Below are 72,089 nucleotides of genomic sequence, written 5' to 3'. Positions count from 1 at the left end.
CAAATGAACAATGCTTACAGACAGAAGCAGATTCAGAAACATAAGGAATTGGAAAATAAGATTAAATTAAAAGAAAAAACTTTGATTTTAAATCCTACAGATGAGAAGTTTAAAGAATCTATAAAATTGCTTAAATCACAATTTAATATGTTGATGGCTGATCAAACTGCAACTAATTTATTGTATATGAAACAAAATACATTTTGTAATGCTAACAAACCAGGGAGATGGTTGGCATATCAATTGAGAAAGAAACAGAGACAGAGAATTATAGATAAAATAAATTATAATGGTAAATTGGTATATCAGAAGGAGTTGATTAAGAAATCTTTTTTAGATTATTACCAAAAATTATATAAGAGTACTAAAGTACAGGTTTCAGATATACATAATTATTTAAATGAAGCCAACTTCCCTAAATTAACAGAAAATCAGAAACAAGAAATTAATGGTTTGATTACTAATGAGGAAATTGAGATGGTGATCAAAGAATTAAAATTAGGTAAAGCACCGGGTACGGATGGCTTGACATCTATTTATTATAAAACTTTGATACAAGAGATGGTTCAACCTTTAAGAGAACTTTTTAATAATATATTACAGGGCTCAGAGATTCCCCCGTCATGGGGTAGAGCCTTTATATCTTTAATTCCAAAAGAAGATCAAGACCTTACTTTACCAAAGAATAATATCTCTTTTAAATGTAGATTATAAGATTTTTGCGAAAATTTTAGCCAATAGGCTCATGAGGGTTTTGCATCATGTTATACACACAGACCAAACAGGTTTTATAACTGGAAGGTATATGAAGAATAATGTCAGACAAATCGTTAATTTATTAGAATATTTAGATAAAAATAATCAAGTTTCCGCAGGATTGATATTTTTAGATGCTGAAAAAGCTTTTGATCAATTGAATTGGCAATTTATGTTAAGATTAATTGAGAAAATGAATTTTGGAGGAAAAATTTTACAAGCTCTTGGTGTTATTTATCAAAAACAAACGGCACAACTTATAGTTAATGGGGGTTTGTCAGAGGTTTTTACAATAGAAAAAGGGACTAGACAGGGATGTCCATTGTCACCATTGCTGTTTGTTTTAACTTTGGAAATATTGCTGATTAAAATTCGAGAATCACAGCAAATAAAAGGAATAGAAGTCAATAAAAAAGAATATAAATTAAGAGCCTTTGCAGATGACTTGGTGGTTACCTTATCACAACCTATTCATTCTGTAGTAGAGTTACTACAATTGATACATCAATATGGACGGGTTTCGGGTTTTAAAATTAACAATAATAAGACTAAAATATTACCCAAAAATATGACCAATCTTGATAAGCAGACTTTGGTTAATTTGACAGATTTTGAGGTTGTTGATAAGGTAAAATATTTGGGGGTTATTTTATCTGTCTCTAATGCAAAACTGTATAAAAATAATTATGAAAAGCTGTGGGTCAAGATACAAAGAGATTTGAAAAATTGGGAGAAGTTGCAATTATCTCTTCTGGGAAGAATTGCGGCGATTAAAATGAATGTTCTGCCAAAGTTTCTTTTTTTATTTCAAATGATACCTATTTTAAAGAACGAGGTTAATTTAAATGAATGGCAGAAAGGTATCAACAAATTTATCTGGGCAGGGAAAAAACCAAGAGTAAAACTTAAAATTATACAAGATACTCGTGAGAGAGGTGGACTCAAGGTACCGAACTTGAAATTGTATTATGATGCTGTGGTTTTAACATTAATTAGTGATTGGGTTAACTTAACAAATGTAGAAATACTCCTCTTGGAGGGTTGGGATTTACTTTTTGGATGGCATGCCTATTTAATTTTTAATAAAAAGGTTGACAGGGTTTTTAAATCTCATATTATAAGGATTTCTTTACTTCAGGTCTGGAGGAAATATTATAGAACTGATTCTAAAATTCCATTATGGGCCATACCATGGCATGCGATAGAGGGGATAAGGAGAGGAGTTAAGATGGATAGTGTTTCTTATGCACAATTACTTAGATGGGATGGTAAAAATTGGCAATTAAAATCTTTGGAAGATTTAGCACAAGAAAATATTATATATTCATGGTTTCAGTACAGACAAATTGTGGATAGATGGAAGGTAGATTGTAATGTGGGTTTGCTTAGAGAAGATGAGAATTTTTTTAAACAAGTAAAAGATCAAAGACGAACTCACATTAAGAGAATTTATGGGGTGTTAGTAGAATTGGATTCAGAAGCAGAATTAGTTAAAGAATGTATGATTAAATGGGCACAAAATTTTGGTGAACCAGTTTTATTAGATACTTGGGAAACTATTTGGGTGAGAAATGTTAAATTTACACAAGCCCAGAATTTAAGGGAGAATTTTTATAAAATGTTTTACAGATGGCACCTTGATCCACAAAAAATGTCTCGTATGTATCCTGACTTACAGCCTAAATGTTGGAGATGTGGATGTTTGGATGCTACTTATTATCATATCTGGTGGTCGTGTAAAAATATAAAAGCCTTTTGGATTAAGATATGGTGGAATATTCAAAGAATTTTTAAAAGGAGGGTAAAATTTACCCCACAATTGTTTTTGTTAGGTATAGTTATTGATTGTGATACCAAGGAGATTACATTGATGTTAAATTTAATTACAGCCGCAAGGTTGTTAGTAGGGCAATGTTGGAAGAAGGAATCTTTGCCTACTTTGCAAGAGTGGTTTCTTAAAGTTTCTTATTTGGCGGAAATGGCAAAGATTTCGGCTTTCTTGAAGGATCAATCGCAAGAGAAGTATGTTGCAGTATGGAAAAAATGGATAGATTTTATACAACATAAGTTGGATATAAAAAAATATTACTTAGTTTTTTAATAATTTATATTTAAAATGGAATATTTTGGGTTTTTTTTTTTTTTTGTTCTTCTTTTTTCCTTTTCTTTTTTTATTCTTTTCCTTTCTAAACATTTATTTTTTGTATTCATGTTTTTCTTTATATATATACTATTGTTAATTATTTTATAATTTTTCTAATTAATGTATTTAGATTTCTAACTAATGTTAGATTCATTTATGGTTTATATCTTTTTTTAAGATTTTTTGATGAAATTTTAATTAAGCCTATATTCAGCTCTGGGAAGGTCGGGGGAGGGAATGGGAGGGTTGGGGAGGTTGGGGGGAAGATTGTTTTGTTTTTGTAAAATTTCAAAAATTTAATAAAAATTATCTTTGGAAAAAAAAACCTACAATACAAGGGAAACTAATTGAATAGAAGAATAAGTACAATTGGTGGGAGTCAGGAAAAGATAACATAAAGGAAGTAAGATAAACATATAGGCAAAAATAGCTGGGTCTGAGAAAGGAAGAAGAGAAGCCATAATATATATATATATATAGCTGTAAAAGGAAATGGCTAGCCAGGAAAGACAAGTTGAATTGGAGAATAGGAAAATGAGCTGAATAAGATAAGAAGAAAGGTACACTAAATTGAAAAGCAGGAAAAGAACCTATTGTTTTAAAATGGGGACATAAATATCTACAGAATTTAAAATAACCATTTAAATGTCTAATTTTTCTTATTATTATTGTATATGTGAGTATGATTTAATATGTTATCAGGAAATGTGTATAAGCAGACGGAAAGAGTGTAACCTCATAGTACCTCAGCCAATGGGGAAAGAGGAGGGATGTAGTGGCCGGTGATAGGGATGAATAAAAGAAGGAAATATTTTGGGTTAAAACTTTGAAGAAAACCAAGTGTTCTATCCCAGCCTATGGCCGTCCTTGTTAAAGGCACAAGGACCAAACCACTGTTGAGAAAATAGGCTGGAGACTCAAAACAAAACTAATGTCTTTTAATATGGGTTACAAACCTGCCAAATAGTCCAGTAACAAAAGCAGCAAAACACAATCCAAATGGAGGAAATTGTCCACACAAAACACAATGCAAACAGAAAAGTAGTCACCAGCAATACTAACAGAACATGATCCCATGAAGTACTTTGCAATGGTTGCCTTCAGCAACCAGCACCGCCCACACCTTCCCTTTTTATACAGCAGTCCCAAGGCGTTGCCTCTCAGTGCCTTCTCCTCCTCCCCTGGAGTTGTCATATTGACTGCTGTTGATCTGCTCTCGCTAATTGCCGGCATCTACGAGCATCAATCATCATGTCCATCTGGTGTGAATCCTCCAAGTCTGACTCATTCTCCCCACACAGCTGAGCTTCATCAGGAACACGACTGGAGGGCCCAGGCTCTTCATCAAACCATGAGTCTTGTAATTCATCAGAGTCTCCCTCTGACCTTGATGGCTCTTCAAATGTCTCCTCCACCTCCTCTTCAGATTCCCCAGACTCAGCTGTTGGAAACACAGGCTGGCACGGAATCACGACACCAAGCTTTGAAAGCTTCTCTTCCGCTTCTTGCAATAAACAAAACAAAAGGCCTTCACTGTGTCTTGGCTGGTTATTGGTCAGGCGAGCTTGCCTCTGGTCACAAAGGAAAGTAGCCAGGAGCACATAACAGCCTTGGGGGCTCCCTCTGGGATTTGCATCCATTCCATCATTGGCAGCCCGGGGATATTTGAAGAGGGGAGTGCGCATCTGGGTAAGTTTTTTTCCCAGACTTAACAGTCGGATCATCTCTGCTGGAACAAAGAGGAATTGGAGATCCCGAGACGGAAAGCCAGGACCCAGTGACAACCTAAGGGAAAGGCCGGCTGATTCAGGGAAGGACTGCAACTCTGCCTGACAGGTAAGATACCAGAGGGGTATCTATATATGAAAGGGATATTAATGGGCAAAAAGAGTGCAAAAAGGACGGATGCCTCCCCGGCCAGTGTGCCGGCCAATAAGGAAACAGAAAAATATCCACATTACAGAATGGATCCCTTTAGGGAGAATGTTGAAGAGCTGGAAATCAATGCCTCAAACAAGGCATTTAGACAGAGGAAGGATAATACATTATAGTGTATATATCTGGCCTAAGTATAAATTCAGAGGCTTTACATGGCCTCCCTTAGGTACTGATGATTTGGCTATAATACAAGACTTAAATATTTATATAAATGAGACTAAGGCAGGAACAGAGGAGTCACATTATGCAGCTGCTTAGGTGGGACCACAAGGTAATCTGATGCAGATGTCCAAATGGGAACCCTTGGATAATCTTCCTCCATATCTTGGCCCAGAGGAAGAGAATGACATTGTGTCCAAAGTTAGGCCATCTGCACCAGAAGACCTGCCAAAGGAAACCAAGAAATTAGTCAAAAATAATCAGGAATTAGAGGAGGAGATGAAAAAGAACATAGCAGAAGGCTTTTCCCCTGTGGTCACAAGACAGCAGAAAATGGGACAAGTCTTTATAGCACCTTTTAGACAGGTGCCTATAGGAGAAGGCAATCTGGGTTATGTGGAGGACCCTCTAACAGCCTTTGAAAGAAGACAGTTTAAGAAGGAACTTCCTAAATTAGTAGAAAACCCAACAAAAGTAGGAAAACAGACTGAAATGTTTTTAGGACCTATGGAATATTCATCGAGAGAAATGCAATCTATATTTAATATGTTATTTACACCAGAAGAGAATGGGATAATTAGGAGAGCAGCTAAGAAACAATGTAAGAAAAATTTTCCACAAAAGAATGAAGAGAATGAAATCCCTGATGAAGATCCAAAGTGGGAAGGTAACATGAGTGCAGAGAGGAAAGCTATGGCAGACTATAGGAGATATTTAACAGAAGGTATTAAAAATGCAGTGCCTCAGAGTCTTAACATTCAGAAGGCACTGTCATTAGTACAAGGAAAAGAAGAAACACCAACTGAATGGTTAGAAAGATTAAAAAGTCAACTTCAGAAGTATGGACATTTGGATCCTGGTAATCCAGGACATCAAATGATTTTGAAATATCAATTTGTAGGGAAAGCATGGAAAGATATTAGGGTAAAATTGCAAAAATTAAACATATGGGAAACTAAAACAATAGAAGATTTATTAAAAGAGGCTCAGAAAGTTTATGCAAAGAGAGAAGAGGAAAGAGATCAACATAAGATAAAAATGATGGCTCAATTGGTGCAAGCAGGCCAGCAAAAAGGAGGGGGGGAGTAATCAGGAAACCAATAAGGGGTCTTGGGAGAGGTCTAGGCCAAGGGTGAGGTCAGCCATTTGGCACCAGGGGATACAAACCCCTAAGAGAAAATTCCTCTGGACCCAGATTAGGAAAAAATCAATGTGTCTTCTGTAAGGAGGGAGGGCACTGGAAAAATGAATGTCTTAAAAGAAAGGAACAGGAGGAGTTAACTCAACTGATGAACTTTGAAGATTAGGGCAGTCAGGGAACAAAACTGTTTTTGCATCCAGCTTTCCAGGAACCTCTGATAACTTTGAAAGTTGGACCAGAGAATGAAGACATTGTGTTTTTGGTTGATTCTGGAGCCACCAGATCCACATTGGACTTCATACCAAAAGGGTTGAAAATTAGACAAGGAAAAATTAGGGCACAAGGCATAGGTGGGCATATAGTAGAAGCTAGAATTTTTGAACCCACTATAGTTCAGTCCCAAGAAAAAGAGCCTGGGGTATGGCGTGATTTTGTATTGGTTGAAGGGAGCTGCAATTTGGCTGGAAGGGATTTAATTGGTAAATTGGGGATTGTTATTATGGGAAATAAAAGGGAAATAATGGTAAACATTATGGCCTTAAGTGAGGAGGCTCAAAGAAAAGTGAACCCCTCAGTTTGGGCAAAGGAGGGGAATAGGGGAAGGGTTCATATTAAACCCTTAAAAGTAACTCTTAAACAACCAGGAGAAGCTGTACATCAGAAACAATATAACATAACTATGGAGGGAAGAAAGGGGTTGAAACCAATGGTGGAAGGACTATTAAAGGATGGGTTATTAGAATCCTGCATGTCTCCTTGTAACACCCCTATCCTGACAGTAAAGAAACCTGATGGAAATTTTAGGCTAGTGCAGGATTTGAGAAAAGTCAATAACATAGTGGTGCCTAGATTTCCTGTGGTTCCCAATCCTTATACCATTTTGGGTAGAATACCTTCCCAGGATAAATGGTATACTGTATTGGATTTCAAGGATGCCTTTTGGTCTTGTCCTTTGGACCCAGGAAGCCGAGACATCTTTGCCTTTGAATGGGAAGATCCAGACACAGGGAGAAAACAACAATTGAGGTGGACAGTGTTACCCCAATTTGAATCGCCCAATTTATTTGGACAAGTTTTGGAACAAATTCTGGAGGAATATCAGAAACCTCCACAAGTGACACTTATTCAATATGTAGATGATTTGCTATTGATAGGAGAAAAGAAGAATAAAGTAGAGGAAGCTACAGTAGAGTTACTAAACTTTTTGGCAGAAAAAGGTTTGAGAGTGTCTAGAAATAAAGCCCAATTGGTAGGAAAGGAGGTAAAATATTTAGGACATATTATAGTTGAAGGTAAAAGGAAAATAGATAGCAAAAGAATTGAGGCTATAATAAAGTTGCAATTACCAACAACAAAAAGAGCCTTAAGGGGATTTTGGGGGATGACAGGCTATTGTAGGTTATGGATATCAGAATATTCTAGCAAGACAAAAAAAGTTACATGAAAAACTTTTGCAAAATCAACCTGAGAGATTAGAATGGACTCCAGCAGAAAGAAAAGATTTTGAGAATTTGAAAGGGGCTTTAGTGCAAGTCCCGGTATTGTCTCTACTCTCACTGAAGAAACCATTTCATCTGTAGGTGGGGGATACATGAGAGACATGCCATTGGAATATTGACTCAGAAATGGGTGGGACAACAAAAGCCAATAACCTACTTGTCTAAGTATTTAGATTATGTCATCCAAGGATGGCCAAGGTGTATTCCAGCATGTGCAGCTGTGGCTTTGTTAGTAGAAGAAGCCAGGAAATTGACTTTTGGGGGGGGGGCATTGATAGTGACAACTAACATCAGGTTAGGGCGTTACTATCAAACAGAGCTTCAAAATGGATGACAGACTCAAGGTTGTTGAAATTTGAGACAATTCTTATGGATCAACCTGATCTAATATTAACTACTGGGGGAGGGATCAACCCATCTGATTTTTTTATAGGAGCAAAACGGGCTAAGCAAGAAGTAGAACATGACTGTGCAACAATAGTGGACCTGCAGACTAAAGCTAGGGAAGATGTAGAGGAGGAACCCATAAAGGAAGGGAAAGATATATATAGATGGGTCATCAAGGGTGATTAAAGCAAAAAGGTATAGTAGATATGCTGTTATTGAAGGAATAAAAGTAAAAGAAGGTGGGAGTTTGCCTTTAAATTGGTCAGCACAAGTGTGTGAGTTATGGGAATTAAGGAGGACATTGAAACTCTATAAAGGACAGACTGTAAACATATATACAGACTCTAAATATTGCTTTGGCCTGGTACATACCTTTGGGAGAATATGGAAAGAAAGGGGATTGATAACTAGCAGGGGAAAGGTGCTTATCCAGGAAAAACTAGTAGATGTGTAGGAACAACCTTGTGGGCTATGTCTGTGCCACATGGAGGACAATTAGAGCACCAGTTATATGGGATGGCAACTGGAAGGGACCTTTTCCTAAGGGACAGCCAGCAGGAAAAGATCAATACTGGATATGTGGGTCTAGGGCAGCGGTTCTCAACCTGTAGGTCGTGACCCCTTTGGGGATTGACCGACCGTTTCACAGGGGTCGCCTAAGACCATCGGAAAACACATATTTCCGATGGTTTTAGGAACCGAGGCATTGCCAAAGCTGCCGCCACTGCCTCAGAAATCTGCAGTGGATGAGCAAAGGAAAGGAACTGAATGAGGAGAGGGGGCATGCCCGCCTGCATGTTTGTATGTGCATTTGTGTAGAGTTGCTATTTTCAACTCCCAATATTACAAAAAAAAAAAGATTGAAGTGAATAAAATGTGGTAGAAGACAAGCACTGTGTGTGTGTGTGTGTGCGCGCGCGCACGTGCACGCAGTGTTAATCATATTCTTTCCTTCATCATGCCTCATCAGTGCTTCTCCTAGACTGGGAGAGCTCAGGGGAAGCGCCAGGATCAGTGACCCTTTTCGCCTGATCGGTGCTTCTCTGAGGCTGGGAGAACTTGGCCCTTTTCCACCTGATCGGCGCTTCTCCGAGGCCCGGAGAGTTCAGGGAAAGCATCAGGATGTTATGTGCTCCTGGCTACTTTCCTTCGTGACCAGAGGCAAGCTCGCCTGACCAATAACCAGCCAAGACACAGTGAAGGCCTTTTGTTTCGTTTATTGCAATAAGCGGGGAGAGAAGCTCTCAAAGCTTGGTTCTCTCCAAAGTTTTAACCCAAAATATCTCCTTCTTTTATTCATCCCTATCACCGGCCGCTACAGCCCTCCTCTTTCCCCATTGGCTGAGGTAGTATGAGGTTACACTCTTTCTGTCCGCCTATACACATTTCCTGATAACACACTAAATCATATTCACTTATACAATAAGAATAAGAAAAATTATTTTCTTATGGTTATTTTAAACTCAGATATATTTATGTCCCCATTTTAAACAATAAGTTCTTTTCCTGTTCTCCATTCAACCTTCCTTTCTGGCGAGCCATTTCCTTTAAAAAAAACTATTTATCTATTTTATGACTTTCCTCTTCCTTTCTCAGACCCCAACTATTTTTGCCTACATGGTTATCTTACTTCCTTAATGTTATCTCTTTCTGACTCTCACCATCTGTATTTTTCTTATTCAATTAGTTTCCATTTATTGTAGTTTTAACTGTCTTGAAGATTTATCATATCGATGTATATTTATCAATCCCCCCTGTATTTCTGTATACTCTGATGAATCTTCATTTTGGCTATATTAGATAACATAAATTGAATCTGTACATCTTCTCCAGAGATGTTTCTCGCTACTGACCCCAATGTTTTAGTGCAAAATGAATACAGCAGGGTAAACATTGGAGACAGACACAACATATAATACCTATCACAACTATAAACACTAGTCCTATAAATATTTGTTTTAACCATCCAAAACTGGGAAGCCAATTTGTTAACCAACTCCAATAACCCCACATATTTTCATACTTTTGTTAAGGAGCTTTGGCCACATTCCTGATTCCTTTTGCAATATCCATTCTGCTTCATGATTGTCATCTATCTTTAAATCCCACAAACAAATTTTTACCTTTATTTCCCAGGCTGTTCTGGTGTGTTGTCTTCAGTAATATTAGAAGTAGAATCCACCTCTCATGATTATTACACAGTATTTCACATCCACAAATTGATCCACAATTACAACAATAACAATAACAATAATGTACAATTCTACATTTTCAGTTTCTAATGGTATGACTTCTGACTTAGTTATTCATTTTATTTGTAACAAACAAATAAATTACTTCTCTGATGAGTCACCACCAACATCTTTGTTCTTCATCTGGGGTCACCTGAAATTCTAATAAAGATATTCAAAATAGGTAGGGGTTCTGGTCCACTACCCATTCAAGTCCTTTTAAACGTGGCTTTCAGTCCTTGTCCTGGAATAACCGTCCAACCTCTTTCAGGTCCAGTCACCACCTTTGCTCATGTGTAGTGAGTCCAACCCTTCTCAGCCCTCCGGACAGCAGATATAACATAAGGAACTTCCTTTCTTTGGTTGTAGAAGTTCCTCCTTCCATTTACGAATTAGCACTCACTGTCCCGGCTGGTTCTTATGGACTGAAAATTCCAAAAGGAGTTGTTTGCGCCACCAAGCTTTCCTGTCAAAGAGAAGACAGAGACCCCAGTACTTGTTCTACATTTAGCTATTTGTCTCCCTCCTTTGGGAGCCTTAACCCTTTATTAACCCTTTTACATATCAAACAACCCTCTGTAGCCCTTTGGGCTATCCCATAAATTCCAAGGGTAGCATAGAATTTCAAATACATTTCTACCTATGCTTTAATTCCCCAATGTTTCCCCTCGTATAGTTTTTGGATCACCATTCTTGCAGTACCTTGTAATAACCACAGAATCCCCTTAAGACCATTTTTGTTGTTTGGTAGTTATAAATCTATATCCTTAATCCTTTTACTATCTATTTTCCTTTCCCCTTCTATAATATATTCTAGATATTTTACCTCCTTTCATACCAACTGGGCTTTATTTGCTAGACACCCTCAATCCTTTCTTCTGCCAAAAAGTTGCTTTCCCATTTCTTTATAATTCCCAGAATAAGATCTTACAAAACTGGGAAGCTACATAAAAATGTATTTGCTTCCACAGCTTAAAAGTGGAGGAAAGAAAAGAAAGAAAAAATAATTTGTCCTGTATCAGATAGACTACACTTGTCCATGGAAGCTCTATCAAAAATTGTCACATTTTTCTTTCTTCTCCCCCTTTCACCCTGATTAGATACCATGTTACAAAAATATAACTGAATAAACTTATTGTAAATAACACATTCAGGATTTTAAAAGGTAAAGCACATAGGCTCACCAATTAGCATTGGGCCAACATTTCTGGAATGCCTTTTGTCTCAGGTAAATAACATTCAAATCACTCTTGCGGCAGCACATCAAAGAACACCAGGATAGCTAAGAAGACAAAAGATTGTCTCCCCCTTCCCCCACTCACTAAACCAAACAGAGTAAAAATTTATACAAAACTTTTGCTTGAAACAGCCCTCAGGAGGAAAATTGCCATAACATTTACAAAAGTGGCTTGCCAATACCTCCCTCCTAGGGCTAAAATAAACCAGCCCCAAAACACTCAGCCAACCCTCATGGCCAAGGCAGGATTTGAACTCAAATCCAGCCTTGCAGCCTGTGGCTATAACCCTGAAACCAAATTGGATTTCTATAAAGATTTCCCTCCCCCTCCTTGGCTCCAAGGAAAAGGAAAACAAATTGGACACACACAGTATGCAGCAATTAATCATCTTTTCTGCAGTAGCAAGGAGTCCCAAAGACACATATTTATCAGATGTTAAATAAAACATCATAACATCATCAAGAATACCCTCAAATGCATTATTAAGGATAAATCCAAACTAAAATGCAAAGGAAAATCACTGAAGCATGCCACACATACAAAAACAGAATATCAGAGTTGGATGGGACATTAGAGGTCCTCTAGTCCAACCCCTTACTGAAACAGGAAACTCTATCCATTTCAGACCCTATCAGTTTCTAACCTCCTCCCAAAAACCTCCAATAATAAAGCATCCACAATTTCTGGAGAAAATTATCCCATTGATTAATTATCCTTACAGTCAGGAAATTTTACCCAATTTCTGTTCTTTAAAAATACACATACACACAAACAAACATGCAGACAGAAACTGCCTCCCCCCCCTTTTTTTTTTTCTTCTTCTTTCTTCTTTTTCTTTGCATCTCTTACTTTTCCAAGGCAGAAATTCTTGGGTTAAAAAAGTAACAAACTAAACATGTTTAAAAGGATTGCTCAAAAATTTCACCCCCCTTCAATAGCCCTTCCACCATAGGTTTTAAACCCATTCTTCCTTCCAATGTAATGTTATACTGTATCTGGTGAATTACTTCACCAGGGTTCTTTAAAGTCACCTTTAAAGGATCCATGTGTACCCCTCTTCTATTGCCCTCTTGGGCCCATATAAGAGGGTCCATTTTTCCTTGAGCTTCCTCACTCAAGGTCATAATATTTACAATTATTTCTCTTTCATTCCCTATAATAACACTCCCCCCCCAATTTACCAATTAAGTACCTCCTGGCCAAATTACAGCTCCATTTAACCAATACAAAGTTCAGGTCCTTTTACTACTGTCTGGACCATAGCAGATTTAAATATTGTTGCTTCTATTACATGTCCATAATTCCCTGATCCTTAATCTTCCCTTTCCCAATTTGCATTCCTGGAGGTAAAAGTTCAGGGTAAATCTGGTGGTCCAGAATCCACCAAGTACACCCTTTCCTCCTCCAGGGATCCAACCTTTAAGGTTTATCAGGGGCTCCTAAAAAGTTGAACCAGAAAACAGATTAGTCCCCTGACACCCCTAATTCTCAAAATTCACCAAATTTGCTAGTTCTTCCCCCTCCTTCCTCTTAAGGTACCGTACTCATTTCCCAGTGTCCTTCCTCCTTACAAAAGACACATTTATTTATTTATTTAAGGACTGGGGAAAATTTTTCTCCTAGAGATTTATATCCCCTGGTGCCAACTGGCTGTCCTCACCCCCAGCCTGCCTTTCCTAATTACTCTTCCACATCTTCTTTACTGGCCTGTTTGCAATAATTGAGCCATGATTTTTATCTTATCTTATGTTTATCTCTCTCCTCTTCTCTCTTCGCATATACTTTCTGAGCCTCTTTTACCGCTAATAAACCTTATATTGTTTTAGTTTTCCATCTGTCTAATTTCTGCATTTGTACCCTAATACCTTCCCATGCTTTCCATTTCTAACTTGTTTTCCTACTTCAATAGGATCTTCTATTAGTTTGGGCAATTCTTTCCTAGATTGCCTGATTTCAAAAGCTGTTAGGGGGGACAATTCCCCCCCCCCTCTTGGAGAGAGGTTTTCTCCTCTCTTGTTACCTTCCAAACTATAGGAACCTCAAGAAATACATAGCTTTCTACTTAACTCTTTCACACAAAATAGCAGATCAGAGTTTTTGCCTTTCATCCTGGCCAGGCATAAAATTTCACACAGCTCCTTTCTTTCTCTCTCTCTCCCTCTCCCTTTCTTCCATCTGATTATTTCCATTCTTTTAACACTTTCCATTGTCCTTCTAATTACTAAGAAACTACCCTTCTTTACCCTTTCTTGCTTTTACACCAGACACAAAAAATTCCAAATGCTTCACCCCAGGCAAAACAATCATTCTTATTTTCAAGGAACTTTTTCAAAGCCAATGAGTTCCATCTCCCAAATTTCCTTTTGGAATAAGACCTTGTTGTTTTATATATTACTGTTAGAGGGTCTCTCCCTCCCCTCTCCCAGGTCTTTAGAAATGAGTCAACACAAACCCCAAACACACAGACCATTAAACAAAATTTCCAGACCTTTCCACTTTTACTCTTTTATTGGCCGGCACACTGGCCGGGGAGGCTTCCCTCCTCTTCAAACTCTTATTGCCCATTAACACCTCTCTGATATACAGATACCCCTCTGGTATCTTACCTGTCAGGTTGGGTTGAAGTCCTTCCTTAGGTCGGCCGACTTTCCCTTAGGTTTTCACTGGGTCCTGGCTTTCCGTCTCGGGATCTCCAATTCCTCCTTGTTTGAGCAGGGGCAATCCGACCTTTAGGGCTGGGAAAATCTTACCCAGGTGCGCACTCCCCTTTCGAATATCCCCGGCTGCCAAAGATGGAATGGATGCAAATCCCGGACGAGCTCCCAAGGCTGTTATGTGCTCCTGGCTACTTTCCTTTGTGACCAGAGGCAAGCTCGCCTGACCAATAACCAGCCAAGACACAGTGAGGGCCTTTTGTTTCGTTTATTGCAATAAGCGGGGAGAGAAGCTCTCAAAGCTTGGTTCTCTCCAAAGTTTTAACCCAAAATATCTCCTTCTTTTATTCATCCCTATCACCGGCCGCTACAGCCCTCCTCTTTCCCCATTGGCTGAGGTAGTATGAGGTTACACTCTTTCTGTCCGCCTATACACATTTCCTGATAACACACTAAATCATATTCACTTATACAATAAGAATAAGAAAAATTATTTTCTTATGGTTATTTTAAACTCAGATATATTTATGTCCCCATTTTAAACAATAAGTTCTTTTCTTGTTCTCCATTCAACCTTCCTTTCTGGCTAGCCATTTCCTTTAAAAAAACTATTTATCTATTTTATGACTTTCCTCCTCCTTTCTCAGACCCCAACTATTTTTGCCTATATGGTTATCTTACTTCCTTAATGTTATCTCTTTCTGACTCTCACCATCTGTATTTTTCTTATTCAATTAGTTTCCATTGTATTGTAGTTTTAACTGTCTTGAAGATTTATCATATCGATGTATATTTATCAAGGATCAGAGCCCCTTTCCTCCTGATAGGTGTTTCTCCGAGGCCGGGAGAGCTCAGAGGAAGCACCAGGATCAGCGCCCCTTTCCGCCTGATCGGCGCTTCTCTAAGACCAGAAGAGCTCGGGGAAGCGCCAGGATCAGTGCCCCTTTCTGCCTGGTCAGTGCTTCTCATAGACTGGGAGAGCTCAGGGGAAGCGCCAGGATCAGCGCCCCTTTCTGCGTGATCGGTGCTTCTTTAAGGCCAGGAGAGCTTGGCCCCTTTCTGCCTGATCAGCGCTTCTCCGAGGCCCAGAGAGCTCAGGGGAAGAGCCAGGATCAGCGCCCCTTTCTGCCTGATCGGTGTTTCTCCGAGCCTGGGAGAGCTTGGTCCTTTTCCGCCTGATCAGCACTTCTCTGAGACCCGGAGAGCTCAGGGGAAGTGCCAAGATCAGCACCCCTTTGTGCCTAATCGGCGCTTCTCCGAGGCCGGGAGAGCTCTGCCCCTTTCCACCTGATTGGCACTTTTCTGAGGCCGGAAGAGCTCAGGGGAAGGGCCAGGATCAGTGCCCTTTTCTGCCTGATCGGTGCTTCTCCAAGGCCGGGAGAGCTCGGCCCCTTTCTGCCTGATCGGTGCTTTTCCAAGGCCGGGAGAGCTCAGGGGAAGTGCCACGATCAGCGCCCCTTTCTGCCTGATCGGTGCTTCTCCGAGGCCCAGAGAGCTCAGGGGAAGAGCCAGGATCAACGCCCCTTTCTGCCTGATCGGCGCTTCTCCGAGACCGGGAGAGCTCGGCCCCTTTCCACCTGATCGGTGCTTTTCTGAGGCCGGAAGAGCTCAGGGGAAGCGCCAAGATCAGCGCCCCTTTCTGTCTGATCAGTGCTTCTCCAAGGCCGGGAGAGGTCGGCCCCTTTCTGCCTGATTGGCGCTCCTCTGAGGCTTGGAGAGCTCAGGGGAAGTGCCAGGATCAGCTCCCCTTTCTGCCTGATTGGCGCTTCTTCTGCAGCTGATCTTGGTGCTTCTCCTGAGTCCCGAAGAAGCACCAATCTCCTGGAAAGTGACATTGATCCTGGTGCATCTGCTGAGCCCTGAAGAAGCGCCTATCACCTGGAAAGCAACATTGATCCAGGCCAGTGCACTCACACACACACAAACACGTGCAAGCAGTTACAGCTGAAGGCGTTTCAGCCTTCAACTATGGCTCCCAGTCCTCTGGCACCTCATTGGCTCAGGCCAGCCACCCGTCCCATGATTGGCTGGCTCCCTGAACACGTCCCACCCATGCAGAAAGGGTTTGGCTCTTCATGCCGGCTTGCCCCTTTGCGGGGCTTCTGATACTGTAAGCCCTGCTATCCGGGAAGGCGCACTGGAGTCCCGGCTACCGGTAAGGTGATCCACCCACTCCTCTCCCATTGCCCACTCTGCCTGGCTCGAGCCTGGCTGGAGCAGCCTTGGTGCTTCCAAAGGTGGCCACTTCAAAGTCAAAAGGACAGCCCTCGGCCTCTCCCTTCTGCGCCTCCAAATCGGTCCCCAATTGGAGAGAGAGAGAGAAAGGGAGGGAGGGAGGAAGGGAAGGAAGAAGAGAGGGAGGGAGAAAGAGAGAAATAGAGAGGGAGAGAGAGAAAAGGAGAGAGGGAGAGAGAAAGAGAGGGAGGGATAAAGAGGGAGGGAGAAAGAAAGAGAGGGAGAGAAAGGGAGAGAGAAAGAAAGGGAGAGAGGGAAAGAGAAATAGAGAGGGAGAGAGAGAAAGGGAGAGAAAAGGGGAGAGAGAAAGAAAGGGAGAGAGAGAAAGAGAGAGAAATAGAAGGGGAGAGAAAGGGAGAAAGAAAGAGGGAGAGAAAGAAATAAAGAGGGAGACAGAGGGAGAGAGAAAGAGAGAGATTAATTAGTAACATGGTTGTTAAGTGAATCTGGTTTCACAACTAACTTTGCTTGTCAGAAGGTTGCAAAAGGTGATCACATGATCCTGGAACAATGTGACCATCATAAATATGAATCAGTTGCCAAGCATCAAAATGTAAATCACATGACCCTGGGGATGTTGCAATGGTCATAAGTTTGAAAAATGGTCATAAGTCACTTTTTTCAGTGACGTAACTTTGAACAGTCACTAAGCAAATTATTGTAAGTCAAGGACTACCTGTACTTTATCATTTTTTTCCATTTTGGGGGGGTCAAGTTTTTGACACCTCGCTAGGTGACTGGTGGTACTCGAATGTTGCCATATTCTAAAAGTGGTACAATCAGTGAAAAGGTTGAAAAGCCCTGATCTAAATAATAATATCAGTAGGAGTGAATCCACTGTTTTTCCAACAAGATTGGAAATACTTTTATTTTTAATGTGATGGTGTAATAAGTTCTAATCCAGGAACTTTCAGTTTCATTGCTTAATTTTCTTTCCATTTTACTGCTTATCTTCAAACCCAGTTTGTTTTTGTGATTAATCACTATATTTTAATTATGTTCAATTTGTAACAATGAAAATACATCCTGCATATCAGATATTTACATTACGATTCATAACAGTGGCAAAATCACAGTTATGAAGTAGCAACCAAAATAATTTTATGGTTGGGGGTCACCACAACATGAGGAACTGTATTAAAGGGTCACGGCATTAGGAAGGTTGAGAACCACTGGTCTAGAGCATATCGAGCATTGCCCCCAAATTGGACTGGAATCTGCTATCCAGGGGTAGTGATACCTGAATTCTTTCTATTAGAAAATGAAAAGGATAATGAAATACAAATCCCCTCGTATAAAAACATATAGGGGAAAGAGGAAAATAGCTAAATCCCCAGAACAGAATTGGAAGGGTGTATGGTCCACAAATAGAATAATAAAAGTATTACAACCAGTAACCTGGAATTGGTGAACCATATGAGGATATAGGTATACTTTGATCAATGGAATAATAAGATTACAAGCTGTGGTAGAAGTAATAGCTAATCGAACAGCTACAGCTCTAGAATTACTGGCTACTGATATAGGACAAATTAGAGAAGCTCTAATTCAAAATCAAATGGCTTTAGATTATATATTAGCTTCTGAAGAAGGAGTATTGGAAAATTTAATTACACTAACTGTTGTTTACAGATAGATGATAATCATGAAGCAGTGATGGACATTGCAAAAGGAATCAGGAATGTGGCCAAAGCTCCTGAACAAAAGTATGAAAATATGTGGGGTGATTGGAGTTGGTTACCAAATTGGCTTCCCAATTTTGGATGGTTAAAACAAATATTTATAGGACTAGTGTTTATAGTTGTGATAGATATTATGTGTTGTGTTTGTCTCCAATGTTTACCCTGCTGTATTTCCTTTTGCACCAAATTCCTGCAACCATTCTTCATATGTTTTATTCTCCAGGCCCTTAATAATCTTAGTTGCTCTTCTTTGCCCTTTTTCCAAAGTCTCAACATCTTTTTTGTAATGACCAAAACTGGATGCAGGTATGGCCATACTAAGGCTTTAAAAAAGCGGTAGTAATATTTCACGGAATTTTGATTCTATGCTTCTCTTTATACAACCAAGGATTGTATTAGCTTTTTTGGCTGCTGCCGCACTCTGCTGGCTCATATTTAAATGATTGTCCAGTAGGACTCCAAGGTCCCTCTCAGCTACTCTTTTTGAGCCAGGTTTCACCTAACCTGTACTTTTGCGTTTGGTTTTCCTTGTCCAGGTATAAAACCTTCCTTTTCTCCACATTAAATTTTATGTTGTTTTGAAAAAATTTTGGAGAAACGAATAAGAACTACAATAATAACAATAGTAATGTATTAAATGTATATGAGTATATGTATACCTTTTTAAAATGAAAATTATCAGCACTTTTGATCAGCGACATCATCAAAGTAAACAAACCCACATGCTGATTACGTCACCAGGTCATGGCCCTAAGCGGAAGCAAGAGTAGCACTAGCAGCCCTATTTTCAGATAAGATGTGTTGAACCTAACCTCATCAAGAAAGTTGTGGCAGTCAATCCTCTGGGTACATGATTTGCTAAACCGTAGACTAATTCTATGGACATTCAAAACCAAAAAAAGCTAAGTAAAGTGAACAATCAGCAGAGTCCTGTATTTTTGGAAAACAAACCCCTACTATGGGGAGCTGTGAAATTTTTTAAAAAAATGCTTTTTATTTCTAAAATAAATGATGCTTTTAATTTTTGTGGAGTTTTAAAAATCAGTGCCTCAAAAGCTGGGGAAAAAGGAGCCCCTAAAAGGCAGCCAGGGCCTGCATTTAGCCCCCTTTTTTGTAAAAGGTATTTATTTCTAGGCGGTTTTTAAATCATTTTCTCGAATGCAGGAGGAAAAAAAAAAACCACAGCCCTTTTAAAACCCTGCAGCTGGTTTTTACTTTGTAAAAATCTAAAGATACATATTTTGCCAATTGCACCCTGAAATCCTCATATACACATAACTATTCGAAGCACGGCCTTAATAAAATTTATTCTGCCCCCCTACAGCAAAAGACAAGGAATATTAACAGGAATTAGAATGCTCACAAGAGGCAAGCAGCCAGGCAGCAGGTAGGGGTTAAGACTTGTTCAGGCATGTCAGGACCGCAATTCTGGGCATGCATGTTTCTGTCTGCTAGTAAAAAAGGGGGTTAGGCCTTGTTTGGGACATGCCCGGGCATGTCATAATCCCCGTGATTCTGGGCATGCGCAATGCTCAAAGGCGTGTCATTGCAAGGGCAGGGGAGCTTGTGTGGGCAGGCCTGAACAGCTAGCGATTTAATTCCAGCAGTCTTTTGAAGGTGGCAAATACTGATGGAGATTTGTTTCATGTAAATTTGACCCCCAAACCTCCCAAGCGTGGGCGTAGAATAAGAAAAGGACCTGAGCTTCATTGAAGAGAACAAACTTATAAAGTCTTGTTATTGCAGGTTCTGCAAAATATCAAATGGTAAGTAAATATAAAAAATTAAGAAAACAGTATTTTGATTAGTTGAAACAGCTAGCCTAATTCTACCTTATTTCCTGTTTTAGAAACAATGGAGTCTCACAATGTCAGCATGCCTCAGACTCTGAAAGTGTGTATCTTTAAAATATTACACCATTGTTTAATGGGATGTCTACAATCAGATGAAGATCATGTGGATAATACCAGTGAAACAGAGCTTATTAACAGCTTATGCTTTAGACTTTCTATGCCTCATGTTCTCTGGATCATCATCAGTATTTCTGACAAAATGAATACCTTATATTTCACCCGGGATTCCCTTGGTGAGCTCAAGACATTCATACAGCGTATCGAAAAGAAACGTAAACCATTGTCATTAATGTCAAAGATTGAAGCTGAATTGCCATAGTCTCTGAAGAGGTTCATATGCCAGAATGTAACAGAAATTAATTACAAGAAACTGTTAATGCTATGAAATTTATAATAAAATGTGCTTTACAAATCACATGAAAGATGTATTATGTTTTTTTTTTCTTTTGCTGGCCCCTGTTTAACGTTGTCAGATGTTAAACACAATTTAATCAAAGCTCATGTGATATTCTTCAATTGGGTTTTCCTCATGAGGTGGGGCTGGCCAGTTTTGCAAAAGTTGTAAAGAACTCACCAATTCTGATATGATTAATTTGTAACATCACTTACTATTCAAATGCAGCTTCCTGGGCAGTTAAGGGTAGACAGCTTTTCAAAAGGTGTGAAGAACACACTTCTGCTGATGTGATTAATTTGTGACATCACCAGCATGTATAAAACAGGGTCCATACTGGTCCAGTCACGTTTGCTGATTTCTGGTATATCGATACCTCTGGAGCCATTTGATCTGCTAAGAAGTCCCTTTTCAGAATGGAAGCTACTATCGTAAGTAGTTTTATGGCTAATTTTTGAAACACTTAGATGCAAAATGGAGTTTTATAATATTCTTGTCTGCTTGCTTGTTTGATTGATTGATTGTTTTATTTCACTGGAATGAATTGACAGACTCAGAATGTTTGAGGGTATATGAAGGTATTTATTTGTCTTTCACACTTTCATATATTTAGATTCTGACAAAAATTTCTGCAACAATTCTGACCATTGGGATTTTTCTTTTCCTTCAGAATGGGAGGACGATCAGCCATTTGCAGATCTCACAATCCCCACAGAGCACCAAGGGGCCCATCATGACATGAGCCCTCAGCCTTCCACAAGCCACACAACACGAATGCTGTTAGGAGGTATAATATCTAGCATTTTATCCAACTACAAAACCATTAGTATTATTTTTTAGAAAGTAAAAGGGGGTGGGGGGAATTACATTATTAGGAATGTTGGTGATAGTCATTTGTTTGTTTGTTTGTTTGTTTGACCAGAGCCGGCCTGCAAAAAAGCAAAAATGCATGGAGGTGGACTTCCAGCATTCCCAGCAGACAGTCATAATTGTGATTCTATGCCTGCATCTCAACCAGAAGGGGAGATATGTCATTCTAAGCCACATCTACAAGCCCCTAACTCTGCAAACTCTCAGAATACGAACAATGTTTATCTGGATATGGTGCAGGCATGGGAGAAGCCTATCCAAAATTTCAGGGCTATGGACTACTATTATCGATATAGATTTGTTAATCTTGACCAAATCCAGTCTTTTGTAGATGCTATAGAGGTTATTCATAATGCGATACAGACTCTTTTGAATAATGTTGCTAGGGACATAGGTCCAAACGATTTTGTTTAACTCTGGTTGGATGCAATGGGGTTAAATCATCCTCTCTTTTCTATTAGGAGGCATGTGATGATTTAAATGCTGATGATTTTCTGACCAGTGTTGAAAATCTGCTTCAAAGTAAGGCAGAGATATTGTGTGTGTGTGGGGGGGGGGGTAATTTACAATTAGTGGTTACCATCCTGAACAAGGAGGGGGGAGGGCTTAGGAAGTTAAACACTGTGCTGCTCACCAGAGTACTGGAGAAAAAAAGACAGCACCTAGTAGATTTCAATGTGGGAGATGAATTTCTGTGTTTTGCTAGCTGTTTACTCTGGCTGATTGGTGTGGATGTTAGAAAGCAAGAAATTATTACGAGGGAACTTCACAGCAGATTGGGTGTTTCCACAGAAAACAGGATTGACTTTTCTCAGATACACCTCTTTGAAGAAGATTTAAGGGTCACTATAAATATCTTGTTTTATATGCAGGATGGGTTTAGGTTTTTTGTCACAGGTAGCCCCCATCAAGAAAAAAATAGTGTTTATATTGTTACACGACAAACATGACTATGGCATCAAAAATATCAAGTGCTTCCTGGGTGAACGCTAGTTCTGTAAATTCTGCCACACACCCTACCACCACAAATTTAGTCATGGCTGTCAATATATCTGCAGAGCATGCCTCAACCAAGAATGTCAGCAGGTTGTGGAGGAGAAGACGCACTGCTGTAGGTGCAAAGTGTTTTGCCGGTCTAAGGTGTGTTTTGAAAGACACACACAGCTTGCTATGGAGGGAAAAGTTGACTGTAAGAATAAAGAATATTGTGAAACATGTGGGGTTTATGTCTTTAACCCCCACAAAAAGTGCAAGGAAACCAAGTGTGGACAGTGCTCTGAGAAGGTTGAAATCTTAGAAGGGCATTTATGCTTTCTAAAATTGTTGGGCCGACTGGAAATTGGCAAAAGATACATCTTTTATGATTTTGAATGCTGTCAAGAGATAGGCGCCCATATTCCTAATTATGGCTGTGCCAGGGATATGTTGAAGGATGGGTATGATAAAGATGTTGTGAGGGGGGATTGTTATGGTGTTAGATCCCTGGAGCAGTTTGTAAAGAAATTTATAAATCATAAGTTTAAAGGATGTACTTTTATCGCTCACAACTCCAAAGGTTAGGACAGATACCTAGTACTGAGGCAGCTGATCTGTGAAAAGGTTAGGGTACAACTTATAAGTCGGGGGGGGGGGAAACTGTTGTATATCACCCTTCCGGATTATAAGATTTGGTTTATTGATAGCCTCTCATTTTTGCCCCTTAAATTAAGCAAATTACCCAAATCTATGGGGTTTCAAGGCAGCAAAGGATATTTCTCCCACTTGTTCAATACAATGGCCAATGAAAACTACATGGGACCACTCCATGAAACCAAGTATTACAGCCCTGAAACCATGATGCCCGGGGAGAGAAAAAAAATCATGAAATGGCACTCTGCTAATACAGGTACTGTGTTTAAACTAAAGAAGGCTCTGGCTTACTATTGCAGACAAGATGTAGATATATTAAGAGAGGCCTATATTCGCAGCGTGCCATTTCATGAATTCTTCTCTCTCCCCGGGCATCATGGTTTCAGGGCTGTAATACTTGGTTTCATTAAAAGGAGATCCAACCTCGAACTAAGGAGAAATTTTCTGATCTGGGAATAATTAATCAGTGCGAATGGCTTGCCTTCAGAAGTTGTGGTTGCTCCATTACTGGAAGTTTTCAAGAAAAGACTGGACAGCAATGGGGACACGGTCTGGACTGGTATAGGACATGGGTCTTCAAACTTGGCCCTGGCTGAGGAAGTCTGGGAGTTGAACAAGTCATAAAAGGGCCAAGTTTGAAGACCTCTGGTATAGGGTCTTCTGCTTGAACAGGGCATTGAATTAGAAGATCTCCAAAGTTCCTTCCAACCCTATTATTCTATATTCTATTATTCTGCCCCCCCAATAAATGAATAACAGCTGCAACTCGACATGTCTGAAAATTGTATGCTCACTTGGACAAATTTTAGCCCATTTCTCCTTACAGAAGACTTTCAACTCAGGGACGTTGGTGGTTTCCTTGCATGATCTGCCCGTTTCGGGTTCTTTCTTCTTTTGTCATGTTTGCTTTACCTTAATCACCATAGTATAAAAGCCTGTTTTCTTTTGTTCACTGTAAAAGCACTATTGATTTTTTTTCTTATGTTGTATTATATTTTGTTTGCTTGCATTTTGCTCTATCCCTTTCTGACTCTGACTTTATCTTCCACATAAGCAATAATGAAAATGTTTCACAGAGTTTGTGAGACTTGATGTACAAGATAAAACATTAGAAAACAACATTAAGATATGAATGAGTATTATTTTAAATGCAAAAATGGTACCGCTTACCCTAATAGCAGGACTGAAGGGAACAGCCACTTTTTTTGTGATTGCTAGATAGCCAGATGCTGAGGCTGTCACTTTATAATTTCCAGGTACCAACAGCCTCCAGTAATCTCCATCCTTTGCTAAGGAAACAGAAAGATGCCACTATATTTTTAAAAAAACTTTAGGTACATGCTTAAGTGCTACTGAAATATGTTTGATCTGGTTTGTTTTCTAATTAAAATCTCAAGATCCATTAACTGGAGCCAAGTGCAAAATACAAGAGTGACTTTGGAAAGGGGAAGAAAAAGCCTGGAACACAGTATATTTTTGTTCTTTTTATCCTAAACCATGAAAACATAAAACTTTGCATTATTTTAAGATATTCATAAGCATAGTAATTTTGCTCATGAATGTCTTAAAATAATAAAAGGTTTTATGCTCTTTTTTGTAAATAGGAAACTGGATTAACAAGTAAGTGATAAGAGAAAGGGTTGCAATTTTGCAAATGTCAATTTTAATGTGGCAAATCTGACTGATTGAGAGGAAGCAATTTTATCTGAATTCATCCAGTTCTGAAATAAAATTTAATTTTAATTTTCTTTTATATAGGAGTTCAGCACAAAATTTTCTCCACCCATTGGCCAACATTTGACAGATATCATCTATTTTCATAAGAGGCCCCTAATCTGAACATTTTGTCCATTAAAGGTAATTGTGACTTTCCAATTATAGTTAAATGAAGGCGTAAAGATTTGAATTTCTGAATTAAGATTTAGATTTCGTCCTGAATGAAACAGGAAAATGGGCTCATTCTAGATAAGTCTAATGATGCTATTTTTTAGTTCCAATGTTTATTTTAAAAACCTGAACACACACATGTTACAAGTGGAAACATTGCTTTTCTTTTTGGCAATGCCTATCCATTCACAAAGGAATGTTTTGGCCATTAGAAGTTTTCCTCAGTGGCAAAAAAGGCTAAGATTGCTTTTGCAATTATTCTTCTAGTCATATCCTCTTTGCTTTCCAAAATCATATACAAGGAATGCAGGACCATCAAGGATAGCATGGAAAGTTGCACAAGACAAGCAGTGAAAAATCACTTCTTCCATCCTTCAGTAGTAGAGAACACTAACACCCCACCCCCCAGAAAATAGAAAAGGATATTGCTATATTTATCCATGTATCAACATTCATCATCTGTCTCAATATACATATGAATACTTACCTGATGTAATGTCATGGTTTATCCCCTCTACAGAAATTGTGGCATTAGCAATGGGATTACCCTGACGATCTCAAATAAATCCTTTTATTCCTCGATGTATTTTAAAAATAAAGCACAAAACGTCTTGTTATATATCTAAATAATATACTTACAAAAGAGAAGAGAAAAAAGAACCTAGAACCGTGATGGTGAACCTATGGCACATGTGCCACAGGTGGCACGCAGAGCCCTCTCTGTGGGCACGTGCACCATCACCCCAATCCTAGGCCTTCAACTGGGTTTTATAAAACTTTTTCGCTTTCGGCCTCCGCTGCCATATGCAAAAACAAAAAGTTCAATTAATCAATCAATTTCAACTTCTCGCTAAAAAAAAAGATCTTGCCATTACCATTGCAGCCATGCCTACCCAATGGGCCATGGCCATCTGGCACCCGACGATACATAAGTGGGTTTTGGCTTGCAGTTTGGGCACTCAGTCTCTAAAAGGTTTGCCATCACTGACCTAGAACGTTTCACCACAATTAGCTTCCTGTTAAAGTTAGTAGACACTATAATTTCCACTTATTGCTAGTGCACTTATCACTTCATCATTTCATTTTTTAAAAATATGCCATTCAGAAAACATCATACTGAGCTGTGAGAACTATAAAAACAATAATGCTAACAGAATGTAAAGTTACCTCAGTCACCATTGTATGCTTCTTGTTAATTTTCATTGTTTCCATAGTTCTCATTTTGTAAGCTACCCAGAGTTGCTTTAATAGTGAGATGGGCTGCATATAAATTTAATAAATAAATACTAAGCAGATAGAGCTTATGGAGATTTCTATCTTTCCATACAAAAACACAGAATATGAGTTTATTTAAGAATAACAAACATTGGTGACTAGCTAATAGGTCAACAATGTATATGCACGCTAAGGCCTCCACTTAGTTACTAGCTGTTTATATACTACTGAAACACCACCTGGGGAAGCTCATTATAAAAGGCAAGTTTTGCCTAGATCATCCTGGAACAGAAAAGGGAACAATGTCACTAATAGCCTGTAAAACCTTCTGGCAAGAACTATATGAGTTCTATGATATTTGCAAGATTTAATTCATTATTTGCTCTACAAACATGTGGATTAATAAGTCATATTTGACAGATTTCTACCTTCAGTCCTACTCTGGCATACTGTAAAAATAAGATTAAAATGTTGCATTTCAGCAATACAAACCTCCTGGAACGCTATACCAGGCACCACCATTAGTTGTCCCATCAATGAAACTGCCGTCATCATCATTCTTGCGACATGGTGGTCAATTTGGGTTTGACATGGCTGGATGAAAAGATGAATAGCTTCAGGCTAAGCTTTGGAAAATAGCGTAATCTGGGCAGGAGCTGTATTCATGTGCACTTCCTGGGAGAACAGTAGTAAAATACATAATAGAGGGTGGAAAGAAAAACAGAGAATGTAGGCCTACTTTAATTATCTGAATCTAGATCATTTAATATTCAGGATTATGCATGATAAGAGCTTCATATGAAGACCACTGGTGTTTATTTAAAACAGACACATCAGGTAACATATTCTTCTTAATAAGCTGTCTCAGCAGCATGAAAAAAACTAAAACAAAATTAAATTAACATAATTTGTGAAAATAGTACTAAACTAAGTAAGAAGAATGGTATCTCATCCTCATTATTATGCCCCGAAAACAGGGGTAGGCAACCTTGGCTCTTTTATGACTCATGGACTTCAACTCCCAGAATTCCTGAGCCAGCCATGCTGAGGGGAAAGGGAGAGGTTTCCAAGCTGAGCCATGCTGGCTCAGGAATTCTGGGAGTTGAAGTCCATGAGTCATAAAAGAGCCAAGGTTGCCTACCCCTGCCCTAAAACCTACTCCAAAGTTCTGTTCCTCTCCTCTTCCATGGGCTCTTCCAGCCTTAAAAAGGGAAAAAAATTGTTTTCTCAGTTTAGAAAACTACAACATACCATAAAAGAAAAAAAAGCCTGCTTCTCTACTGATTAAAAAGAAAAAAATAGTTTATTCTGGGAAGTCTGCAGTAACAGACAAAAAGAGAGGAAATTAAAACTTATAAATAGTGCAAAAGTTAAATTAATTACAATAATGGAAAGTAAAATGTAATCTGTCCAGGTTGGGAATGTGGTTCTCAGCATGCTATTCAGAATCCAGCACAGCCATCAAGCTGACCAAGGCTATTTGGCCTTAGATTTATAGTACATACCAGTTTGAGTTTCGTCATACGGGTAATTTGCCACAAGGTCTCCCCCCTGAAGATTTGTGGACCGTACAAAGGGAATATCCATTATCCAGTGAACCACACCTTTTGTTTCTGGTGCAAGCTATGACAGAAATTTATAAAAATTATAATTAATTAGACTATTGTGATAAGCACTGCACATTTTTTGTAGAACAAATTAAACAACTTTCCAGAATTTTTTCCTGGGAGGCAAAATGGAATAAAATGGACTTGTTTTATATAGTATGTATTCAATATGTACTTTTACTGTATAATGTTTCAACAGAGTATCTGAATGCAATGCACAGATTAATTAATACTGAATGCAAATATAAGTGTTACTTTTGTAATATGCATATGCTATATGTCATGGTTCCGACAGATGAATCTTTTCAAAAGAACTTTGAGACATTATTTTCCTTAAAGAATCTTTTATTCGTGAAACAAAGTATCGGCACTACATAGTTGAAGCCAAAAACTGAATTCCCATCCCCTGGCACAAATTCCCATTCCCAATTAGTAGTCATAAATCACATTCCCCAATTAACTTGAAGCACAGGCTTTCTCCCCATCTTTCCTGCCCGCCAAATTTCTATCAACTCTGGACCTAATAACCTTGAGTTCCCACAGCTGAGTTATTATTGTTATGACTAGCTGGATTCTTATCCACCTTCCCGTCCCAGCATTAATGAACTCTAAAAGCAATAGAGAAAAGATGGCTACATTTCCATCTGTTGTCAAAGCAAGAACATCCGATGTTAGCAGCGTTGACACTATAATAATATTCTGCTCCCACATACACACACACAATTTCTGTATCTTGGCAAAATCTGATAGTTGCCAGATATCCAGATTTCCAATAAATCTTTCAGTACTAGCAAAAAAGAAGGACTTATAAAATTTGAAGAAGAATCCTAGGGCTGGAGGCAAATCTGAAGTGAGTCAGAAATCAGAAATTCAGTGTGAAGTCCAAAAAGCAGATTCAGAGAGAGGGAGGGCACAAATTATAAGGTCCATCAACCCATCAAAATATCAGAAATCATCTTCTTTCTTAACAAAGTCACCCTAATGAAAGAAGGTGTCACTATAGAAGGTTCTTTATTCAGATGTTGTTGTGATCCATTTCATCTCATCACATGGCATAATGGTCAATTTTCTCTATTGTCACATAAAAAGCTGCAGTCAAATGGTTCACAACATTTGTGAACATCTGGAAGTTCACTTTTCCCTTTCTCACTTGTCTCCCATCCTGACACTTCTTACATTTATGATAAATTCCCATTTGATTCTATTTGGTACAAAGATAATAAAGGAAAGAAGAAGAGAGCAGAGGAATGATAAGACACTCAACTCTTTTTCCTCTCTTACAAAATGCCTCACTCCCTGCACTTGCTTGTGGCAGCTGGAGTCTGAATATATTTGAATAGCACCAAGATGTGAAATGGCAACATTGATCAATTAAGTTAGTTGTTTCAGATCCCATTTTGTATTAAATAAGAGAAGTAAGGGCAAGTAAGGGCAAACAAGTCATATTCCAGCTTTTTCTTGTATTCTTGTATTTTTCTTAAGTATTGTTGAGAGTGGAGAAGACAGGGTGCGTAAAATATATGTTTTTGTCTCCTGAACTCTTATGGTTCTCCTGGCAGTTCTATAGTCCATTTTGTTAAATCTTCTTTCTTATCCTCAGGTTTATTTTGATGTTCTGATAATAAAGTATCTTTTCCATTTTTATTGTTATGTCAAAGTCTTGCAGGTTTTTTTCCTATTTGTGTTAAATTATAATTCTCTTCATTTGTTGCTTCACTAATTAAGTCATTTTCTTCTAGTTTATGTTCTATTATCTGATTTGTTTGTTCATTTTGTACAGTCATTTTCTGAGTGTTTTTTGATTGTGGGTTTAGATTAGAGATGTGCTCATTTATGTTGTCAAAGTTATTTTTAATCTCCTCATGGTTTGAAGCTATTGTCATTTGTATCTGTCATAACATTACATACGTTTCCTCCTGGAAAGTATTTGTCTTGTCTTGAAATGTTGCCTCTGGAGATCTTTGATATTTCAGGTTAGGTCCTTCAGGAGTAAGTATTAAATGTGGTTTTCTGTCATGTTTTGGTAAGAATGCAATATCCATGTTGTCTCCCCCTTTCAAATAGTCCTTCATCAGTGCCATAGTCTCTATAATTAGCCTTATCAAACCAGCCAAACTCAGAATCCAAACAGCTCAATTTTATATAGTTCTTATCTTATATACTGTATATAGTTTTTATAATCCACTGTATTTCCAATTTTCAAGGCATCAGTAAAATCAGTATTTTATAACAGTTCTTTTATTCACTTTTCAACCAGTCAAAATTGCAGTTCTCTTTATTTAGTCACCTTGAGTCCTTTCTATAGATTCCTCCCTAAAAGATTAGCAAAGCAATGCGAACTGGAAGTTGCCAATCACCTGGCCGACAGGTGGGCTCGGCTCCACTGCGCTGGAAGCACAAGGCACAGGCGCCCCTGAAAATGGACCGGAGGGAAAGCAGAGCAGAAGGGAAATCTGAAACCACCCTCCCCCCAAAAACCCCACCTCCAGACAGCCTTTCCCCCTCCTTTCTGAACCTGAGGATTTGATCCCAAGAAGCCACCACTGCCGCCTGGACATCCACTGAAGGAGCTTGGGAGGAACAGAGTCCTGAGGTCTTTGCCATCTTGAGCTGCCTGGATTCAGGAATGGCTCGTGCAGCACAGAGACTTCTTCCCTGGGGCTTGCAGTGGCTCTTCCTGGCCACCCTGATGGTCCCCTGTGACACATAAGGGGGGCAGCAAGACGAGGGGGTGCTGCCTGCTACAGGGGCTTCAACCTGTATTTCATTTTGGACAAGTGAATCACTGTCGCGTCGGATGAGCGGGATGAAGCTGAACTTCGTTTGGGGCATAGCAGCCCTGGTTCTGCAGCAGTTTTTTCCCGTTGCTTTGGGTGCCCAATTTGGACAAAAAATGCCTAGCAGATGCCATGTTAATCTTTCCTCTGGAGAAGGTTGAAGGAAAAAGTTTGACTCCTTCACTGATTTCTCTTTTTGCAACATTGCTTTCTTTGGGAAAAGTTCAGCAAAGAGTGGCTGTCAGCTTTGGCCTGTTTGGTTAGACTTACAAAGCCTTGGTAAATTCCTCGCTCAGCTTCCCTGATGGGATGCAATTCCTGTGGAGCAACCATTTAAGACGGGTGGGGAACCTTGACTCTTTTATGACTTTTGGACTTCAACTCCCAGAATTCCTGAGCCAGCCACACTGAGGGGAAATGGAGAGGTTTCCAAGCTGAGCCTTTCTGGATCAGGAATTCTGAGAGCTGAAGTCCACAAGTCATAAAAGAGCCAAGGTTTCTCACCCCTGATTTAAGATCTCTGAACTCCGGAGTCAATTTGAAACTTGCTCCATGGCAGAAAATATGTTGTTGTGAGGTGTTTTTTTAAATTTATTTAAAGACTATTTTTCCCCTTAAGTCACTCACTGTTCCTTTTTTCTCCATTAATAAAATGTACATTCTCTCTTTTTTCTCTTTTTGCTGCTTTTTCTGCAGCTGCAGGAATTGTATCCAGGGAGGAAATAAAATGCTTGCTCATGTTATTTGTCCTACAACTGACATGATGCATTGTGTTTGCGTAAGATGTTTGGGACTGTATTCTTAAATATTGGCCAGATGCATTGAAGAATGAAACTGCCAGAGAGCCTTAACAGTGCCTGACGTGTAAAAAGAAAAGAAAAGAAAAGTTTTTGTAGAGGCTGAGTTTCCAAAGAGCCACATTTTGCACAACCCCAAGCCTGTGAAAAGATGGTTTGGTGGGTGGATTTAATTATCTTTCTTCCCAGCGCTGATCCTGGTGCTTCTGTTGAACCCTGACAGCCCCGCAGAAGGAAGGAAAGAAGGAAGGAAGGAAGGAAGGAAGGAAGGAAGGAAGGAAGGAAGGAAGGAAGGAGGAGGGAGGCAAGGTGGGAGGGAAAAAGGAAGGATAATAACCGCAGTGCTAATGCAGCCCTCAAATGAAATTGAGTTTGACACCCCTGATATAAAAGGTTGTTAAGTGAATCTGGTTTCCCCATTGACTTTGCTTGTCAAAAGGTTGCAAAAGGGGATCCCAGGATCTTGAGACACTGCAGCCATCATAAATATGAATCAGTTGCCAAGCATCCAAATGTAAATCACGTGACCCTGGGAAAGCTGAAACGGTCATAAGTCACTTTTTTCAGTGCCATTGTAACTTTGAACAGTCACTAAGTTTCCTCTTTTTTTGTCACATTTTTGACACCTTGCTAGGTGACTGGTGATACTCAGATATTGCCATATACTAAAAGTGGTACAATGGGTGTTCTCACCAGCTGTCTTCTGAGGGTTAACAAAGCTCCGCAATCTTATGGCTGTGCTATGGCGCAAAAACCGTAAGTCTGTTCTAATTTATCTTTTACTAACTTTATAGATCTTTTTGATTTGTGCTTATGTGCTGATTCTGGGTACTACAACTGTGTGATCAGGGACATTCTGTATTTTAAAATATTTTCTCCCTCTGCTATTGTTTGCGTACTGTAAATAGGTTACCTATTTATCAGTTGAAAGATCAGTTTAGTGATCTTTGTAACATTGTGTTGACTTGGCCCTGAGCTGCAGATATCAGATCCCCACATGCTTTGTGTGAATCTTGTTACTCTTGTACATAAACACGGCTCATGATTTAGCATATTGTGTGAATCCAGCTAATTAGTCTTTTATTAAACACACAGTAAGCAAACAGGACTTTAGTGTGATGTGTGAAATCTGTCATAGAGGATAAAAACTCTGGAACACAATCGTATCTTGAAAGTTGAAGCTGCTAAAAATGGTTCCTACAATACCTAACAACATGAGGGACTGAATTAGCACTGGTAGTCCTCAACCTGCAGCATCCCAGGGTCATATGATTGCCATTTGCGACCTTCCCAGTCGAATTTCAACAAGCAAAGTCAGTTGGGGAAACTGGATTTGCTTAATGACTGCATGGTTCACTTAACAACCATGGCAAAAATGTCATAAAATTGGGCATGACTCACTTAATTGCCTCATTTAATAATGGAAGTTTCAATCCCAATTTTGATCTTAAGTCAAGGACTGCCTATAGTGCTGGTTCCAGGCTAATGCCAAATAATATAGCAACAGTTTATATGAAACATAGTTGGAGTTGAAATGGAATAACTAAAATTCCCACAAGTAAAGGCACTGCTTCATACAGAACTTCTGTTTGTTATTTAATTTACAGTGTTTATACACTGCACTTTATTTATATAACCTTCTGCATTGCTAGAATATACAGCAAATAAAATAAATAGAATTGTGTTTCAAGCAGCTGCCTTTACAAGTGATTTATAGCCCAATCTATGCATATCTAGAAGTACTTGCCAAATTGGAAATATAGAATTTTTTTCTAAGAAACCACCAGTTCTTTGTCACTAGCAACATTCCACAATGTCTTCATTTTGCTAATCATGTGCAAAGGATTGGTTTTCTTCTGACCAGTTTGTATGTCAGCCACTTAAATTATTGGTGATATTAAAAGAAATATATCTTCTGATATGTGAACACAAGCATAATATCTCTGCTGCCTTAATGTCTTCACAATTCACTAGGAAGAAACAGATTATTTAGGAACAGGTGTAACATTAAATATACATTCAAGAATGAGCATGATCAAAATAGCCATACATTACATTAAGCTGTTCGTATTCCAAGTGCAATTATAGCATTTTCCTACACTTTCATGTATTGAGTTCTGCATTTATTTATGTGGGTATGGCATTTGCACAGTATACTAAAAGTTTAATTTTAATATTGTTCAATATTAATAAAATGTGTACTTGGAAATAAAGATTTCAAAAAATAGTATATAATATAAACTATAATATTTCCCCATTCTTGATAATTTGTTTTAGCCAAATACAGATCTCAAATTTGTCAAAACTATTAAAAACCCAAAGAACAAAACTATAGTGTCTATGAGCATAGTTTGTAATTACAATTAAGGAATTTATTTTTAAAAACAGAATTTAACCGAGCTCATGCTTATGGTTTTACAAAATGTTATCGCTCTAATTTTAGATTAAAAAAAGTTTAGCACTTGGTACTGCCAAACAATTGGGATTTGAAAATTCTGTTGCAGATCACTCAGATATATGCCTTACATTTTTTTTTTAGCAAAGGTTTGTTTAATTTAAATGTTTTAAAAAGTAACAAATCCCCAATTAATTCAAAGTTATTTTGGAGTTTTAAACTATAATCTAAAGTTTTCTCTTCCTGAATATTTAAAGTACCTGCTTCACTTCATAATATTCATTATTATTGGTCTATGAAATGTATGCAAGTTCTGACAACAATCAAATTATAGTTCTTTTTTTATGCAATAGCAAGCAAAAATAATGCCTAACAATGTTGGTCACCTTTATCTATACTTTAAATCAATTCTGTCATCCTCCAAAATTCTAGGGAGAACTCATTACTAAAGGAGATCTACAGTAAACATATCATGTTTCTGTCAGAATCCAATTATATTTCATATCTAGTTATCAATTATAAAAAACCCCATTTCTGCCTTCTATGGATTCTGTCATACGATGAAGGGAAGGGGGTGAACAAAGGGGCTTTATGGCCTTCACTTCCTTCAGTATACTTCAAAGGAACTGGATGTGTGTATCACCAAAAGGACTAACCATAAGAATGGGGCTATCACCTTTCATGTACTTTTCTTTGAAGTCTCCATCCAGCCGGCAGTAAGGAAAAGGGGGTGGGAGTGTAATGCCTGAGACTGTTGCTGGAAGAGACGGGTGATTGGGTGGGGCTACTGGGGAACCCCTTAAAACCTTGAATGGGAGAGCTTGGACCCCAAGTCCTGTCTAGAACGCCTGCAATCATTTTCTCTTAATAAAGGATGCCTGTTGGAAGAATTATTCCAAGAGTTCTGTCTTCTTAAGATGCAAAGTGGGGTGGGTCCTTACATTATACAGGACTTGCAAAATTAATCCACCTGGAAGGGAGACCCTTGCCGGGGGATTTTGCAAAAATTTACCATGTCAGACAATGGAGCAAGAAAGGGGGAAAACTCCCCGGAAAGAGAGCTGCTGCCCCAACTGGAACCTTGCCAGATGTTGGGATCTGAGAGGTCAGATTCCTCAGAAGAAGTGGTGGAGACACGGGACCACAAGCCTCGCTGGTCAATGGGCATTGGAAAGAAAAGTGAGTGGGGAAAGGAATCAAGAAAGGTGACCCTTAGATGGGGGCCCAAGCAACCAGAATGGAAGCAGGAGATGGAGAAATCCCTGCACGCAAGTGATGAGGGAGAAAGCTGGGTACCGTACTCAGACTGGATCCTAGAGAAAGCTATTGACCTGATGAAGAGAACTCTCAGCTCCCTAGGAGAGGAGAATCCTGAGCCCTATGGCCGCCTCAGCTCCTGGAGCCACAAAGGGAGAGACACCGAGGGGGAAGTGGAACCTGCAACCCCAGGGACATCTGCTGATCCAGTAGTCCGCACCCCCTACCGAACCACAGATGGCGATCTGGACGGAAGACACTACTACCAACAATGGAGGCACCAATCCATTCCAAGACATCCGCCGTTGGAGGTGAAATTCAAAGGGGAGCCAACATGCTTGGGGTTTTTCCTAACCCAAGTCCTCAGCTACATGGAGGAATACGGGAGGGACATCCCCAGTGACAAAGCCCACATCCGGATCATGTAATCTGCCCTGGACGGACCGGCTGCAGACTGGGTGGTGAACTTGCATGACTCCAATGCCCCAGAACTCAGCAACTTCAACCGTTTCATGTCCTCTCTGAGAAGACGATTTGAAGACCCCCTGGATGATTGCAAAGCCCGTGAAAGGATAAAAACGATGAGGCAAGGCAAATGCCCAGTGGCTGAATATGCACAAGAATTCCGGGCCATTGCCAACAAACTGAATTGGCCAGAAGATATCCTCCTTAGCCATTTCAAAGATGGACTAAATTATTTATTTATTTATTTATTTATTTTCAGTGTTTATATGCCGCCCAATCCCAAAGGACTCAGGGCGGCGTACAAAGTTAAAACAATGATAAAACAATAAAATAAAGCAGTCATACCGCGAGTCCGATCATATCCAGGCCCCCTGGGGACATCAGCCCCAGGCCTGCCGGAACAGGAGGGTTTTAATGGCCTTCTTAAAGGCCGGCAGGGTGGGAGTAGTTCGAACCTCGGGTGGAAGTTGATTCCACCAGGTCGGAGCCACCACAGAAAAGGCCCTTCCCCGAGGGCCCGCCAGCCGACATTGTCTGGCCGACGGGACCTGAAGGAGGCCCAATCTATGGGACCTCACCGGTCTGGGAACTGTGCGGCAGAATGCGGTCCTGTAAGTAACCTGGCCCTATGCCATGAAGGGCTTTAAAGGTGATAACCAACACCTTGAATTGCATCCGGAGACCCACAGGAAGCCAGTGCAGCTCGCGGAGGATAGGTGACACTTGGGCGTAACTTGGCGCGCCCACAATCGCTCTCGCGGCTGCGTTCTGAACCAACTGCAGCCTCCGAACACTCTTCAAGGGTAGCCCCATGTAGAGCACATTACAGTAATCCAGTCTTGAGGTGACAAGGGCATGAGTGACTGTGAGTAAAGCCTCCCGGTCCAAATAAGGCCGCAACTGGTGCACTAGGCGAACCTGTGCAAAGGTCCCCCTGGCCACAGCCGATAGATGTTGTTCCAAATTTAGCTGTGAGTCCAGGAGGACACCCAAGTTGCGTGCCTGCACTGAGGGAGGTAAATTTGCCCCCCCCAGGACTAATGATGGACCATCCAGTTGGCCTTTGGGAGGCAAGACCCAGAGCCACTCGGTCTTGTCAGGGTTGAGTCTAAGCCTGTTCACCCCCATCCAGACCCTCACATCTTTCAGGCACCAGCACATCACGTCGACTGCTTCACTGAAAGGACACGGGGTGGAGATATATAATTGGGTATCATCCGCGTACTGATGATACCTCACCCCATGTCGCCGAATGATCTCACCCAGCGGTTTCATGTAGATGTTAAAAAGGAGGGGGGACAGGACCGAGCCCTGAGGCACCCCATGATCGAGGTGCCTAGGGGCCGATCTCTGTCAGCCCGCCAACACCGACTGCGACCTGTCAGAGAGGTAGGAGGAGAACCACCGCAATACGGTGCCGCCCACCCCCACCTCTCCGAGACGACGCAGAAGGATACCATAGTCGATGGTATCGAAAGCCGTTGAGAGGTCAAGAAGCACCAGGATAGAGGAATGATTCCTATCCCGGGCTCGCCAGAGGTCATCGGTCAGTGCGACCAAAGCAGTCTCAGTGCTGTAGCCGGGCCTGAAACCAGATTGAAAAGGGTCCAGATAATTGGTTTCATCCAAGGATCGCAAGAGTTGAGACGCCACCACCTTCTCTACAACCTTCCCCACAAAGGGGAGGTTGGAGACGGGACGAAAGTTCTTCAAAACAGCTGGGTCCAGGGAAGGCTTCTTGAGGAGGGGCCTCACCACCGCTTCCTTTAAAGGTTGCGGGAAAGACCCCTCCATCAAGGAGGCGTTGATTATCGCCTGGAGCCAGCCTCGTGTCACCTCCCTACTGGCAGAAACCAGCCAGGAGGGGCACGGGTCCAATAAACAGGTGGCGGCATTCATTGCCCTCACGGCCTTGTCCACTTCATCAGGGGTCACAGGCTCAAACTCGCTCCAGATAATATGACTAAGACCAGCCCCTGGCAACTCGGCTGGCACTGCCCAGTCGGAGTCCAGGTCTCTCTGAATCTGAGCGATTTTGTCCGAAAGAAACTGAACAAACTCCTCAGCTCTCCCCTGCAAGGGTTCCTCCGCCTCCTCCACTTTAAGAAGGGAGCGGGTCACCCTAAACAAGGCGGCCGGGCGAGATTCTGCGGACGCAATAAGTGCGGAAAAGTGAACACGCTTTGCCGCTCTTATCGCCACTAAATAAGTCCTAAGATAGGCTCTTAATAGTGATCGGTCAGATTCAGAGTTACTGGCCCTCCAACATCACTCTAGACGTCTCTTGTGGCGCTTCATCTCCCGGAGCTCCTCAGTAAACTAAGGCGCCCTCCGGGGACCACCACCACAGAGAGATCGCAAAGGCGCAATTCAATCCAGGGCCCCGGACGCCGCCTCATTCCAGGCCGCAACCAGGGACCCGGACGAGTTGTGGACAAGGGAGTCAGGTATTTCCCCAAGCTCCTCCTGGAACCGATCTGGGTCTATTAGGCGCCTGGAGCGGAACCACCTAGTCGGTTCCCTCTCCCTGCGATGGGGGAGTGATGCTCTGAAGTCCAGCCTCAATAGGAAATGATCTGTCCATGACAAGGGCGAGATCTCTATTCCCCTTAATTCCAGATCATGTCTCCATTGCCCCGAGAGAAACACAAGGTCGAGTGTGTGACCACCCCTATGGGTCGAATTACCTGGGTCAGGTCCATGGTTGCCATGGAAGCCATGAACTCCTGCGCCACCTCTGAGCGATCGCCGAGTGATGGTAGGTTAAAGTCCCCCAGTACTATAAGTCTGGGGAACTCCACCGCCAACCTGGCTACTGACTCCTGCAACGCAGGCAGGGCTGTTGCAACGCAGCTGGGAGGTAGGTACGTCAGCAGCAAGCCCAACTGAACCCGTGAACCCAACTTCAATAGGAGGGACTCACACCCAACAACCTCCGGGGCAGGAATCCCACGAGGGCTCAAGGACTTCCGAGCGATGACTGCCACTCCCCCACCCCTGCCCTGATGTCGAGGCTGATGAAGCACCACAAACCTGTCCAGGCACATCTCCGAGAGGGAAACACCCCCCTCAGGGCCCAGCCAGGTTTCGGTTATACATGCCAGGTCCGCCCCGCTGTCCAATATTAAATCACGGATAAGGGGGGCTTTGCTGACAACAGACCTGGCATTAAGCAACAGCAGCCTACAGTTAGGGCCCTGTACTCCCCTGTCACCAGTACTACAGGATGAGCCTTTTGAGCGGCCGGAACAAGGAATCGCTCTAACATAGCGAGCCCTCGTTCCCCAAAGATGGCCTGCCCCTTGGCTCCCGCCATATCTGCCCATCCCAGTCATGACCGGGATGCTCCGACCTTCTCCCCTCCCCGGAGTACCCCCACCCTCACCAGCCTTCTCCCTTCCTGACCGGACTCGCTTTCCATACAGACCAAGCCCAAGGATAAGTCCTGCCCCCCCCTACTTTTGCTATTGCACTCAGCAGAGGGGGTACCAGGCTTCACCCCCGACTCCACCATTCTCATACCCCAAACACTCAATACACATTCACACTTAATTTATATACATAGAGAATAAAAATGTTCACATTCATACGCCCTAAATACAATAATAAAATTTATACATAACAGGGCCATCATTCATCTACATGCATATTCACACCCACAACAAACATTCTCTAAAAATTAGTATTGCCCCTCTGTGTCCCAGGCTGGTCCAATGTGGCCGGCTAGGTGATCATTAGTACTTGTCTTGGGGCAGACCGTACTTGGCCTTATGCTCCTCGAAGAGCTGGGTCAACTTCTCCAAGTTGTTGCTGGCCGTCACCGCAATGGCGACAATTGCCACCAAGGCAACGGGCAAAGTCACACGGGGAGCCCAGGTCACTGGAGAAGGCCCCGCTGTGGAGCCTGAAGAAAACAACGAGGTGGCGGCGGCGATGATAGCGGAGAAGGAAAAGGAAGCCACACACGGGGCAGCGAGGGTTGGCTGAACGCCGGGCCAGATTGCCCAGGCGGGCTGCTGCGGCGAGGCCTGCCGCCATGGGGGAGGCTGTGGCTGCTGGTGGAGCAGGCCGGCACTCTCCAGTGGCAGAAAGTCGGGCTGTGGGTCGCCGTCACGCGGGACGCGGGATATGCCGGGCAGCGGGGATGAGGCAGTGGCGGCCTCCAGGCACAGCGAAGCAGCCGAGGCGGCAGACAAAAGCCCTGCACAAACCCAGTTAGAAAACTGGCTAACCAGATCAAGCTTCAATGGGAAGGAAGCCATGAGGGTAAAAAACGCTGGGCTGAGCTGGGCTGGGCTGGGCAGGGTAAGGCAGGGCAGCGGCAGCTGGGAGAGCCCCAGACGAGGCGCGCCCCGCCCTTCTCCCCGGCAAAGGCCAAAAAGTCTTCCTCCGCCTGGGAAGCCACCTGGTAGCCCCGCCGCTTGCCCCGCCTGAGCCCGGCCTCCTCTCCGAACTCGCCAACAAAATACATTTTGTAATGCTAACAAGCCAGGGAGATGGTTGGCTTATCAGCTAAGAAAGAAACAGAGACAGAGAATAATAGATAAAATAAATTATCAGGGTAAGTTAGTTTCTCAGAAGGAATTGATTAAGAAATCTTTTTTGGAGTATTACCAAAAATTATATAAATCTACCAATGTTCAAATTTTAGATATAAATAAATACTTAATCGAGGCTAGTTTTCCCAAATTGACAGAGGATCAGAAGCAGGAAATTAATGGCTTAATTACTAAGGAGGAAATTGCGTTAGCAATTCAGCAATTGAAACCAGGGAAAGCACCGGGTACGGATGGGTTAACAGCTGTTTATTATAAAGCTTTAATGGAGGAGATGATTCAGCCATTAGGTAATCTTTTTAATGATATTCTACAGGGTCTAGAGATTCCTCCTTCATGGCGTAGTGCTTTTATATCACTGATTCCAAAAGAGGATCAAGATCTTACTTTACCAAAGAATTATAGGCCTATATCTCTTCTAAATGTGGATTATAAGATATTTGTAAAAATTTTAGTAAATAGGCTTATGAGGGTTGTGCATCATCTTGTGCATAAAGATCAATCTGGGTTTATAACTGGAAGGTATATGAAAAATAATGTTAGACAAATTATTAACTTATTAGAATATTTAGATAAGAACAACCAAGTCCCTGCAGGGTTGATATTTTTAGATGCTGAAAAGGCTTTTGATCAATTGAATTGGCATTTTATGTTAAGAGTAATGGAGGAGATGAATTTTGGTGAAAAGATAGTACAAGCTCTTACGGTAATATATCAAAAACAAACGGCACAACTTATTGTTAATGGAGGGTTGTCAGAGGTTTTCACAATAGAGAAAGGTACCAGGCAGGGATGTCCATTATCACCGTTGCTGTTTGTTTTAACATTGGAAATATTGTTAATCAAAATTCGAGAGTCGCAGGAAATTAAAGGAATAGAAGTTAATAAAAAAGAATATAAGTTAAGAGCTTTTGCGGATGACTTGGTGGTTACTTTGTCGCAACCTACTCATTCTGTAGTAAAGTTATTACAATTGATTCATTATTATGGTTTGGTCTCGGGCTTTAAGATTAATGTTAACAAGACTAAAATTTTATCTAAAAATATGACTAGCCAGGAGAAGCAGACCTTGGTTAATTTGACGGGTTTTGAAATTGTTAATAAGGTAAAATATCTGGGGGTGATGTTATCTGTTTCTAATGCAAAATTATTTAAAAATAACTATGAAAGGTTGTGGGTTAGGGTACAGAAAGACTTGAAGAATTGGGAGAAGTTGCAATTATCCCTTATGGGAAGAATTGCAGTGATAAAAATGAATATTCTACCCAAGTTTCTCTTTTTGTTTCAAATGCTACCGATTTTGAAGAATGAGATTAATCTAAGCGAATGGCAGAAAGGCCTTAACAAATTTATTTGGGCAGGGAAAAAGCCAAGGGTTAAGTTTAAAATTATGCAAGACTTCCGTGAGAGGGGTGGACTCAAGGCACCGAATTTGAAATTATACTATGATGCGGTGGTTTTAACACTAATTAGTGACTGGGTAAATTTGACAAATCCTGAGATACTCCATCTAGAGGGATGGGATTTACTTTTTGGGTGGCATGCCTATTTAATATTTAATAAAAAAATGGATTGGGTTTTTAAAGCTCATATTTTAAGAATTTCTTTACTTAGGACTTGGAGAAAATATTATAAAAGTGATTTTAAAGTACCATTATGGGCTATACCTTGGCATGCGATAGAAGGAATAAAAGGGGGTGCTAAAATGGATATGGTGTCTTATAGACAGTTACTTAGATGGGATGGACAAAACTGGCAGTTAAAATCATGGGAAGAGTTAGCACAAGAAAATATTATTTATTCTTGGTTCCAATATAGGCAATTAGTAGATAGATGGAAGGTGGATTGTAAGGTGGGTATTCTTAGAGAAGATGAAAATTTTATTATCAAAGACAAACCCACATTAAGAGGATTTATGGGATTTTAGTTGAATTGGATTCAGAAACGGAACTAATTAAAGATTGTATGATCAGATGGGCGCAGAACTTTGGTGAGCCAGTTTGATTGGACACCTGGGAAACCATCTGGGTCAGAAATGTCAAATTTACACAAGCATAGAACTTAAGGGAGAATTTTTATAAAATGTTTTATAGATGGCACCTTGATCCAAAAAAAATGTCTCTTATGTATCCTGACTTACAACCTAAATGTTGGAGATGTGGTTGCATGGACGCTACTTATTATCACATTTGGTGGTCGTGCAGAGAGATAAAAGCATTTTGGATTAAGATATGGTGGAATATCCAGAGAATATTTAGAAGGAGGGTAAAATTTACTCCGCAATTATTTTTGTTGGGTATAGTTACTGATTGTGATACAAAGGAGATTATATTGATGTTAAATTTGATTACAGCTGCGAGGCTGTTAGTAGGACAATTTTGGAAGAAGGAATCTTTGCCTACATTGCAGGAATGGCTTCTTAAAGTGTCTCATTTGGCGGAAATGGCAAAGATTTCGGCTTTTTTAAAGGAACAAACGCAAGAGAAATTTCTTGCTGTTTGGGATAAGTGGATAAAATTTATACAATTTAAACTGGATATAAAAAAATATTATATAGCCTTTTCATAATCTTCATTTTTTTATATATATATATATGTTTTAATGTTATATTTTCTTTTTTTATAAATATAATTTTAATTGTTTTTTAATTAAGCCTATATTCTGCTCTGGGAAGCTCTGGGGGGGGAAGGGGGGATGTTTGGGTGGGGGGTGGGGAAAGGGGGTTTTGTTATGTAATGTTTAGTTTTTTTTGTATATGTTGTTTTTTGTCTTTGTATGGTTTTGTTCTTTTTGTAAAACTTATAAAACTTTTTAATAAAAAAAAATGAAAATAAAATAAAATAATAAAAAAAAATAGAAAACTGGCTAACCAGATCAAGCTTCAATGGGAAGGAAGCCATGAGGATAAAAAACGCTGGGCTGAGCTGGGCTGGGCTGGGCAGGGTAAGGCGGGGCAGCGGCAGCTGGGAGAGCCCCAGACGAGGCGCGCCCCGCCCTTCTCCCCGGCGAAAAGTCTTCCTCCGCCTGGGAAGCCACCTGGTAGCCCCGCCGCTTGCCCCATCTGAGCCCGGCCTCCTCTCCGAACTCGCCAACAGGCCCAAACGCCACCGAACGCCACCGCTAGCCCGGCTCTAGACCTCGCCTGTCCTCAGTTCCGGCACAGCGATGGCGGCGTCAGCCTTGGCTAGTTTGCCTTGCCTCTGTCTTTAAAACGGCAGCGCACAACAGTAATGTTAATCCCTGGCGGGCAAGCTGGCTCCGAGGCTACGGGGGGCGCCTTCTGCCTCGCCTCTTCTCTCCTCTTCTCTCAGAAAGAATGCTTCGCTCCAGAAAACTGTAACTTCCACTTACATTGGGCTTCTCTATGGTTTCTCTATGGTTTCCATGCAGCGAAGTTCAGGCGCGCGAGACGGTCCTCCGGGTCACTTCCCTTCGCTGCTAGCCGGGCGCTGCTGTCGCCGAATTCAAAAGCGCTCTCCGGTGCCTTCTGGCGACCTCTTCTACTGGACCTCGCTCTCCGGCATATTGGAGGTCGTCAAGTGTCCACGTACGCCTGGCTCATTCTCCCAGCCAGCCAGTTGCAACCAGGTTCTTCCACACAGACAGGCTGCCTCAGTGAAATAATCTGCGGATCGTCTGCCTCTTGAAAAGAGGATACCAGGAAGAGAACTGACAATTGAGTATCTGTTCTTTCTTCATCTTTATATTCAAAATACGGCTGGCAGTTCTGCTACACCATTGTCCCCTTTAAATATTTATCTTTTAATTCCCCTGCTTGTATGTATTTAGGAATGTTTTCATAAATATATCAATAACCTCTATGACCTCTGTGACGCTTGCCTGCTCCGAGGGGACCCACGCCAACTTGAGGAATGGTACATCTTGGCAGAGGAAGCAGAGATCGACATATTGAAGAGACACCGCTCCCCGCCTGAGTTGACACATGCACCAGTGAAACCATCGGCTACAGTCAAGAAGCAAATGGGGTGTTTCAAGTGCGGAAGAGAAGGGCATAGAGCTGCAGAATGCTGCTCCAAAACCCCCCCCAGCACAACCCAGACAGATCCCCAATCAGCAAATCCGGAAAGTCTTCAGCTAAGCCAAAAGAAACTGCCATGAGAATGATGGAAATTGTGGAACCCCCCATTTCTGCTCATCAGGGGGAAAGAACTCCAGCCTACACTGCAGAGCTGGTGGACACCTCAGATGACAGCTCGGAGGGCGAACTCCTGGTAAGTGGACGCATCGCACCCATCTTCAAGACAGTGACTATATTAATTCCCCCCATGCCCAAAGCCATGAAGGTGAAAGCCTTAATAGACTCTGGCTGCACCCGCTGCCTCATTAGCCCGACACTAGTGGGGAATCTGGTATTCCATCGAGGAGACTGGAATAACCAATCTCATTTGGCCAGTTAGATGGATCCATAGCAAGGTGGGTGCCAGATACCCTAGCCACTCTACCAATACACCTCTCCCTGGGCAAACATGAGGAGGACATAACGTTTGTGGTGACCCCAGGCATGGAATGCCCAATGATCCTAGGGATGGAATGGTTAAAAAAATGGAACCCCTGGGTAAATTGGAGGATGACAGAAATCAAATTGCCGAAGGGGGACCCTTTGGACTTAAAACCCCAAGGGGGGCTACCAGAATCAAGAATAGAAAAAGCATCCATGGGAGAGGAAAAGGGACTAACAGAAATACCAGAGGAATACAGAGACCTTGCTGAAGTTTTCAGTGAGGAGAGGGCGGATGAGCTCCCCCCCCCACCGACCCACAGACTGTACCATTGAATTTAAGCCTGGGGCAAAATTCCCGAAGCCCAGATTATACTCCATGAGCCCAAAGGAGAAGGAGGAAATGGAAAGATTCATAAAAAAAAACCCCTAGAGAGAGGTTTCATTGAGCCAGCCAAGCCTAAATTGGCTGCCCCGGTCCTTTTTAGAAAGAAGAAGGATGGCTCTTTACATTTATGCGTGGATTATAGGGCCCTGAATACAATCAGTGAAAGCAACCTATGCCCTCTGCCCCTCATGAAAGACATGCTGTCACACCTCTCGAAACTAGACCTAAGGAAAGCATACTATCGCGTGAGAATTAAGGAAGGGGATGAATGGAAGACTGCATTTAACTGGCCCATGGGGTGCTATCAATTCAAAGTCTTGCCATTTGGATTACAAGGGGGCCCTGCAGTCTTTATGCAATTAATCAATGACGTTCTAAGGGAGCATCTGTTTAAGAGGGTCCTTGTTTACTTGGACGACATTCTTATCTTCACCAAAACAAAAGAGGAACATGTCAACTTTGTCAGAGTGGTTTTAAAGAAACTGAAAGCCACCCACCTATATGCCAATCTCTCAAAATGCGAATTCCACCAGGAAAGGATAGACTACCTAGGTTATCGCATATCCCCCCAGGGCATTGAAATGGACCCAGAGAAGGTCAGAACAGTATTAGATTGGACACCACCCTGCACAAGAAAGCAACTATAAAGTTTCCTGGGCTTTGCAAACTTTTACCGCCAATTCATCCCCTCATTTGCCCAGATAGCCTTGCCCCTCACTAACTTACTAAAAATGAAGGGAGCATCCTCAGTAAAACCTAGCCAGCCACTAACATGGACAATGGAGTGCCAAGCAGCGTTTGAGAGACTAAAGAGACTTTTTTCTGCCGAACCAGTACTAAGGCACCCAGACATGGACAAGCCCTTCGTAATACAGGCAGATGCAAGTGATGTGGCAGTGGGGGCTGTTCTATTACAAGAAAATGATGATGGAGTATTGCAACCCTGTGCATATACATCCAAGAAACTCACGGAAACAGAACAGTGCTGGCCCGTATGGGAGAAGGAGGCATACGGGATACGTTGGGCATTACTCATGTGGCGACAGTTCCTGGAAGGCAACAAAATCCCCTTCCAGGTGTGGACTGATCACAAAAATTTGGAAGCCCTGAAAGTGCCCAGGAAACTCAATCCCAAACAAGCCCGCTGGTCCCAGCATTTTCACCAGTTCCAATTTAAGCTCAAACATTTACCAGGGAGAAAGAACTTCCTGGCAGATGCATTACCTCGCATGCCCCAATATAACAGCGCACGAACCACAGACTCTAAACCAATAATGGCAGAGTCACAACTGGCAGCACCAGTAACCACAAGAACCCAAGCTAAATTAAAACCACAATTGGACAGCCAAACTGGAATTGAATTCAAAAAAAGTTTGGAAATAGATGAATGGTTCCAGAAAAACAAACATGTGTGCGCAATGAGAGACGGGTTGCCTTGGGTAGGGGAAAAGTTATATATACCAACAACCCGAAGAGTCACTTTCATGCAGCTTTGCCATGACACAAAATCACAGGGCATTTTGGATTTGTAAAAACTTTACACTTAATTAAACGGCAATTTTGGTGGCCATCAATAAAAAAGGACATAGAAAGTTATGTAGCCAGCTGCCCAAAATGTGCGACTGCAAAGAGGTTGCAAGGGAAATCGCCAGGACTATTACAACCAGTTGCAAATCCCTCAGTCCCCTGGAGGGAAATAGCCATGGATTTTATAGTGGAATTGCCAGAAAGCAATGGGAATCCAGACAATGTTGTCTGGATGGTCACGGACTTGTTTTCCAAACAGGTGCACTTTATCCCTTGCCAAAAGATTCCCACTGCAAAGGCCTTAGCAAAACTTTTCATCCAGCACATTTACAGATTGCACGGGGCACCCCAACGCATCATCTCTGATAGGGGAGTGAAATTTACGTCTGCATTTTGGAAGGAATTTTTATCCCTCTTAGGGACCACTCAGGGACTGACATCTAGCCATCACCCTCAGTCAGATGGACAAACAGAACGTTGTCATTCAGTACTTGAGCAATATTTGAGATGTTTTTTGAATTTCCTACAAAGTGATTGGACAGACTTACTCCCTTTTGCAGAAGTTGCCTACAATAATGCAGTCCACTCCAGCACAGGCCACACTCCTTTTCAAATAGCCAACGATCAAAGTTTCAACCCCATGCCAGAATTAACCCCAAACAAATCAACGATCCCATCACTGAAAGAATGGATGGAACAATTACAAGACACCTGGCCAATAGTTAGAAAAGCACTAGATGAAGCTAGGCAGGCATACAAAGCACAAGCTTTGGGTTGAGCCTATACCATTCATTATAGGAGAAATGGTGTACTTATCTACAAAATACCTAAAGTCCCTACAGCCCTGTAAAAAACTTGGACCAAAATATATAGGGCCTTTTCCAATTAAAAGAATCATAAACCCAGTAACAGTAGAATTAGAATTACCAAAAAATCTCAGGCAAATACACCTAATTTTTCATTGCAGCTTGCTGAAAAGAGAGCGTCAGTCACCTCTATGGCCAAAAATCCCCCCCCACCACCTCCAATCATGGTGGAGGGCGAACAACACTTTGAAATAAAGGAAATCCTTGACTCTAGGAGATATCATGGAGCGACTCAGTACCTAGTTGCCTGGAAATACCTCCCTCCCTCACAAAACGAATGGGTCCATAAACATCATGTCAGAGCCCCGAAGCTATTAAAGAAGTTTCACACAGAATACCCTAACAAGCCTGACTAACTTTTATACCTGTTTTGCTTTCTTTCAGGTGGATCTGTCATATTTTTGAGGGGCAGGATGTCAGAATCCAATTATATTTCATCTCTAGTTATCGATTATAAAAAAACCCATTTCTGCCTTCTATGGATTCTGTCATACGATGACGGGAAGGGGGTGAACAAAGGGGCTTTATGGCCCTCACTTCCTTCGATACACTTCAAAGGAACTGAATGTGGATAGCACCAAAAGGCCTAATCATAACAAAGGGGGCTATTATCTTTCATGTAGTTTTCTCTGAAGAAAGGAACTGGATGTGTGTATCACCAAAAGGACTAACCATAAGAATGGGGCTATCACCTTTCATGTACTTTTCTTTGAAGTCTCCATCCAGCCGGCAGTAAGGAAAAGGGGGTGGGAGTGTAATGCCTGAGACTGTTGCTAGAAGAGGGGGGTGATTGGGTGGGGCTACTGGGGAACCCCTTAAAACCTTGAATGGGAGAGCTTGGACTCCAAGTCCTGTCTAGAACGCCTGCAACCATTTTCTCTTAATAAAGGATGCCTGTTGGAAGAATTATTCCAAGAGTTCTGTCTTCTTAAGATGCAAAGTGGGGTGGGTCCTTACAGTTTCAGTCAAGCAGAATGCTATGATCCTTTCACACTGTTCCTGCCTTTTAAAATTCATTATAAGCAACACATGATTTATAGAGTACTATTTTTCATTAGAAAAACACACTATATTCCTGTGTCTGGAGAACATACACTCCATTTTATATCTGGGCAGCATTACATGCATACTACTTAGTCACATGTTTTGAAGCATGCAGAGCTGAACGCATAATTTTGGTCTTATGATAGTAGTTTCCTCAGATCATTGACATTTATTCCATCAGGTAGTGCAATTAGTGGTTCAATACATCTGAACCACTAACGAGGCAGATCATTACACACCATTCTAATTGCAGATTAAAAGTCATCCCAAATGCTATGTCATCTTTTAAGAGCCCTTGTGCTAAGTTTAACTCACACCAGAGTGGAGATCTGAAAAAAAAATAGATGGGAGGTATTGGATTGTTTCCCATTTATATGACTCAATACATGATTATGATTATTATTTGGCCCTGAATCCTTCAAAGACTCAGGCTTCACTGTGACTTAGGTCTAACATTGCAGTTGGTGATAGAAGCCATGATTTAATTTCATTTTAAGGGTGCCCAATTCCAAATGGCTCTGGGAGCTTACATTTTAAAAAGTGAAGGATTATAACATAAAGATCAGACACTCTGAAAAAACAAACACAATGCACCAAAGGAAAAAAACTAACAGGGCTCAACAACCATCCGCTTCCTGCATTATCACGTTTCCCCAGATTTTCAGAACATCATCAGGGTGGGAGACATCCAGATTGCTTTCATGTCTTTAATCTGATGCCTCAATACAAGTATTGCAGGTTTCTCCTTTAAATAGGCAGCTTTGGATTTATGGTTGTAAGATATAGTGGCTCAGAGGATTCATCTCAGTGGAGTAAAATGGGCTGCTTCTCCTATCTATTTGATTAAATAGAAACAAAATAAAAAATACTATATAAATTAAAGAAAACAGCCTAAAAGGTATGGTGGGGTGGGGAAGACAAGATAAGGAGGCTTACAATGACCTCCTGTCATCTTGGGGGGAAAGACTTCTGTAAAAATAAACATGTAGTTTAAACCATAGGGCAACTCTTGCAAGAAAATGCAGTTACCCCAGCCAATCATTTTGTATTCAAGATATTCTGATTTAGATTTCTTTTTCCAGCAGCCTTTTCCATATGTATATTATTTTAAACTATTAATTGCTTTTATTACATTCAAGTAAAAAAGGAGAGTAAGCATTGTTTTTTGAGGGTACATCAGAAGTAGAAAAAGTTGGCACAAAAACACTGTTCACTGCCCCAAAATTATACAGCTATACCCCACCCAATCTCTTGTCTTTAAGAAAACAAATGTATGGCTTTCTAAAAGATAGAATCCCAGTTAAGCAGGTTATACAAATTAGTGTTTTCCATAGTAGTCAGGAAGGCCAAGAAGTAATCAATATAATCTAAGAAAAGTCCCTATAGTTCCCGCATGTATATGTAGCGCCACCCCCATAAGGACTGCTTAACTCCAGGCCCTCCCCACCTCCCCTCCAAATGGCCACCAATTCAAAGAGGTCTCTCACGTTGGCACCTCTGCCTAACAGAGCATGTAACACGGTGGTATTCAGTCATGATCAGCAGCCATGCACATGGTCTCTCTCTCTTGACGGTGACTCACTTGGGATGATGGTAGTTGATCTCAAGCAATAAGAACTTACAGGGAAGATGGTAGTCAATCTTTAATGACAACAACTTGCCCAGAATGATGTTAATCAGCCTCTGGTGATGGCAATTTGCCTAGAATAATGGCGGTCAGTGCTGGTAGAGGCCTCCCTTGTCCGCTCTCCTCGCCCCTCTTTGACCTCACTCCATGTAATCCCTTTTTATCTCCCCAGCTGATCCTATAAAGAAAAAAACCCTTACCCCCCCTCACTAAAAGATGTATGTCAAATTCTTCCCTGACTCTCCCTCTGCCTAACTTACTCCAATGAGGGAATTAATAGTCTCTCCCTCCTTCCCTCCCTCTCCCTCTCCCTCTCCCTGGCCTGCTTCCAGCAAACGGCTCCAGCAACTACTCTCACTTTCTCTATCGCTCCCCCTCTTTTGTCCAGCTTTCCTGTAACAAAGCAAAAAAAGCAAAGGAACCAGGGAATAATAGCTTGGACTCCAATATTATTTTATTTGCTATACATAAAACATGACAAAAAGTCAGCTACTGTAAGACAAATTATCTTAACGATCAAATCAGCAATTTACAGTTATGTGTAATACAGATTACAATAACATTCATTAAAAACCAAGTTAAAAGATTCTTTGTAAGAAAGATGCTTTCTTAAATATACTTTTTTTTACACCTAATTGAGAAAGAGGATTTCCATAAAGGTTTTACTTGGTGAACTCAGTGTAGCTGTTCTTTCTAAACTTTAGGCTTTACATTAATGCAAAATATCCCCTCATTTTAATTTTAATGTATATGTTTTTTACATGATTTCAGTCATTTGATCATATTTAACCTTTTTTTAAATATATACTGTACAATATTTGTTTAATTTATCTATAGGATAGAAAGGGGCGTTGTCTTACCTGAATGCCTTTTCTCAGCATGAGGAATGTAGACTCCACGCATGGGTTGATTTAGTCTTGTAGCCCAATCAGACCAAACAATCAAAGTTGCCACGCCTCTGCAGGGTCTGACCATGCCCCAGTTTTCGAAAGGGCGAAGCGAATGATTGTGTGACAAGATGGCTCCGAACTGCTGACACTAACCTAGCTGCTAGTAATAATCAGGGAGGGGGTGGAGTTTACATTCCTCATGCTGAGAAAAGGCGTTCAGGTAAGACAACGCCCCTTCTCCAGCATGTAGAGGAATGTAGACTCCACGCATGGGACATACCAAAGCCCCTATGATCCCACGGGTGGGAAGCAGGTTGGTTAAGTGTCGGTGCTGAAATGGACCACTTGTTGTAAAACCCGACAGCCAAACGCAGCCTCCGCGGAAGCAAACTTGTCGAGTTTGTAGTGATGAATGAATGGTGAAGCGGACGACCACGTAGCCGCCTTACAGATGTCCTCTATGGACACCTGAGTCTGCCACGCCGCCGATGTGGAAGCGCTACGAGTAGAGTGTGCTGTCAGGCGGCTTGGGACAGGTAAAGAGGAAGCCTGGTAAGATTGAGCGATACAGGCCTTGATCCACCTGGCTATAGTAGAGGAGGAAACCTTCTGTCCCTTGGAAGTTGAGTGGAAAGAGACAAACAATGCCTCCGATTTGCGAAAGGAAGCTGTCCTCTTAATGTAATGACGTAATGCCCTACGTACATCTAGGTAATGCCACTGCTTTTCTAGTATGTGAGAAGGATTGGGACAAAAGTTTGGTAGTACAATGTCCTGAGCCCAGTGAAACAGGGTATTCACCTTGGGAATGAATGAGGGATCTAACCTCAGCACCACTCTGTCCTGATAGAAGGTACACAGATCTTCCCTAACTGAAAGAGCAGCCAGCTCTGACACGCATCTCGCCGACGTGATGGCTACTAGGAAAGCCACCTTGTGGGACAAAATGTGAAGAGGACAAGACCTTATAGGTTCAAAGGGAGACCTAGTGAGTGCCTGCAGAACACGAGGTAGTTCCCAAGATGGATACCTGTGTACTACCGGAGGTCGGGTGTTGGAGACTCCTTTCATAAAGGATCGGACCCTGGGATGATGGGACAATGGAGTGGCGTTGGCACAGGTGAACACCGTGGAAAGAGCGGCCACCTGTCTACGCAAGGTGTTGGGCACTAAGCCTTTATCCACTCCATCCATCAGGTATTCAAGAATCACTGGAATAGTGACAGAAGAGATAGACAAACCCTTACAGATACACCAGTCACAGAAGTTCTTCCAAGTGGCATCATAGATTCGGTTCGTCGCCAGCCGTCTGGACGCTTGGATCATAGCTATCACCCTTGAAGAGTAAGATCCGCACATCAGGAACTGGCGCTCAGATGCCAGACGGCTAGTTGTAACCACTATGGGTTCGGATGGCATATGGCCCCCTGTGTTAGAATTATCCTCTCTGGAGGGATTTGCCAAGGAGGGGCTACTGCAAGGTTCACGAGATCCGCGAACCATGGACGCCTCGGCCAATATGGGGCCACAAGGATTAGCTCCGCCTGTTCCTGTAACAGCTTCCTGATGACAGCCGGGATCAAGGGAAGGGGTGGAAATGCATATGGAAGGCCCGCCGGCCAAGGGCTGCGGAGGGCATCTGCTCCTTCCGAACCCTGGGATGGGTACCGAGATAGAAACGGGGGAAGCTGGGTGTTCTTCGGGATGCAAACAGGTCAACTTTGGGCCAACCAAAACGGTGAGTTATCTCCCGAAAGAGATGGGGATGTAGACGCCACTCTGAATGATCTATTGTAGATCGACTCAGAAAATCTGCCTGGTCGTTTTCCACCCCTGAAATGTGTTCTGCCTTTAGGGACAACAGATTCTGTTCCGCCCATGACCCCAGACACTGGGCCTCGGACATTAGAATCCGTGATCGAGTGCCGCCCTGCCTGTTGACACGGGCCTTTGTCGCCACGTTGTCTGTCAGAACCAGCAAGTGGCGGCCCGCCAACTTCTTGTGGAAATGGCGAAGTGCTAGGTGTATGGCTCTGAGCTCTAACCAATTGATATTTTTCTTGAGATCCCGTTGAGACCACCGTCCCTGGGCGAATTGAGATTGCAGATGTGCCCCCCATCCAAACAGACTGGCGTCTGTGGTCAAGGTTACCCGAGTCGGTTCTCTGAACAGGGATCCTTTGGACAGTGCTGGGGACAACCACCAGATGAGGGATGTGAGTGTCTGTGGTGGGACTCCCACCCTCTGTGGAAAACATGCTACACCCCGTTTCTGGTAAGGGAGTAGAAACCACTGTAGTTGTCTCGTATGAAGCCTGGCCCAAGGCACTATGGCAATACATGAGATCAGTTTCCCTAACAGCTGTGACAGCAGGAGTAGGGTTACACGTTTCTCCTTGCGCACCCTGGTGACCATCGTACGTATGCTGAGCTGACGCTCCTGAGACAGGAAAACTCGGCACTGGCTGGTGTCTATTATTGCGCCTAGGTGGAGCAAACGGTTTGTTGGGATCAGATGGCTCTTTGGGAAGTTGATCATAAATCCATGATCCTGGAGTGTCTTGATCGTCAGTGCCACGTCTGAACGGGCGTTCAGTGCCGAGGACGATTGGATTAGGATATCGTCCAAGTAGCACTGAACGTGGACTGGTACCAACCTGAGCTGTGCGGCGAGAACCGCCAGGATTTTGGTGAAAACCCTTGGAGCTGATGATAGGCCGAATGGCAGGGCCCTGTACTGATAGTGATGGTTGGAATACCTGAATCTGAGGAAACGCCTGTGATTTGGATGTATGGGAACGTGCAGGTAAGCTTCTGTCAGATCTATGGATGTAAGAAAATCCCCCGGCCGAATACTGCCCAGAATAGAATGAAGAGTTTGCATCTTGAATTTTTGGTAAATTAGGTACCGATTTAGAGCCTTGAGGTCTAGGATCACCCTCCATCCTCCTGAGGGTTTTGGTACCATGAACAGGATGGAGTAGAAACCCAGTCCCCATTGATCTGGGGGTACCCGCTCTATTGCCTCTATGCTTAACAGATGACAAATGGCCTCCTCCATGAGACCTTGTTTCACGGGATTTCTGGATAGGGGGCAGGAGATGAAGCGCCGAGGTGGGAGTGTGAGGAACTCCAGAGACAGTCCGTCTCTGATAGTGGTTAGAACCCAATTGTCCATGGTGGTACTTTCCCATTTGTGGAAATATAGTGCCAGTCTTCCGCCAATGGGAGGAATCCGCCTCAAGTCACTTTGACTTTCGGAAAGGACGAGCTCCTCTGCCGCGAAGGGGCCTCTTAGCCTGGAATTGTGGCTTTGGCTTGTCTCTGTACCCAGACCGGTCCGATGAGCGGTCCGGCCCTGCTTGAAAGGGCCGATACCCGCTCCATGTAGTTTGGTCTGAGCCAGACTTGAACGACGGACACCGGTTGTATGGAGAAAAACGTCTGCCCGTTTTTTTGACAACATGAGCTAGTACTTTCAACTTTTCCTTGTTTTCAGTCAGGTAAGGAGTGAGAGCCTCTCCAAAAAGGCGACCCTTATGATATGGTGCCGCAGCTACTCTCCATTTGTGCCTGGTATCGGCCTTCCAATTTTTTAGCCAGAACAACCGGCGTGCGGCCACATTGGAAGCTATGGCCCGAGCCGAATATTTGGCCGACTGCAGAGACACATCCGTCATGTATTCCAGTGCGGCCCTTAGTTTAGTGACATCCTGGTGAACCCTTACCTTGTCTGGGGATAATCTGGCCTGTAATTCCCTGAGCCAGATTAATGCAATTCTAGCGAAAAAGGAGTTAGATGTTGAGGCTCTTATAGCCCAAGCCGATGCCTGATGGGTCCTTTTGAGGGAAATCTCAGACTTCTTGTCCTCAGCCTTAAGGGCCTCCGACATATCTCCTGGGATTTTGGTGTCTGACAGTATGGGGGCGAGAGCCTCGTCTACACTTGGAACTTCGAGGACATCGTTGAGGGAAGGGACCGTATCTAAGAGCTTACGATCTAATCCCCCAAGAGCAGAGAAACTTCCAGGAGATCCCCACTGATCCTGAATGGATTTGAGAAACATAGGGGGGCAAGGTATCTGTAGGTTCTTCTTGACCGGTTCCAGAAACAATGGGTCAGAACTCTGTCCAGAGTCCTAATCGGTCGTCTGTGGTTTCACGGGTTCAATTGTTCTGGTGACATAGGCCTTTTGTAAAAGAGGATAGAAGGAATTTGGATTAAACACCCCTACCATAGGAGTTGCCTCTGCCTGAATGTCTTCCCCGTCTGACCACATGCCTTCTTCCGGAATCTGAGCAGAAAAATCTGATATCTCGCTCCCTTCAGATTGAGGTGGAGAACCGTGATCTGAAATCACATACTCCCTGGGATGCCTAGTTTCCGTGGGCGTAGGAGGGGTTGACGGTCCTTGGACTGGAATGGCCCTCCCTGAAGCCGCCATTGCCTGAACCACCGCCTGTGAGATCATGGCTTGGAACTGGACAGTAAATGAAGGATGTTCGGGGCCCCGAAGACCCGCCGCCATCGGCGTGAAAGATGCTGAAGGGATTGGGGGAGGGACGACTGTAGTAACCTCCCCCTGAGACCCACAAGACACTGAGGAAGCAGCTGGAATGGAATCTTGGACCTGTAATCTCAATTCTCGGTCAAAGAGGGACAGATGGTCCCGTTCATATCCCAGCAAGGAACCCTGGTCCAGGGTCTGCTCAGGAGACCAAGCCTGTGTAAGAGGGGAAGGTCGATGCTCCCAGGATGTGGATGCAAGAGGAGGTGAGGGGATAAGCTGCGTCTCTCCTGTCTGCCGCAGGGCTTTGGAGAATTGTCGCTCCAGCACCCCATGTCTGCTATCTGCTTGCTTGTCATCGGCCTTAGAGGTCCGTTTGACCTTGGCCTTGGCTTTTGCAGGTGTATCCAGACTGGATGGCTTGCATTTTATATTTCCACTGGAGGTGGAAGCCTGTGAAACGGTGTTATCCGCCATATTGAAATAAACAATAGGAAATAAACAACAGGTGTTCACCAGGAGATCCCTGGATCTGGCCAGTACTGCAGTAGAAGAAAAGACAGGTTGTCACCAGGAGATCCCTGGATCAGTCCTGTTCTGCAGGAGAAGAAAGGGCAGGTTTTCACCAGGAGATCCCTGGATTGGCCCTTGGTCTGCAGGAGAAAGGAAGGCCACGGCCCACCTGGGTGGTACAGGCCTGCACGAGGGTCTGTGAGGTCTGGCCCACCGTTAAGCACGGAGTCACTACGCAATATAAGCCGCGCTACGCTCAGGGGCTGTCCTCCCCATTCAATTTTTCAGGCCCACTGTAATAGAGACAATTTGGCCGAAAAGGTATCAAATTAAAGATAAGTCTATATATGAATATAGGTATATATCTTGTTTAATTTAATTCTGTTTTATTTTAATTGATTTTTTTTGACCCTCTTGTCTCACTTAGTGACGGCTAGGACAGTAAGTGCCGACCACTATGCAGACAGCGGAAAACAGGCAAGGCAAGCAGCCATCCAATCTGTTGGCACTGGATATTTAAAAGGTACTGGTAAATCACAGTCTGGTATTTTCCCTATGTCCACTAGGCAACCTGAGATGGTGCCTATTAAGCAGCTGAATGAAGATCTAAAGGAATGTAATTAGAACTCCTATTCCCCCCCCCCACACTTAGGGAGAATCACCAAATAAGTAAGTTACTTCGTGACCGAAAAGGCTGTAATTAGGACAAAGCAGTCAATTTAATGTGTGTGATCGGGCGGAGCCCAAAATGGTGGCCGGGACAATCTGATGAGAGATGAAACAAGCTGAGAGAAAAAATCCTCTCCTGCAAGTAATCTGGTAATCAGCTCTTTTAGTCAAACAGTTCACATGCTGTTTTTTTTTTTTTTTGGTAATTTACAGCTGACAATCAACAGTAACAAGGAAGTACTTGAGTAGTGTGAGGATCGAGCCTTCTAGAGGCTCAAAATGGCGCCCACAGGTTGTTTGACTTGGTAACAAACCTAAGAAGGTGATTTCAGTTTTCAGCTGAAAATTAGTAGTTTAGCTTCGCATTCACAGCGAAGATCTTGGGAGGGGGTGGGGGAAGTGGATTGTAATGAGGAGGCAGCAATCTACGATCAGCTGTCTGCCTCTGAAAACTCACGGAGAAGGGAATTGATTAAGAGAGAAGAAATGGTGCAGCACTGAGCTCAGAGCTGAACCAATCCCCCCCCCCCCAAGAAGGAAAAAAAGGATAGAGAAACCACGAATGGCAATAACTACCTTTCTGAATCTAAATTAGGAGCCAAATTCTCATGTGTCTTCAGGGCTGAGACCAAACGAAAACTGGGGCATGGTCAGACCCTGCAGAGGCGTGGCAACTTTGATTGTTTGGTCTGATTGGGCTAGAAGACTAAATCAACCCATGCGTGGAGTCTACATTCCTCTACATGCTGGAGAAAAACACAATCATTTGGAAAATGCATCAATGAATGTTTTTCCTGCTGCAAACCTAAGCTTGGTTTGTTTGTTAAAAGCCACGTTTTATTTTGAATTGCAATAATTGTTAAGTTTTCTAGTTTTAAGCAAAACTAAGTGGCCACTTGCCTCTTTGGTGCTGCCATTGAGTGTTGCAAATGGGAAATTTATTCCATCTTCTTTCCCATTGTGTCTTTCTCTTTCTTCATTTTCTCTTTGTAAGAATTGTACTGTGAATCAGTACCAAAGAGTTTATCCCACCAGGTGAAAGTTGAAGAGTAATTGCCATTGAGGTTCATATGATGGAAGTCATGAAAGCGGGATCCAGCATAAAAGGGCAGCAAATGTAAAGGATTCAGAGGAATATCATAGCCACTAAAAAGAAACATAATCGAATGCACATTTTAATAATATGAAGCCATTTCTCACATTTTATGTACAATTTGTTTAGTCCTAAAGGTCTGAAATAGGATCTTGTATCTATTTGGAAATAAGTCCCATTGAGTTCAATGGGTAAATGAATAAATGACTAGGGCTTTAGATATTTATTTAGTTTTAGTATCAACATGACTGTGATGATCCAGGGCAAAGCACAGAGGAAATGTAGTCAGCTGGCAATTCAAACAGTTTTTTTTTATTGTTCCAAATTTTCCGCAAATGCTCCCAAGTTTACTGGCAAGCCTCAAACAAAAGAATCACACACACCCCTTCAGCCGACTCTGGCTGAAAGTAGGTTCAAATACAGTCTGATTAACATAAGAAAGTACTCAAGGCCATAGAGATAACAAGGAAGAAAACATAAACTTAACAAGTCTGTTTGAATCAGTTTTCAGTCAATCTAATAGTTTGAGTTTCCAGGTTTCCAAACAGAAGTCACAGAACAAGAGATCAGCAACAATACACAACACTCCAAGAATCAGTGTTTGTTCCCGACAAATCCCCTCCCCACAGCATCTCCTTAAATCTCAATCTCCAGATGTTCCTTGTGTAGAAGGGCGGGATGCTCTCCTCCTGAGTAATTAAGCCTGCCTGCGTTGTTCCCTCCTTCTCTCCACTCTCTGTGCTCTAGGATCAGGTGGGGGTGGCCCTTGCTCATCGCCTGAACTCTGCCTCTCCTGTTCCTCCTGTTCCAATCCTGAAGGGCCCTGGCCTGCCTCAGTCTGCTCTGCCCCACATTCCTCTGACACCTCTCCCTCGGCCTCCATAGGATCCCGTTCCAGTTCATTTTCCTCCGCAGATTCAGGTTCAGATGGAGGCATGACACTGGCTTTGAATCTTCTAAAATTCATTTTTTGGAAAGTCTTAAAGAATATTTCTTATATCTGTACTAGTCCATTAAATAACTTTCACACACACACACACACACACACACACACACACACACACATACACACATATATATATACATACATACATACATACATATATATATATGTAGCTAACAAAGTGGGAGAGAACCCGTGGCTTAGAGGTTATAACATCTGCCTAACATGCAGATAGCCCAGGTTCGAATCTCAGAAGAGTAAGTTTGGCTGATGAGGGTTAAAGGAACCCGAAATAGCTATACCATTCTCTCTTTATTCTTTGTTAGCAATACCTAATATATATATATATATATATATATATATAGGTCTTTTGTTGTTCGGATTTTCTCCCGCGTAAAATTGGAAGTATCTTGGCGACGTTTCAATGAAGTCACATTCGTCATCTTCAGGCTGGTGTTTTCAGCTTCTTGCTTTGAGCAGCAAAGCTGAAAACACCAGCCTGAAGATGACGAATATGACTTCATTGAAACGTCGCCAAGATACTTCCAATTTTACGCGGGAGAAAATCCGAACAACAAAAGACCTATATACAAATACCCGCGAAAACCTCAGAAAACAAATATATATATATATATATATATATATATATATATTCCAGGAAAATTATGTGCCTATTCAAACTGTCAGGATTATTACAAGCAGAAAAATAAAATAAAACTTCTCAGCTCTGAGAAGAGATAAGTAACATACTATTATAAGTTTCTACATGGTGATTATATTTCATACACATACAAACCTAGTCCATCATGAGTTGTTCATATTCTCCCATAGTATATGCCAGCAATCTAATCTGGCAGGGTTGGTGCACTTTTGAGTTCCATTGATTAAACAATAATATCTATCAGGACCCCAGAAGAGCGTCTTTCTCTGTACCAGCAATTGCCCTCTAGAATGTGGTTCCCCACAAGATTTGAATGGCCCACCAAGTGGTGTTTTGAAGGGCCCTGAAAACCTGGCTCTTTGCCCAGGCCCTTTTCTGACTCAAGTACTCAAGCCCCATCCAGATGGTTGGGTGGTTAACTCTGCCACCTTTGCTCTTTTTGCTCTGTTTTTTATTTGTTTTAAATGTTTTAAACACTTTTTAAACTGCCTAGATTTGCTGGGAGTCAGTGGCATATAAATTTAATATATTATTATTATGGCTCATTACACAGTCAGCCAGTCATTTAGATTGGATTTAGCATTTTTATCTGCCTATTGAGTCCTTCTCAAGAACCTGGGATAGGCAGATTTGTTTAATGGTGTTAAAGATATAATCACAGAGTGTAAGCTGTTCTAAACCAAAATTGCCTTTTGCAATTGGTTAGTTTGGTCATGCCAAACCATGGTGCTCAGATGTTTTGGGTCTGCACGCAAGGGACCTATTTTGGGTACTATCTTTGCTTTCTTTTGCCACAATCCTTCTACTTCCATTCTGATGTCTCCAGGTACTGCCATATCCACCATTGAAACTTTATCTTTCTTATCAACAATTGTTAAATTTGGTGTGTTATGTGGTAGGTGCCCATCTGTTTAAATTCTAAAGTTCCAGAGCAATTTAGCTTCTTCATTTTTTGTTACATTTTCTATTTTGTGGTTCTTGCTTGAAAGCAAATTATATTTCTTGCAGATCTCCCAATTCACTATTGTTGCTATTTTGTAATACCATTACTTGTGATCAGCCTGTGCAATCTTTTATAGCAGTTAACTAGATGATCCACTGTCTCTATAGCTTCTTCACTGAGGCAGCATTTGCTATCTGTTGGTGTCTTCTTATTTCCTGCTTTCTATGCATTTGTTCTTACGGTTTGGTCTTCTGCAGTCAGAATTGGTCCCTCTGTCTTTTTCTTTCACTTTCCTGATCTTAATCTTTGTCAGGTCTTGTTATTATCTGCTATTTTTTTTAGTGTACTGGCTATATAATATTTTTCCTTGCTATGTCTCTTTTCTATTCGACATGTGGTCTTTCTTGTAGGCCAGTATGGTCTCCCCAATAGTTAGTAAGCTTTCATGTATATTACCTTCAATGCATCTTCTTCATTTACCAGATAGTTTTTCAATGCTCACTTTTCTTTTTCAACTGTCTTGCAACATTCCACATCAACCTATTTTTCTTGGTAAGTAAAGACTGTCAGCATTGCTGTTTGGATGAAGGGTATGACTCATTGTCATTGTTTTTCTGATATTTTTATTCAGGACTTTTAGTTCTGCTTGAGTCCAGTCCACTATTCCAGCTGTGTATCTAATAACTGGAACTGCCGTGTTATTAACTGCTGTTATTAACTCTTATTTCCTCCACTAAGTTTGGACTTTAAAATCGTCTTCACTCTCATGATATATTCACTTCTCATTTTTTTCTTGACATCAAAACTCTTGATTTTGTCAGCTTGAAGGATGCCCAGGCATTTGTAGTGGTAGTCTTCATCCAGATTTTTGATGTTATTTCTATAGGACATCTTGATTCCTTCAGTTTTCATTATTTTTTCCTTGTTGACAATGAGGCCAGGATACATGTCCAGATCAAACTCCATTGCAGTATCTTGACTGTATATATGGGCAGTCTGGGCTGTTGGTTTGAGCTCCGAGCTTGGCAATTTGGTTGCATACATTTCGTCACCATTCGAGGAGACATCATCAGTGCACTTTGAATTGTGCTCGTCTGCCAGAATACTGGCCTTTAAATACCTTTTTATGTGATGCAAATTGGTATGAATGTTATTTGTTCGGATATTTCTGAATCATGGTCTGATTTTGGGCTGTTTGATTGGATGGTTGTTGTTGCTGGGCTGTAGTCTTTGGTGTTAAGTACCGTCTGTGTGATGAAAATTAGTTTTAGTGTTGTTTGTGATTCTATTTTAGATGGTATTTTTCCATGCAATTTCAGATCTATGTAAAGTAGATAGCATAGCCTAGCAGATGTTTTTGAAGTTTGATAGCCATGGACTGAGTTAATCAGTACTATCGACAATGATAAGCAGTAGTGGTGATAGTGAATCTCCTTGAAAGTTCCTCTTTTGGTATTAATTTCTCCCAGTCTATCACCACTGACCAGTAACTATGTCTTCCATTGTGCATCTTTGCACAAAACCTCTGATGTTTGTATTTCTAGGCACTTGATTCTCTGATTGTGTGGCAGAGAGTCCTTCATGTAATCTATTCAAGCTATGTTCAAATTGGTCTTTCTATTACAGTTTTCCAAAATCATCTTGCCAAATTTGGAGCTGCTACTCACCTGGTTTTAGAAGAGGTCCTCTGTTATTTGCACAGTTTCCCTTCTGCCCAGGTAGAAAGAACTGGACGCTACTGGACTGCATCAGCTACCACACCAGTTAGCAATTTGAAAGTTGTTGGTAACTAGGAAATTGGCCTGCAGTTGCCTGATGCTGCTCCTTTTGTTGGAGCTTTAATTATCAGGGAGATTTTGACAGATATTAACCAATGTTCAACTTTACCTTATTGGTGGGCAGTAAGTGGGTAGAGACTAGTCAGATGCTTCAACCACAACTCTTGATTTTTCTTGTCCTATTCTCCACCGTTTCTATTTTTATTATGGGTTCTTTCATTTCAAGTTGCTTTATACTAATCCACCTCCTTTATCTAGGCGCATTCATGTATTTTTTTATGTTGTCCCATAGCTGCACCCAGAACTGCACTGTTTCTTTATCAGGTATTGATCAGTTCATTACAGTCTCTCTATTGATGGATTGTAGAAACATTTCTGATTTGACTGAAATTGGAGATTCTGCCTATAGTGTGCAATTTGAGGTCCGTATTTGTAGATCTTCTTGGCTATAGCCATTATTTGACGCTTTATTATTTCCAATGCTTCCTTAATCTTCCTTGTTTCTAGATGGTATCTCCTGATCAGATATTCTTTGGTTTTCTTGTTCTTCAGATATTTTTCTTTTATCTGTTCAATATTCTATTTAAGTAATGAAAATCTTTTTTGCCCAAACAATATCTGAAGAATTTAGAAGCTTGTCACTGAGAAGTTAGTGACAACTTTTTCCAATAGTTATGTTTAAATAATTTTAAATTTTCTGAATCTGAACACAATCATTAATAAATAACAAAAGATTACCTGTGAACATCAATGGTCTCTATCAAACGACAAAATAACCATGCCCACAGGAAAATTACGTGATTACAGAAGACCATTATCGCAATGAAGAATCCAGTTCCAAGGATTAGAATTTCTAAAGGATGTGCATATTCAGCTTGCATCCCAAATGGTGCCTGAAGAAAAATATACAGAGAAGGTTCATGTACGTGTAACCATACTGAATATTTCATATATATGTTTCAATATGACAGTATTGTTTCAGCAGATTTTCTTCCCTCACATGCTAACCTTCGACTCAAATGTAGAATTGAATAAATTGAATACATTTCTAAATGTAAGAATATTTGCTACTGCTAATTCCAGACAGCCCCTTAAAACAGTAGGTGCTATGTAACTGTGGATACTGTGTGATTTAAAGGCACACAAAGAAGATTCTATAGATCAGTAAACTTATATGTATTCTGTTTTCCTCAATGTTTCAAAAGATCATGTTAAAGAGGTTGCTTGAAACTAAGTTTCTTATTATTTTAGAAACAGAAATTAGTTATTCAAATAAAGTACAAATGTTTCGCACTGTATTTTTTTTTAAGTTCAAATGTAAACTGGAACTTGGAGAAAAGATTTATCTTAACAGAATAACAAAGTTGGAAGGGACCTTGGAGGTCTTGTAGTCCAACCCCTGGCTCAGGCAGGAAACCCTATATCATTTTAGACAAATGGTTGTCCAATCTCTTCTTAAAACCTTCCAGTGTTGGAGCAGTCACAACTTCTGGAGGCAACTCATTCCACTGATTCATTGTTCTGTCAAGAAATTTCTCCTTAGTTCTATATTGCCTTTCTCTTTGATTAGTTTCCATCCATTGTTTCTTCTCCTGCCTTCAGGTACTTTGGAGAATAACTTTTCTTTGTGGCAGCCCCTGAGATATTGGAACTCTGCTATCATGTCACTGCTAGTCCTTCTTTTCATAGTAGGAAATTTCTTTGCATTTCTTCTTAAATATCTAAGACATCAAATGATGGGAAAGATTATTCCTGAATTCCTGCAGAGTTGTTGGTAGTCAATATTGTAAAAATTAGTCTGATCTTTTAGGTCTGCTAAAATGCAGGTCACAAATAAAAATATATAAAATAGAATAGAATAGAGCATATGTAAAATATAAAATATAGTGTGGCTTATTATTTGCAATTTACACAATGCTTACTGCAAACCCAGGCAAAAGTTTCTAAATTTAACATAAATCCTCTCAAATTGGAATTTGCTTGATTTGAATCTACTATCACTATATAAGAAAAGATATGCCCATTCTGAGAAATGTATCTGACATTCAACTATATTACAATACATACCATACAATATTCTTTATTGGCCAAGTGTGATTGGACACACAAGGAATTTGTGAATTATATTACAATGTATAATTAATCAAGACTGGCTAAAATAAATCACTGCAATTACAAATACTGAGCAACTGAACACTTACCAATATAGCCCAAATTGTGGAAGTAGTGTCAGAGAAGCTAACATTCATTATGAGCTATGATTGGGAAATGATGCTAAGAATAAAATGGGCTTCTATGTTCTAGATCAGAATTCCCCAATCTTTCTGGCTTTGCGGACTGGTGCGGGGAGGGGGGATGGTTCTGCACGAGCAGCAGGCACACTGCTTGCAAAAATGGAGGACATGTGCTTTCCTGCTGCTCGTGCAAGTAGGGATGTATACGTGCACCCACCACTTCAGATGGCCAGTTCTGAACAGTTCATGGCCCAGTAGTGGGCTGCAGCACCCCTCAACAGAGGATTGGGGACCCCATTCTAGATAACAGAATAATAAAAAACACAATACACTTCTTTCTTAATAACAAGTTAGCTAAGAAAAAATGCTAAGAGGAACAAAATCATATTATTGGTTTACTGCAATGTTTAAGTTAAAACTCTTCAACTTTTGTAAACCATTCTGGCCTCATATGATAGGAAGAACAGTAAAGAAATCATATAGCTAAATAATAAACCTGCTAGTTTCTTCTCCCTATTTCTAAAAAATATTAACTAATACATGCCCATTGAATGAAATGTTAAGCCTGCAATCATATACAGAAACAGGTCCCAATGATTTGTATGGAATTTTCTTATTGGTAAGTGCATATACAGCTTAACTATATAATAAAAAAATTAAGAAATTACATACAACAAATTCATGATGTACTTTGTGAATATATTTATATATTTTCTTATGATGAAGTAGTCGATGCAGGAAATAATGCCAGGTATCTTCAATCACAGCAGATCCAAAGCACTGGGCAACTATCACAAACCTTTAAAATAAAATTGGTTTTTGAGATGATTATATATTTGTACAATCTATCCAATGACCAGTGGTAGAAACCTGACATATTTAACATACAAAGAACTTTTAATAAGATATTTTTCCCTCTTGGAGCAACAAGCACAGCAAATAAGTCATTGCCTGAGAAAGACAAGAAACATAGGAGTTAATTATAATGTAGTTTATATTATATTTAAAATAACTCTTAGGCTTCCATTTTCGTCTTGCATAAAGATATCCAGATATTACCTATTATATTTCTATTTGTTTTATAGAATGAATAAATGATAACATGTTGCTGAATGTTTCTGGAGCTTAACAATTACGAATAGCAGACACTGTCTCCCTGCAACTAGTCTATTAAATTAAGGTTTCACTCCCTTGTCATTTTTAATCAATAAACCATAGAGTCAAAAGCATTTTGTCTCAGAACTCCTAGAAATTTCTCCCAAACCCAATCATTTATCAGCATTATACTAACATTTGTAATGTTGGAAATATGTATTTTTAACAACAAAAAATAATTGAATATTACTTACCATCTTGGCATGCTTTCCCAGTCATAAGGAATATTAAAATATTCTGTGAAATAATAGCTACCACATATGAGAGGCAATTGAATAAAAAAGCGATTGAGCATAATTTGTTTGAAACATTTCCATTGTTTAGTCCATGTTTCTGGTCTATCCTATAACAGCAGCAAATAAACAAAAAATAATTAAATAGTGCATATTGGAAACGGATTAATCTTTCTCACAGACATCTTTTCCCAGCTACGATGATGTCAACATTACAAAACATATATTGCAACATGTTCTTGACTTTTGAACTTCTGTTACAATGTCTCCTACATGTTAAAGGGGTGAGGTTACATAATTGTCTCCTTGTCCTCTGCCCCATGTGTTTATGGGTAATAAGTAATAGGAAAATTACGGCCCACTCATAGCGATTCTCTTAATTAAAAATCCAATCTTAGGCAAGTTTACTTACAAATATAACTTTGTGTTCAGTAGTATTTTTCCTCCATAAGTATGGGTAGGTCTGAAGCAAAATAAACTGCTTAACTTGGATTCAAGTATTACACTGCAAATTGTGCATTCTTGAAATGAGTTGGTTGGATATAATTTTTTAAATTAAAGAAGTGTTCTCTGATTACTTTTCTTTGATTTTATTTGTCCTGCACTGAGATATTGGTTAATAATTTTAGGTATGATTTCTTGTAATGCACTTTAGTCAATACAAATATTAGCTGGATTCAATAAATAACTCACACAATATATTCCACCAACTAGTATAACTTATAAATCTGGTTAAAGCTCTGCTTTCAATAAAGTTTTCTGTCAGCAAGAGCAATGTATGTGGCTGCCAGTTAAAGGACTACCCCTAATTTCAAGGTGTACTGTAAAGACTTTAATGTTCTTGCATCTGTAGGAAGAAAAATCAGGTCCAGTCCCAAGCTGGGAGAAAGCCGCTGAAACTAAAATGGAGGCTACTAGGCAAGAAGATATCTGTTTATTTGGTAGCCAGAAACTAAAATGTCAGCAGCATGTTTCTGGGGTGGCTGACAAAATGGAATTGAGAGTAGGTGGGTTTTTATACTTTCTTTGGGGCTTTGGGATTGAAATGCCTGTTCCTGTGTAAGAATATGTCCTTTAATATTTTAATGACCATTGCCAGATTCTTAATGGGATCATGGCTAGTTCTACAGGCAAGAAGTGAAGTGCAAATCCTAGGTGTTTGTCTGAGCTAATCTTAGTTGGGCCTTGCCTATTGTGCTGCTTATTTAAGGTTTCTGGCTGTTCTTTCTTTATGAATAGTGTGGCCCAGTCTTACTGAATAGATTACAAAATCCCCATTCCTAAAGACTAATCTCCTCAGGTTTCTGCTTTTGGCTGCTGCTTTTAAGAAGGTGTCTCTCCTCTTCTCCTTAGGAAAAATATTCTATTCTGCCTCTTTTTTAATATTAAGAATAAAGAATAGTTCATTCTGGGGAGGGAGGCCCTCCTATACATCAAATACTGTCTTAATTTGTAGATGCATTAACAACAGGTTTTTCAACAGTGACTAGTTCCAAGCCTGACAGAAAAGCTCTTTGTTCTCATGATTTTATTTTTAAGTTATATTTTTCAGTGTAACCGCTGAAGCTTAGCATTTATTGCATGGAATGTTTTGACTTTCACACATTTCGTGTTTTATTGTTACATTTTATCTCAGACACATCTTTGAATAGATTTTTGTAGTTAAGAGTCAGTAAAAATAATATGTCAGTAGGTAAATTTAATCAGTAGAGTTTCAAGTCCTTTTTATTAATTTCTTTCAATACTTCCAGATAGAATGGAGATTTGATACCAATTTTGCAAAACAACCACTGGACACAGATTTGACATTAGGACACCCCACAATAAAGACAAAGTAGTATCAGAGCATTTTAATCTCCCTGGACGCTCTCTGGCAGCCCTCAAATTTTCTGAGTAACGTACATCTAAAGGTTTCAGGCAATTACAGAATATCTCAACATATACAAATGATTTTAGCAGGCTATAAATGTAATTATATGTAATTTTTAATTTGTATTTATTTTATATATAATTTGCATCCGTATAACAATAGCTTTCCCCTCCCTTCACCCTACCTCACTCCAATTTAAATCCTAAATTTAGTCACTCTATGCATTTAAGGAAATGAGCTTCAATGACATTTGAAGCATATTGCTGGCTCATATTTATTTAAGAGATTGTCTACTAGGACTCCAAGATCTCTTTCATCCCTTTGACTCAGTCAAAGATAATATCATATTCTACAAGAAACTCTTAAAACTATTTCATCAGCATTTTTTATTATAAACAAAAATTCATTACCAATGTCATCTCTATCCTGGAACTTCTATTACACCAGAACTTTGCCATGACAAGATAACAAACATACACAATACAACATGTTTCCCTATAGGAAACATATAAAATCACATGAATGCCTAAATGCTTCCAGCTCATCTCCAAATCTATCATGTATAGTCAGGCTCTACACCAGTGGTTCTCAACGTTTGTGTGACGGCGACCCCCGTCACACAAACGTTCTGCGCATGCGCAGCGTGGCGCGCATGGGGGCGGGACCATGTATGCGCAGCGGCACCCCATGCGCGGCACGCATGCGCGGCGGCGCCCCCATGCGTGGCGCGCATGCACGGCGCCGCCCCCATGCGCAGCACGCATGCACGGCACCGCCCCCTGAGGGGGAAAAATGGTGGATCGCCGCCTTTGGCGACCCCCGAAAAATGGTCGATCGACCCCAAATTGGGTCGCGACCCATAGGTTGAGAACTGCTGCTCTACACAAATGCAAATTTGTTCTGATCCACTTAACAAGAAATGATCAACTGGTGGAACTAAACCAAGCATCAGGTGACTAACCTACCCATAGAACAAGATGAATAGAAAAAAACCCCAATAGGGCTAGATCAATTACTTGGGAGGAGCTAGTAAAAGATAGGCATCAGAAACAAAACAACATAATACCACCTAATGTGCTTACATCTCGAAGTTCACACTACTGAAATGCATTATTAGTAAGTTACAGCCCATACTAGACAAAGATACATTATCTCAGGCACTTGTATGGCAGGCCCACTCTTGCATACAGCTACCCAATTATCTAGCCTAAACAAATTGTCCAAACAACAGAGACAATAACAAAAAATGCTAATATGGAACCAAATCTTACAATAAATTTATATATCTATTTTGCTCTAACATCATCATCACAGGCTACAAGAAATATAGACACACGATTGGAGGTGCCTTCACGTGGTCTTTCTCTGATGTTATTCATGCCATCGTCTACCAGGAATGCCCCTCTGAATTTTACATAAGACAAATGGGACAACTTTGCACAAAAGAACCAATGGATACCAAATTTGACACCAAATTTTCTTCAATCAAAATAAGAAAAAAATATTTGATTTCAACCTTTTTGGACATTCTATGGCATATCTCAAAGTGCCAGTTTTGGAAAAACATGACTTTAACTCCATCAATGAATGAGATGTTGCTGAACTTACATGTTATTTATTTATTTATTTTTATCCCCCTTTTTATAAGCTCAAGGCAACAAACATACGTAAAACTCCTTCCTCCTATTCTCCCCACAACCCTGTGAGGTGGTTAGGTTGAAAGAGTGAAAGGTCCAAAATAACACAGATGGATGGATGGATGGATGGACAGACATACCTCTCAAAAGTTTTAGCAATCTCAGAACGTCTAAACAAACACTATGTTTTTAACCTAACACAAATTCTAACCAATACAATAGGAATCTATTTTACATATAAACTGCATTTGCTTAACCAATGATCTTGCCCTTCTTACTCCCATCTCACTCCAATTTAAATCCTACATTAGTCTGATGAAGTGAGTTGCAGATCATGAACATTTATACATTTTAATAACAAGTCTTAGCTATATAAAGTGCCACCAAACTCCTCCTAATGTTTTAGCACTCTAGATTAACATGGTTCTCTTACAGTGTTAAAGTTTTATCTTACCTGTTGTATTTTATATTTTTGCATATAAGGTATAAACTGAAATACAAATCCGGGTAAGCATATTAAAAAATAGAGAAGTTGGTAAACGAGAAATGAACCCCAAGCTGCAATCTGGAATTTAGTGTAGTTGTTTAGCATATAGGTCCAAGCATTTTTAAGTGGTTGTTGTAGTGGATTTTCAGGCAGCAAAGAGTCAATGTATTCTACAGCAAAGTAGGCAGAATGCAGTATCTCAGAACTATTGTTATTCATCATCGTTCAGTTCTGGCACATCACACTGATAGTTTCTTAACAAAGTTTCTATGAATCTGTAAAATGTCAAATTATTGAGAGAACTCAATAAATGATAAGAAAAATAAATAGCAGTACAATATTAATATCTTTATTCTATATAATAACTGTTCAAGCAGCATAGACTACACAAACAGATTTGTGATTGCTAGAACTTATATTTGCAGAAAGGTTTGTTTTGACAGTGGTTCCATCTAGATCCCATGTAAAAATTACAAAAAAGAATGAGATTCATAATTATTCTCATCCTGAGCATGTGGATATGATTTGCATTTTGACTATGGTCTCATATCAAGTGCCTGTAAAAACACACATGTAGGAGCTAAAAAGTTTTAGATGAGCAATTGTAATGGCTCTCTAGATACAGATGGATATAGTTTAGTGGTGGCTTCATATGAATACATGATAAAAGTAATTGGCTGTCTCATGATTCCGAGTTTATCCAGGCTTGCTTTATGTAATTATTTAATATAGTCACCAGTAAAGGCATGTGAGATAAAGTGGTACAACTGACTTATTCTACCTGTTGCTTTCCAGAAGTCTTGTGATACAATTCTAATTACTAACTGCTACATAACTAAAGAAGAACATCAGGCTGGGCAATGCTTGTCTACAGTATTTGATTAGGAATGCAAACTGTAATCTCCACTAAACAATTTTAAGCCATTCACTGACACTGATCTGCACTAGAGCTTTGGTAAGATAACATGGGAGACGGATACATTACCTTGAATGCGCTTTCAGAAGTGTTAAATTGCCGGCCCCGCGGGCCTGTTTTATCATACTGAAACCGGGCCCACCCCATAGCCAGCAATGTAAAAAGAGTCACGATATATCGCGACACGTCACGTCACGTCGCGGGTTTGACACCGGTGGCTCAGAGAAAAGCCCAGGACCAAGTTAAGCATATTCAGCTATTTCCTTATTTTGTCGCAACAGGCAACAATTATGAATAAACCTATCATCTGTTGGGAAAGTACTTTTCAGTGATCATCTCATCTGTAAGAAACAAACCTCCCCTCATTCATAAATCGGTTTTGTTTCTGACGGAGATGCATAAGGAATAGTAAAGAGATATAAACGATAATACATTGCAGCTAAATGCTCCCAACACCATAAATAATAAAAAAAAACAGGCACAAATAAAAATGCGGAGGACAGATGCTATTCTTTGGAGATGTTGACATAATGATGTTGACATAATGAAATGCAATGAGTTCACTTCGAAAGTGCCTGTTCCTGCATTTCCAACCTCCGTATTACGAAACCGGTTAATTACGTTACAAAAAACTCGGAAAAGCACAGATCCACACAGCCCACGGAGTCACACTAATGCGATGTCTCTGGTTCGCTTACCTCGCAAAGCGCAGCTCTCTCCGCAAAACTCCAGGCGAAAATGCAAATTCCTCCTCAGGACGAGCTCTAGAAAGATTGTTCCGTCCTTAATTTGTAAGGCTTCGCTGCTCTGATTGGCTAAACGTGTTTCTCAACCTTGACAATTTTAAGACTTCAACTCCCAGAATTCCACAGCCAGCTAAAGCATGAGATGTCGTCATGATCAGGCGTGCGCTCGCTCGACAATAACGGAAGTCCGCGAATTACTATTGGAAGGAATGGAGTGAGGATGGGTAGGTTTCTGTTGCACATAGTGAACATCGCTTCACCAATGAAGATAGGTGAAATACTGTAAATGGGTCGTTACTATGGAAATCGCAAGAGTCTCCTACTTTTTTTTGTTTTGTTTAAATGAAATTGGTATTTGATAGAAGCAGATTAAGGAATGCAGACATTCAAGCCAATCCTGTCATGCAATCTTTCATTGACATATTGAATACAATAAAATACATAGCTTAAACTATCTGGGCAAACGAAACAGTTCTCTTTTCTATCTTAGTACTCCCAATCTGGGCTGCCAGACTGGCACTAAAGAAATACAATTCTCCGGAGTTTTGCAGATGCTGTCAATCAGCTATGGAGTCTTACTGGCCAAGTTCTAATCTTTTTGCTACTTGAAGTGTGTTTTAAAGTGTTTTAAAAACTAACTAGTTTTTCATTTATCATATTTTTAAGGACATTTTTATGGTGTGTAGAAGCTCATCACCTACCTGTTTTACTATCTGTTTTGATTGACTGTAGTTAATTGACACTTCTCAGAATGTAAACCTGAAACTTTGTACCATTTTAAAGATGTTCATTTAATTGAAGCCTCTTCTCCAAAATTCATTAGCACCTAATTTCTCACCAAATTTTTCAATCTTAAGGAGTAGACTCCTTCAGTGTAGACCAAAGCTTCAAACACCATAGTACCAAATCATGCAGTAGAAATAAAACCAACATATTGTATGTGTTGTATATGTGTTTCTCAATCTCTAAAATGATGTGGTTTATTTTAGAATAAATGTTAAGGGTAGATTTTCCTGCTCCTGGCAAATTGCAAATCCTTTTCCTGAAACATGAGGTGTGTCTAGCTACAAGAGCCTCCTGAAGCTCAAGTTTGCTCGTGTAGGGAAATAATCTTCTACTTAAGTTACTTTTCTTATC

General features: G+C 40.9%; 1 protein-coding gene across 1 annotated transcript; it reads right to left on the bottom strand.

Annotated features, from left to right (window-relative positions):
* Positions 1 to 20,871: 20,871 nt before the first annotated feature.
* On the bottom strand, positions 20,872 to 71,059 carry LOC120309832 (methylsterol monooxygenase 1-like). Its single transcript, XM_039347449.1, has 10 exons — positions 70,905 to 71,059; positions 69,258 to 69,565; positions 65,258 to 65,406; positions 64,581 to 64,707; positions 62,413 to 62,567; positions 57,157 to 57,402; positions 27,417 to 27,534; positions 25,184 to 26,586; positions 23,980 to 24,098; positions 20,872 to 21,087 (listed from the first exon to the last, which is right to left on the bottom strand). Exons 2-6 carry the CDS (start codon positions 69,510 to 69,512, stop codon positions 57,195 to 57,197), a joined length of 894 nt encoding a protein of 297 aa, XP_039203383.1. The 5' UTR covers positions 69,513 to 69,565; positions 70,905 to 71,059; the 3' UTR covers positions 20,872 to 21,087; positions 23,980 to 24,098; positions 25,184 to 26,586; positions 27,417 to 27,534; positions 57,157 to 57,194.
* Between the last annotated feature and the right edge of the window lie 1,030 nt (positions 71,060 to 72,089).

This window comes from Crotalus tigris, unplaced genomic scaffold (assembly GCF_016545835.1).
Source record: "Crotalus tigris isolate CLP2741 ecotype Arizona unplaced genomic scaffold, ASM1654583v1 scf7180000018073.2002930, whole genome shotgun sequence".
NCBI classification, from domain to species: domain Eukaryota; kingdom Metazoa; phylum Chordata; class Lepidosauria; order Squamata; family Viperidae; genus Crotalus; species Crotalus tigris.
Note: the sequence above shows the minus strand (reverse complement) of the source record. Positions and strands in the feature narration are given on the sequence as shown.

Bases quoted from the DNA above. Each gene is read 5' to 3' on its own strand.
- LOC120309832 (XM_039347449.1), bottom strand. From the start codon at position 69,512: ATGATGAATAACAATAGTTCTGAGATACTGCATTCTGCCTACTTTGCT. The intron at 65,407-69,257 runs GTAAGATAAAAC...CTGCTGTTATAG, and splicing joins AAAAATATAAAATACAACAG to GATAGACCAGAAACATGGAC. The intron at 57,403-62,412 runs GTAATCTTTTGT...GTTTCTTTTTAG, and splicing joins GAGACCATTGATGTTCACAG to TGGCTATGATATTCCTCTGA.